The following is a 72,089-nucleotide window of genomic DNA, read 5'->3' as shown; positions in this document are numbered from 1 at the left end:
AACATATTGCTGTTCCACAGAAAGGTCTGAAGAGTGAACTCTATGTGTCTGTCATGGATCTGCTTTCGCCCGCAGAAGAACAAAAGCAGGGCTCTGCCTAGAAGAATGCTGCCCTCTCGCCCCACCAGACGAGAAGAAGGTGCTCCTCAAATGCAAAAGATAGGATTCAGGAGGGTCCCTTTTCCCCCCAAAGTCTGTTACAATGCTACTTTATCCATGGTGTCTAGAAGGGCTTCTCGGTAGATGTAACGAAGTTCCTGCCCTGTAGGTAGACCTTAGCTTTGTAACACAAAACTATGGCTTCAAATCTTGCCTCCACTATGTATTAGCTGTGTGACCTCAGGCAAGGAACTTAATGTTTCTGAACGTGTTTATTCTTAAAATTTGCAAGATGAAGAGAATGGTAAGCCCTTCACTGGACAGTTGGGTGGATTAAATAGCTTACTGTATGTAGAGTGCCCGGTACAGCTGCTGGCACGTGGTAAACCTCCTGTGAAGCTTGTTTCCCTTTCAAACAACCAAGAGGATCAAAACAGAGAGGCAATGCCCACTCAGTCCCCTCCTATCCTGTTCCAAGAGAAAAAAGAAGAAGACCATAGAGCAGAGGGAGTAAGATTGAACGTCACTTCAGAGAGAAACGGATGGCGATGTGCTGTCATCGCCCCATCAGGTGGCAGGGATGTGAAGGGTCACTGGATGCACTGTCTTGCAGCCCATACCTGAGGAAGCTGCAGGACCCCTGCCGTCACAAGCAGCTCAGTTATTGACCACTCGCTGCCCTAAGGCCTTCTCTGAGTACATCAACATAGATGACCCAAGAAAAGGTATTTTAGCGATCCAGACATTGCTGTTAACTGTCAAAGTGAAAGGAAATGTTGTCTCAAAAAAGAATTTTTTTTTTTCCTTTGAAATCTGGTCACCCTATTTCCTAGCTATGGTCTTCAGAATTGGGAGTCTCAGTTCACTGAGAATAGAGCTTAGAGTCTTTAAATATTCCGACCCATTTTCCCTGTCAAGCAATGGCAGCAGATAATCATTAAAAGGAGAAGGAGAGTGACATGCCCCACAGGCTGCTGGTAAGGTCCCATGTAGCATGCCTGTTGAGATTTTCTTTCATAACCAAGTGACTGCTGCTTCCTAATAGCCAAGAATTTAGGTTGGATTTATGCAATCTCAAGCCTTTTCTTATTACTTATTTTATGCAACTTTTTCTTATGTACCTCTGCTCTCTCTAAAAATATTTTCTTCTCACCTCTGAGTGAACTAGTTACAGTCTTTTTAGGAACTGTGAATGTAGTTGAATTTATTTGCAGGTCAACTCTGCAGCTGCCAAGTGCTCAGAACAGATCTGTGAAGAGAAAGAACCCTAGCTACAAAGGAAGATAAATGTAGCCTTGCTTGTGTTCACCTCTAAAGCAGGTACCGTGCCCGTTAAGTCCTGTGTATTTCCCTGCAGCACCCAAAATAGTTCTCTGTAGTGGTTGGCATTCCATAAATAGTACAGTCTAATTTCGGGTTCAGGAAGGGATGCAGAGGTAAATGGAGTGTGCGAGGGTGCTCCTGAAAATGGATTCCCCTCTTTTTAGTGATCTGTTGTTTGACATCATTATATATCCCAGAGGGCTAAGTATATAGTTTACAGTAAATCATTCTGAGAAAGTGTCAATATAAAAGATGCTGCATAAAATAGCCACTGGACACTAGTTTAGATTGTAATCACTGAAGAGGCTGAGCCTCTGCTTGGCTTGCTTTAAATCATGCTCAGTACCATGTTACTTATAAACAGCCTCAAAAATAAGTGCTATTAGAAATTGACAATGATGCTGGAGAGATCACTGGGCTGGAATTGCCTCCATATTTTCAGTGAACCAACATATCTTTTTGGTAAGTCTCTTGGCTCTTCTGAGCCTTGGTTATATTTGTAGAATGACCAGTTCATTGCTTTCTAAACTTTTTAACAGTAAAAACCATTCTTGGATATCCTCCCCCAGCCCTGCCACCTCGTTCATTTGCTTAACAAATATTTACTGGGCACTTACTATATACCAGGCACTCTACTAGGAGTTGGGAGTACCATTTGTGAGAAAACAGATGCATTCTTTGCCCTTATGAAACTTACAGACTAGTGGGAGAGACAGACACAAAACAAATGGCCACGCAAATAAAAATACAATTAAAAATTGTGTTAAGTGCTCTGAAGGAAAACAGAGCTCTATGAGTGTAACATGGAAACCTAATTAGGAGTTGGGGGAGCACAGAAAAGGTCTGTGGTTGTATTTTTAATGTCCTTTGAGAAACCACATAATGTTAAAAAGTTATTGTCAATTGAATAATGCTTTAAAACCCTTTGTATTTTATTAATCATAACAGTATGTATATATATGTGGAAAATAGTAGTTTGTGTATGTCTAAGACAGCTGGAACCCATGAATGCTTTGTGTAGGAATGTGTACATGGACACCCAGCATCCTGCAAATTCTGCAGCCACCCAGGGGACTGGGCACCACTTAACCATAATATCTTTTGTCTCCCGCTGGCTCTAATGGCAACTTATAGGGCTCCTCAGGAGACATCTTGAAAAATAGTTGGTTTCCTGATCAGGATTCACATCAACACTCAGTGAAGGCTGGGTCAGCTCCCTCCTCCCCAGAGGCCAACATACCCTCAGCTGATGACTGCAGACAGGTCTCCTGACCAGAAGCGCAGGTCATGTCCCCGCCACCTGGCAAAGTTTACTTAGTTCCAGGTTGATCTGATCTAGATCAAACCCAACATTCAAAAACTACACCAAGTCCTTTCAATATTCAAGAAATTGGAGGCTGCGAGGGCCTCTTCAGGCCCCCTGCCAGAACCCAATGTTGTCAGTCTATATTTTATTTCTCAGGGCTCAGCTAGGTGATTGTATGTTACCTCCCAGAAGCAAACATGTATTTCTTCCATAACGGCCTCCTAGCTATGTAAATGGCTATACACTTTTGATTTATGTTTCCAGATTATAGTTTTTAAGGCTTTCTGTCAAGCTCCCCATTGGAAGTAGAAGTTCTCAATATTCTAATCCTTCTTGCTTAACCAGGAAGCAATGAATGCAGATAAGAAGCTGGGTAGGGGATGAGAATGATCTTGTTTAGTAGGCAAAACTACCTAAGGATGGATGAGGAATTCAAATTCTGCTTGTGACTGCCTGTCCTCTCCAAGAGGAGGAGGGAGAGAGCAGGTTCAGTCTGTACAAGGCCCAGGACTGAGGTTGGGGTAGTTCCATCCCTTACCTGGAGCAAATGTGTAGCAAAGGAAAGTCCTTGCAGGGTTGGTAATGCCTCACTTAGACCCTAAATCCCTGGACAGCAGAGATGGCGTCTTTGTCATATAGTCCCAGCGATGGCCAGCCCAGTGGGCATACAGTCACCGTTTGTTGAAAGAGTGAGTGGTGCTGGAAAGGTGTTGGGGTGAGGTCACTGAGCCAGGCAAGTGGACAGTAATAAGCTGCAAAAGTACCAGGAGCGAGTCTGAAGGCAAAGAAGCAAAGGAGGGCATGCTGGAGAAGTCAAGCAAGAGGCAGAAGGGAAGCCTTGGAACAGCACTGCTCCATTAACCAGCCCATGGCAGAATGAACGAGATGCTCTTTCAGAAAACAGTGCAAGGGCGTGTGACTCTCCATACACTGGAGCTGAGTGTTCCTATTGCAAAAGGACTGTTCACCTTGCAGAAGGTCTGACTTCACCATCCCTTGTGATAGGAAATGCCTCACATTTGTTTGAAATATGATTGCATTTACAGGTTATTTTTTAGAGACTGCACCTGAGGACATTGCAAATATGTAAAGCACACATTTATCTGTCACATGAGCTATTTATGTTTTTATTTAGATCCCATCAAAGTCTAAAACAGGATTTGAGGTGATGAAGTACTCATAGATAACTGGCGAGACAGGCAAATGGAGTATTGAAAGAGTGCTCTACAAAGCATCTTCTCATTCACATCTACTCCATCCTCACAATGGCCCTGTGAGTCAGGCACTGCACTTGGTGTTGGAAGATCTGTGTTCAAATCCCGGCTCTGCCACTTATCAGCCATGGGCCAGTGTGAGTCGGGATAAATAACTTCACCTCTCTGAGTTTCCTTGCTTTCTCTCACTTTATTGTCAATATTTCATTTATTTTTGTAATCAATTTTAGTATTTTTATGATGTGGCAGTGAAACAGGTTTCCAGGACTTAAATTCAAATTTTATCAGAGTGATTCATTTGCATGATTAAAATATCAAATAGTCCAAAAGGTTTTGTAATGTGAAGAAACAGTACCCTGACCCACCTCTCCCCACCCTCATTCCGCTTCCCATAGATGACAGCCTTTAGCCAGTTTCTGTTTTTAGATCTGCTTGTGGTTTCTCCTGCATCTCCTAATGGTATGTTTACACTGCTATGTCTTGATCAACAATGTTGGTAGACATTGTCTATCCACTTCCTTCTAGCGTTGGTAAAGTTTTCATTCCTGTCCTCCACTCCCTCCCAAGTTTGGAAAGTTTCAGCTATTTTGGTTTGTCTATTACTGTTCTAACTGTAGGCAAACCTCTAATTCTTGTTCCATCAACAGTCAGTGATACCTTTGACTACTCATTCAGTAACATGAAGACAGAAGCAGAAAGTCTCTTTCTTTCACCTCTCGACCTCCTTCTACCTCCCAAATTCTATCTATTCTGTAACCACAATTAAGTTTCTCTTGCTCTGTTTATAGGTTGATTCTAAAAATTGAAAACCAGAAAACAGTGCTTACATGATAGCTATGTAAATATTGTTACAGAGCTAAGGAGTGCGCCATGATTAGATCTCTCCCCTATGGTTCCAATGTCATGACCCCAGTGCCACTCAAAGAAAATGCGTCTACCATCAAGAACAAATAGTCTTCTTTCTCACACTCATCCAATTGCCCAAAATAGTGTCACATTTTAGTTTAGTTCCTATTTGGACTATGACTTATTTGTACATTTTTGTTTGCTTTCCTGGAGTTTCTGGTTGTCTTTTTTCTTTTTGGTAGAAAAAAACATCTGCTTTCCTTATCATATTCAGCTTTTACTCACCCTATTTACTTCTTCGAATCCATTCCATTCTTCTTAAAAACATTTTTCTTAGACTCCATTGATATTCTCTTTTAACTTGGATTAATTGCTTGCTAGGTCAGCTGACACTTGGTATCCAGGAATTTCCTGGATAAATTCTATTATTTCTAATAACAAAACCTTTCCCTTTTTTGGGATTTTGCTTTAGTTTTGCTGAAGTTGACACACTCCAGTAACTTCCTCAGAAAGGATATATAGGAGTTAACTTCTTTCATTATTGAATATCTGAAACTGACCTATTAGGTGTTCACACTTCAATGTTTGTTTGGTTTGATATAGAATTTCAGTTTTAAAATAATTTGCTCTCAGAACTTTTAAAGACTTTATTCTACTGCATTTTGGCATTTGTGGTTTTGGATTAGAACTCTGATGCCAGTTGGGTTCTCTTTCCTTGTAGAGTACTTATTTTTTCTCTTTGGAACCTCTTAGAATCTTTTGATCCCTGGTTTTCTGAAATTTCACATTGAGTGTGTCTAAGCAGAAGATTTGTTTCTTTTTTCTCGCTGGGCATTTGGTAGCCCTTTTGTTTTGAAATTCTGAGCCTTTTCTTTTATTATTTCCTTGATTATTTTCTCTTTCTTTTCATTGTTCTCTGTTTAGGATCTGCCTAAAAGGCAGATCCAGGACTCTGGAATTGATCTTCTGTGACTTTTTTCTTCATATTTTCCATCTTATTTTCGTTTTCTCCTATGTTCTGGAAGATTTTCTCAACTTTGTATTCTATCATTTCTACTAAACACTGCAATCGTATTTTTTAATTTCTGAGAATTCTTTCTTGGTTTCTGATTGTTCCTTTTTCTTAGCATTCTGTTCTCATTTATATAGCAATGTCCATCCAAATCTTTCTGGAGTAGGGTGATCGTCTTCACCAGCTTGGGCTGCTATAACAAAAATACCACAGGTTGGGTGACTTCAATAATAGATTTTTATTTCTCACAGTTCTGGAGGCTGGGAAGTCCAAAATCAAGGTGCCGGCAGATTCAGATTCAGTGTCTGGTGAGAGCTCCATCCTCATGACCTAAACACCTTCCAGAGGCCCCAGCCCCTAATACCATCACTTTGGGGGTTAGGATCTCAACATATGGATTTTGAGGAGATGCAATCACTCAGTCCATAACAGCAATTATATATCTTGGTTTGTCAGGGAGAGTCATGGTTTATACCTGTTGTCCTGGCATAATTATTAATAGCACCCCATATCACCTTCAAATTCATCCCAGGTAGGAAGATAAATTACATGGTCACTTTACTCTGAAGATGTTGATGAGAACTTCTTTGTAAAGTTCTCTTTTGTTCTTAAATTATTTCTGTTTCTTCAAGGTGACATTTTCAGGTTATTATTTTCAACCCTGATTATCCATTGATATTTAAGAAGGAGGAATTAGGGAATAGGAGCTCTGGGTACATAGAGCTTGCTGACTGGTGCACTTTGCTCTAGTGGGGATAAACAGGGAACTGACTCTGTTCTGGAGACTTCCAAAAGAAAGACTAAGAAGGACTGTATTCTGTGGTACCAATAACCATACCAACTTTCCAAGTTCTTCTCAGAGCGCTTTTTACATTTTTTTAGGCATAGGTGAATCTTTGTTTTGTTTTGTTTTTTAGTGGTGACAATTTCCTGGCTGTCCTGCATTCTGTGTGGGGGGCCCACAGTGGGGGTGGGAGTGGGAACAACTATTTCATATGTGGACCTTTAATCAGTCCCCCGTTTCAGTTCTGATTGTCAGTCCTCCCTTCTGCCTTACTTTCCGCCTCAGGCCCAGAACCTCTCCCAGGTTCTGCCAGGCAGATGGACTCCATCCTTTACTGCAAACTACATCAGTTTATCACATGCATTTTTTTTGACAGAAATTTGCTAAAACCACTCATCCACTGATAGTGCCCCTTCTCCATGAGCTTCACCGTTATGGGTTATGATTTTTTTTCCTTTACTATTCTCGTGAGGTGTCAGGAGGGAGGCGATGTACTCAATCCAACATCTTGAACAGGAAGATAGGTGTACTTTTTATTTTTTTATCCTTTATAATAAGGATAATGATGTCTTTCCTATCTATTTTTCTGGCAGATTTCAGGTTGAACCCCAATACCCATTCTCCCTCATTTGTAATAGATCCCCCACTTTTAGCTGACACATGGCAACCTGGGACAATTCTGGCCTCCCTTGCAACTTGGTGAGGCCATGTGTCTAAGTTCCAGTGAAATGGCGTATAAGTAGAAGGACCTTGCAGCTTCTCAGAACTGTTCTTAACAGATAGGAGCGTGTGCCTTTGGCACTATATTGGGCCATGAGGTTGAGGCTACATAAAGAGCCTAGGTTTCAGGCACCATGAAGCCCAATACCAGGCCTGGACTCACTCATCAAGACTTTTACAGAACAGAAATATTTTGTTTTGTTTAAGGCATAGTTATTTTCAGTTTTCCTTCACTATAGCCAGACTAAAACCCAACTAATACAACCTTAAAAATGATCTGTGCGATACCAAAAAGATAATAAATGTGAAACTGATTTGTAAACTATAGAGGGCTATTGAAATGTCAGATATTATTATTATCATGATATCTTACACTAGACTAGATTTTAAGCTCCTCCTCCGGACTGGTTACTTTTCAAGGGAAGCCTCCTTATCTTATTCATTTTTTTCATTGATAGCTAGCATAGAGTAGAATTCAATGTATTTATTTATTAAATAAATAATTTCAATAGTTATTAGTTCTTTAAAATTATTTCAAAACCATAAAAAGACAAAATGAAAAGTGTTAAAATATTTTCAGCTCATTAATCTCCCTAATGAATAAAGACCTTCTAAAAATAAAGAAGAAAAGACCAAAACCAATATAGAAAAATGAGCCTGGGACACGACACTGAAGATAAAATGCAAATTGTCCTGAAATATATGAGAAGGTGCTTAACCTCACTTATAACAAGATAAATACAAATGAAAACCACACAAAGATACAATTTCTCGCCTGTCAGATTAGCAAAAACCCAAAATTTTGACCCCGTCTTCTGTTGGTGAGGCTGTGAGGAGGCAGACATTCTTACACATTGATAATGGAAATGCAGCATGGCCCTACTCTATGATGGGCAATCTGGCCGTACCTACCAAAGTATAGAAGCATTTTCTATTCACTCAGCAACCCTACTTTTGGGGATCTATTCTACATATCTGGCGTATATACAAAGTTACTTGTATGTAATGGAATGGAATGGACTAAGCAGTGGAATAGGAAAAGATTGGAAACAATCCAAATACTCATTGATGGGGGCTGTTTCAATCAATTATGGTATATCATACAATGGAATACTATGTTGCAATAAAAGAAAAAATGATGAAGCTCTCTGAATGCCAACGCATATAATAATATAATAATTTGTTATATACACTTAATATATACAATGTTACCTTTTGTTTAAGAAAAGGAGAAAAGTCTAAATATGAATTGATATTGGCATAAAGAAATATTGTAAGGAGGCCGGCCTGGTGGTGTAGGTTTAGTTCACGCTCTCTGCTTTGGCAGCCTGGGTTTTGCAGGTTCGGATCCTGGATGCAGACCTACACGCTGCTCATCAAGCCATGCTGTGGCGGCATCCCACATACAAAATAGAGGAAGATTGGAATGGAGGTTAGCTCAGGGAAAATCTTCCTCAAACAGAAAGAGGAAGATTGGCAACAGATGTCAGGTTAGGGTCTATCTTCCTCACCGAAAAAAAAGAGAAATATTGTAAGGATAAATAAGACACTAATAAAAATAGTTACCTAACAGGACAGAAAGAGATAGGGACAGAAGTGAGACTTCTCGGTTTTATTTTTGAATTACGTAACTAAAATGTATATTTGAAAAAAGAAAATGTAATTTAAAAATAAATAAGCATGAAAGTTAAAAAAACATTATAATTCCCTATAATGTAACCAGCATCTAAAGGACTGCAGGCTCCACCAAACTTCTCAGACATGCAAACACATTTATCGTACTAACTTGATTAGGGTAGTGTTTCAGACTTATAGAATCCAGGAGTGTTACGATTGGTGAGGACCTAGCAGTTTGTTTGTTCCAATCCTCTCATTTTGCAGTTGAATAAACTGAGGCCCAGAGAGATTTAGTGGCTTGTCCAAGGTCACACAGTCACTCATAGCAGAGCCAGATTTTACTCCACTTGGCTATCTCCCAGCCCACTGTTCTTGCACTGCTCTGTGCTCCACAGAGTACTTAAGGGATGAATTAAGTGACACATAAATTCATACCATATTGCTTAAACTGGAATGTAATGCAACTAATCAATTTGTTCACCAAATATTTATCATGCCCCTCTTATTCCCTAGACCCTGTGTTAGGGGCTGGAGCTACAACCAAGTCAAGGAGGTCCTGCGCCCTCTATTTTCTGTGCTCTATCTCCCACAGAACCCTATCCCCAAATGAGGTTCGGCCAGTTAGTCACCCTGTGTTCTTGTCTGCTCTCCTTCTTCTACTTTCTAGGAGATGTCAGGACCTGCCTGGCCTCCAGGTCCCTTGGTTCTTATTCTAGTCCATGGTCAACCAGCCAGAGGGCAGGTGCTGAAAGTCCTGCTCTGGGCTTGCTGAGGTCAACCAGAATAGCAAGGCCAAATTTGCTGGTTTTCTGAGCCTTGGTGTTGCGGGGTAAAGAGGAACTAAAATATGGATCCAAAGTGAGAGTCGGTCAAGAAAACAGGAAAAGCAAGATAGAGGAAGATGGAATGGGGGGTGGCTTGGAGCTATTGTAGACACAGAGTTGTATGAGTCAGGACAGGCTGTGGTAACAAATAACCCCCAAAATCTCACTTACTTATGACAACAAAAGTCTATTTCTTGCTCATGAAAAACTTCGCTAAGTTCAAGTAACTGTCCAGAGCAGCTCTTCTCTCCATGGTGACACAGCAATCTAGGCTTTTCCATTTATGTATCTAAGATCTCAGCTTAAGGTCTGCATGGCTGCAGGGATAGGGAAAGAGAGACTGGGCAAGGAGGGGTAGCATGGCAGCAATGAAATCCTGCAGCCCAGAGGAACATACGTCACTTCTGCTCATAGCCTGTTGGCCAAAACTAGTCACAGACCCCACCCTAACTACAGTCATGTGCTGCATAAAGAAGTTTCAGTCGACGATGGGTCACATAAAAGACTGTGGTCCCATTAGATTATAACGGAGCTCAAAAACTCCTATTGCCTAGTGACGTCGTAGCCATTGTAAGGTCACAGTGGAATGCGTTACTCACATGTTTGTGGTGATGCTGGTCTAAACAAACAAGAGAAAAGGAAACTACAAAAGAAAAAGAAGAAGAACCCCCAAGAAAATTCACAGCGAAGGGTTTAGCGGAAGCTTTTGCAGACTTCAATCTAAGCTTTTCCATTTATGTCTTTAAGATCTCGGCTTAACATCTGCATGGCTGTAGGGACCATGAAAAGTTTGAAAGTTTGAAAATATGGACCCTAACACAGAAAGGTTTTCATTAACAGAGAGGAATGTTCATGGTGCATTTTCTGCTTATAAGCAAATCTATGATGAAAAAAAAAAAAACCAAGTAAACCACCGTGGATATATTTCTGAAAAGAGTGACATCTCCTCAGGAAGAGCCTCAGGCGGGTCCTTCAGGAGGTATTCCAGAAGAAGGCATTGTTATTATAGGAGATGGCAGCTGCATGCATGTTATTGCCCCTGAAGACCTTCCAGTGGGACAAGATGTGGAGGTGGAGGACAATGATATTGATGATCCTGACCCTGCGTTGACCTAGGCTAATGTGTGTGTTTGTGTCTTGGTTTTTAACAAAAAAGTTTACAAAGTAAAAAACTTTTTAAATAGAATAAAAGCTTATAGTATAAGGATATAAAGAAAGAAAATATTTCTCCACGGCTGTACGATGTGTTTGTGTTTTGAGCTAAGTGTTGTTACAAAAGAATCAGAGTTAAAAAAGTTAAAAAGTTTAAAGTAAATAAGGTACAGTAAGCTAAGGTTAATTTATTATTGAAGAAAGAAAAATATTTTAAAAAAATTTAGTGGGTCCTAAGTGTCCAGTGTAAAGTCTGTGGTAGTGTGCAGTGATGTCCTAGGCCTTCACACTCACTTACACTCGCTCACTGACTCACCAGAGCAACTTCCAGTCCTGCAAGCTCCATTCATGGTAAGTGTGCCATTTTTTATCTTTTATACCATGTTTTTACTGTACTTTTCCTCTGTTTAGATGCACATACCATTGTGTTACGATTGCCTACAGTATTCAGTACAGTAGCCTGCTATATAGGTTTGTAGCTTAGGAGCAATAGGCTATACCATATAGCCTACGTGTGTAGGAGGCTATACCATCTAGGTTCGTGTAAGTACACTCTATAATGTTTTCACAGCAACGAAACCGCCCAACGATGCATTTCTCAGAAGGTAACCCTGTCGTTAAGCAACACCTTACTGTACAAGGGGGGCTGAGAAATGTAGAAGAACGTATGGGATATATGGTGAGCAATCCTGTTTGCCAAGGGAATTACCACTGAGGCAACTTTTATATTGTCCCCAGAGTCAGTGGGTCGGGTTATTTAAAAGTGTAGGAACAAGACTAAAATGGGGCTGAAAGTGATCCCTCCTTTCTTTTCTAAGTGCTCACACATTATTTTCTTAACACTCACTTTTTAGACCTAGTTTTCATTGATAGTTCAGCCAGGACAAATTTTGATTCTCTTAAAATAACACTGGACACTAAGAGATTTAGATCAATAAAAAGTTTTTCTATTGTCCTTTTAGTCTCCAACCCAAAGCAATATTAGAAAACATTCAGATGTTACCTATACAGTTTGGGGCCTCTTCTAGTGAGCTTTGTTCTTCTCTTTTATTTTCTGAAGTCTAAGTAATTCTGGATTTCCCATTTTTTGAGGGAGGCTGACACAGAGGGTATTGCCCAGAGAGAGGAAGCTGCATGGACCACTTTTATTATAATTTCTATGGGGGTAGGAATGTGGGGCTGTGGTAAAGTTAATTCCATGTTCTTTACCAGCAACATTAGTCATGTAATGTAACTTTGGACGCAGAGTATCTCATCTTCCATACTCCCTTGTAAGTCCCTGAAAGTCAGAACACATACACACACACACACACACACCCCTCGTGGTGCCCGGCCACAGTAGGTGCTCAGTCAGTTAGTGTCCATGAATGAGGACCCCCATGGCTCCCAGGGAACCCCACAGGCTCAAGGCTGGTCTGCCATAGTCCAGCCCCCAATTAGTCTCCTGGCCTCTTCTCACAGTTCTCCTTCCCAAGGCCCGCATGGCCCAGGCTGGTTCTCCCACTTTGTTTCACCAATATAGATCCTTACTATCTCTTGGGGGTCATTCTAAGACCCTCTTTCCCTGTGTGGTTTTCCCAGACCAGCTCATTCGGAACCAATTATCCTCCAGATTGCTACTGTACCCATTTGACAGTCCATCTTGAATGGCTTCACGACATGTTATTGATCTGTCACCCATTTTTTGCTTATTATACTTCATTTATCCAAATACGTTTTGGATTCTTCATTATCCAAATCATTTTGAAAATGTATATATTTAGCTATTTTAACATGCACATATGTAGTATGCCAGGCACAACTCTAAGCACTCTACAAATATGAACTCACTTAATTCTCACAACAACTCTATGATGTATTCAACAATATATAACAGGAACACGATTACTACTGCTGAGGCACAGAGACATTAAGTAACTCACCCAAGGTCACACAGCTAATGAGTGGCAGAGTTAGGATTTGAACCAAAGCAATTGCTCCATAATCCTTAATAAAATGCCTGCTGCAAAGTGTTTTGATACATGATTGCATTTTTTCAATGATCTTTTTACTTGGATAATTCTCACCAAATAATGACTTTGAGTCGTAAGGCTGAGCTACTACCCCAGGCAGAAGCTCTGGATAAGCAAAAGAGATGAAGGCAACTGAGTTTCCCCTGTTTACGAGTTTAACAGAGGTGAACCCCCTGTAAAAGTGTGCTGAGTAAATTCCAATTACGCTAACCCTCGTGCCTGGGTTACAGGATTCACAACCACTGCAGTTTCCTGTTGTCCTCCCAGACCTTAATTCCACACCCCCATATATTTTTCAAGCTGGCAGTTTGCTCAAGGGAGCGATCTGACGGGAGCTCCCGCTGGAATACTGTGGTTCTCAGTGGGGTTGGTGCTGCTTCTCAGGGGCATTTGGAAATTTGCTTTCTTGGTGGTCACAACGATTGGGTGACTACCAGCATTTAGTGGACCACTGCCCAGGACTGCTCTCACAATGAAGAATTGTCTGCATCCCACACAACTTTGCCCTCCTGAACAATCATGTTAGTGAAAAACCTGTTTTTAATCATCTGAGCCTAAAACTTTAACACAGAGTTTTGGGGGTTTTATTTTGTTTACGGTTTAATGTACACTTAATTTCCAAAGAATGCAGCCACTGTGTAAATCAAGGGAAGACTGTTGTTTATTTTGTTTGGAACATTATCATAGGACTATTGGATTTTTTGGTAAACACATCACTGACTGTGACGCCACTCATCATTTCTGAGTCACCCATGTAAATTACCCTCAGTCCACATTGGTAGCTGGCATATTCTTGGGGCTTTCACATGGGTGCAAGTATCTGAGCACTTCCTCACATCTAGGTGTGTGGTCATTTGCACGTTGAAATACACGTCATTTTATTGTGCATTACCTTCTTTATATATTCTGACCTATTTTTCTGAGTTTTAGGGGAAGACTGATGAAATTCTACACCTCTGACTTGATTTTACAACCATGGAGATGTTCCCGGTCAAACACATTATCAACAGCAAACAATTTTTTTGAGTGCCTAGATATTACCGTTAGGCAAGATATTGATTTACTTGAAATTAAGTATGCTTATAGGTTATATTAGCTATGAATTTCACTTCAGGAAGGTAAGGGGGCATAATAAGCAGTTGTTTTGAAAAAGATCACTGGGCCTGATGGATCAGAGAATCACCTCTCAAGAACCAGTATAGGAGGCAGCACGTGCACAGCAAATGCACAGCACGGTAGTGAGTGAGCAAAACAGGCAGGGACAAAGCCTGCTCCAATCACAGCCCAGCTTAATTACCACGTTGCAGATAATGATTAGGTTGCTGCCATACCCTGTGAGCAGCTGCAGGAAATCAGCCTGGTGGAGGGCATGCTTTCCTCTGAGTTGCTGGAGTCAACTCTGGCTTTGATTTACAAGAGTTGGCAATTGCACTAAGTATGTGACGGATCAACAGAAGTCTTTCCATTTGCAAGGCACCTGGGAAAACCTCCTAATAGACCTACTGCACGATTGGCATTTAATGAATATGTAACAGAAGTATAATTTGATTGAAGCAGGAGATTCTGGCCTATTTTTATGGGTTGTGGGGGAATGTTGATGAAATTCTACACCTCTGGCTTGATTTTCTAACCATAGAGATGTTCCCGGTCAAACATCATCATCATCATCATCATCATCATTATCATCATCAACAGTTTTGCTGAGTGTCTAATTGCTATTCATAGCAGCAGTGCATGAGTCTGCTCATCTTGATAGTGCTGAGTATGATCATTGCAATTTTTATTATCCAACTCCTTTATTCAGCATTCAACAAGTATCTTCCGAGTACCTACTCTGTGCCAGGCTGTGCCAGCTATGAACAAGAAGATGGACTTTCTGCTCTTGTGGAGTTCACAGATTCAGGGAAGAAATGGACATTGATAAATAATTATGCAATTATGTGTGCATTTATAGCTGACTTAATTATGAAAAAGCAGATAAATTACTTGAATACCCCATAGGCACGTGAACCTATCATTTTTGCCTCTTACTCTCAAGCTTGCTTCTCCCCAAAGTCCCAATCTTAGGTATCTGCACTTCTGTTCAACCAATTCCCCAAGTCAGAAAACTGAGTCATCTTAGCAATTGCTTCTTTCTCACTTCCCACCCCTGACACCCAGTTAATCACCAAGTACTGCGAATTTACCTCCCAAATGTTTTTCTAATGTGTCCCTTCCTCTCTGTCCCCACAACCCTCTTTATTATCAGCCTGGACACTCGTAACAGTTCTATGACAGATCTCCCTGCCTTAAGTCTTGCCCCAGTATCAATCAAGATTCAGGCACAGAGAACAGAATCCACTCTATCCAGTTTGGGTGGAAGGTGTTTTGTTAGAAACATTAAATGGCTTATGGAATTGCTGGAAAAGCTGAAGAAACAGGATGAGCTTTTGAAAACGGCTTTGAGAGCCACACTGCAGAACCTGCATACCCAGGGAACCACTGCCTCTTTTACAATCAGGAAGCTGCTTGCCAAATACAGAAGCTTGTGCCTCAGCTGCCAGCTCTAGAACCATGCCTCTGCTGCCATAATCAGGATGCCAGCTTGATCAGGAAGCCATGACAATTAGGAAACAGCCTTAATTAGAAGCAACCATGATCGTGAGACCACTACAGAAAACCCCAACACCTCCATGAGCGTGCTGGCCAGCACAACCAGCAGAGGCCGAGCATCTGCCCCGTTTCCACCTTCCGGATCTTGTGCAAATACTCTGACTGATAAAACCTTAATCATATTGAGAAGCCTAGCTGCAATGGAGTCTTAGAAGTGTAGTTTGTAGCTTTCTAGCCACTGCACAACTGCAGTATAGGAAGGATCTCTAGGAGGAAGTTAGAATAGATGTGCAAACCCGCCACATCCACTGCACTCCCCGTAAAGTCACCAGAGTGGTGTAGCTGAAACATACATCTGACCATGTCACCCGTCTGCTGAAACCCTTTCAATGGTTTTCCACTGCCCCTAAAATAAAGTCCAAGTTCCTTGGTCTGACCTCTCCTCTCCTACTATATCATAACAGTCATTCACACTTGACTCCAATAGCACCAAGGGGCATTCTCTGTGCTCTTTCGGCATCCTGTGTCTTTGTTCCTGCTGTCCCCTCTGTCTGGAGTGCACTTCCCACTTCACTTGGCTAATTTTTACTCATCCTTCCAGACTAGTTCAGGTGTACTAGGAAGCCCTTCTTGAACTTTAGGGGCTGTGTGCTACCATTGCAGCTTCCTGGGCATGCCTAGGACTTGAAATTATCTCATATTTCTGCGTATGCCATTAGATGTATGTTGTCTTAGAGCAGCAACTGAGTCTTAATCATTTTTGTACTTTCAGTGCCTAGCACAGTGCCTGGCCCCAAGTAAATGCTAAATAAAAATTTGTTAACCTCTAAACAATGGTGCGAAAATAAGCATGTCTTCATTTGAGTTCCCCAGGAATCAGACTGAGACAGAGTTTGCATGGAGGAAGTTTATTGGGAGTGCCCTGGGATCAGTCTCTACAGTGGTGCGTGTGTGTGTATGAAGGAAGCAAGACTGGGGATGGTGGACTATCATGCAGTCATAATAGACCTCAGCCAACCCTGTAGTGAGCTCAAGAGCTGGAAAGCCCCTTTAGAGTTGTCTCACTTTGAAGCAAGAGGGCTGGGCCTTTATATCCCCATGTTAACTAGTCATTGAGTGTGTTGAGACGGTGTCACTTTGGGCTCAGTGCCTCCCTTCCTCTGAGGGCAATTTCTGGAAGATGATTGCATTAATCACTAGGATGGATGGGTGGACAGAAGGATGGAGGGATGGATTGATAGATACATAGATAGCATTTATAGCTGGTTTAATTATGAAAAGGAGATGGATAGATAGATAGACAGATAAAATACTACATTTATTTATTGAAGGGATTTGATTTTATGCTATTGTGGGAGATTTTTACACAGTTTGTGGGAGACTGTTCTTTCTGTGTCTGGTGCTGGAGCCTGACCTTTACAAGACAGGTGGTCAGGAGAGAAGACAGAAGACAGAAGTGGAGGAAGCAGGACAAATTGGAACCTTAGAGGTTAAGCTGGAACCCAAGAGGATGGATTGGAACCCATGTCAGTCTCTCTAGCCAAGCCACCATCTTAGCTAACAGGTGTGTAGAGAAGCTGGCACCCTTCATCATGGAGCTAAGAGCTGTCAGCCACCAACTCTCCTAGCATCCAGGGAAATGAGTGCCTCAGTTCTGAAAGAGGGGATCTGGGCAGAGAGCCAGAGCAGACACTCTAAAGTGCTGTACAAAGACCACCACTCAGCAAGGTTCGTTCCCCCTAGGGCCTCACTACCCAAGGATGACAAAACCTGGCCTAGGAAAATAGGTAAATCACAGTCATTGCATATCAAATGATGAAGTAAAAATTGAACCGTTTAACAAATATCTTACATACATTCACTTACGGTGAAATTTGAGGTGGGAGGAAAGAAAATAAGGAACATCCAAGGGCCAGAGGGAATTTTCAAGGGGTTTACAAGATTGAAGGTGATAGTGAGAGGGAGATCGAGCTGTAGGGATAAGGACAAGGAAACAAATTATAAAAATGTATGACATGTTGTTGTTTTGATGGGGAATATGAGGAGTGGGGTTTGGAGGATGAAAGTCTGGGAAATACTAATATGAAAACAGCATATTCTGCCAGTTAGTTGCACATTTCCAGAGGAACTCTGAGAAATCTATTCACTCTTCTTTTCTTCCAGCCCTTCCTACTCCTTGGCTATTGTCTTAGCCAAAGATAGCACAGTGTTGCTCCTTCTCACTCCTTGCCCATGGCAGACATCATTAATCAATCATGGCATTCTTTCCTGATATACCCAAATAAGATTTCAGAATCCTTCTTAGCATAGCTTTCCAGATAGCCATACCAATTTACTGGATAGAACTGAATAGTCATCCCTGCCCATAATCCATTCTATTCATTTATACCTAAGTTACCATTTCCTCTAAAAATATCAGTTTCTCACACCCTCTTTACCTGCTGTAACAGATCTAGGAACCCAGGATTTTAGTCTCTCTTCTGTATTTCTGGCCTTCATATCAGGACAGAGTGAAAAGATTGGAGGCTTTTAATCCTGTTTCTCCAGCTACTTCACCATAGCACAGTCCTGCTTCTCAGGGACACGGATTTAGGACCCAGATTAGGACGAGTGAGAACAAAGGCAAGTGTGTGGGGGAGATAAGCCCACTAGCCATTTTCTGAATAGAAATTGTTCTTGAGAAGCAGGCATTGGAAAGAAGTGGAGGGAAAGGAAAAATAAAATTATATATGCAAAAATAATGGGGAAACTTCTGTTTTCATTAATAACAATTATGGAGATGATATATTTAGAGTTGTACCTTGCTTTCAGCAATGGATAGATAAGAATTGACTATTTTAAATCAACCTATTGGCTTAGATGATCATTTCAGAAAACTTGATCTCTGATTTATTACCTTAATATTTTAGCAATGCATTAATAGTGCATTCCTCTGGCCTTACTTCCCGATTAATTTTCTGTAGGCAAGCACTTAAACGTTAAGGAATGTTAAGGAATCTCTTTGTAAGGCAAACGATTCCTTTGTATTGTGAATAACCCCGTCAGTTTATCTAATATTGATACTACCTGCTGCTGTTATAGGAATTTGTATTTTTCCAAGGACTGCCATATTTAAATGTATTTGATCGTTCAGATGACTCTGTAGGGTAAGTGTGAGGCCACTGTTACTCCCACTCTCTGAAGAAGAAAGAGGAAGTGTGTGTTATAAGTGCTTTGCTCAACGAACTTTACATGGCTAGTTAGTGACTTTGTTCCATGTCATCTGACTTGTGGCCAAAACTGATTGTTTTCCATTGGAGTGTACTATGTCAGGTTACATGTCTGCTTGTTTCTTTTTCAAGGTGACACCAGCTGTATCAAGTTCTCTGAATTTAAGTATACTCCAAAATGATCTGCTTGCGGAGGAACTTATTCTTATTCTATTGACTATAGAACTATGGTCTTATTCAATGGTTCTCAATCTTTGGTGTTCATCAGACTTGTCTGAGATGCTTCTTAAAAATGCAGGTGCTGGGTCACACCTCAGACCTGTCAAATCTGAATCTCTGGGGTGGCAGGAGGGAAGATATCTGCATTTTAACAGGGTTTTCAGCTAATCCTAAAATACACCAATGTTTGAGAACCACTGGTTGAACTTCCCTATCTGTCTTCAGGTGAGCACATATGGCCATCATAAGCTTAGATAACACGGTAGCCAGGCTCAGAAAGTTAATGTGCAGCCATCAGCTATAGATTATACTAAATATGCCATTATGTTTAGATACACAGACTGATCTGGGATTTTGTACATCAGAGTATGGTGATGAGAATGACCAAAAGGATTTTTATTACAACACCATTTGCAACCACAAAACCATGAAATAGCTTTTTCCTCTACGCTTAGATACACACCGAGAGAAAAGGACGTGATCTTCCAGGACTTTCTTGAGACCTTCAGGTAGTAGGTTCTATTAGCATCTGAGGAAGGCCTTGGGGATCAACTTTTGGCGAACCCAGAAGTTTAATGTGGCAGGAACAATGCCATGGGCTCACCAACCTGATGAGCAGCATCACTTCCTGGCAGCATCACTAGGCTAACTCGCAGTCTCCTTGCATGTAGATGAATCCATGGGACTGGTTACCATCATTTGAACATGAGAGGAAGTGTGGTGTATTATCTAGGTGGTGAAAACAGGGCTGCCTTCTTCATATGATCTCTCTTCCCTCAACTGCTGGATGCGGAGGGTAGAGTGGAGAACTCCCAGCCTTGAGAGGCTGGGTCCCTAAATGACCAGGTGGATCAGAGCCCATCACCTTCGCCTCACCCTCCAGCCTCCAACCCCTATTGGTAATGAAGTTAGAGGGAAACAAAACTTGAAGGCTAAGCTGCCACTCAGCTTTGGGGTCGTTTCTCACAGCAGATTTCCTGCCCTGACCAGCATGGATAGATCCTCCTGGGTTTCATCCTTCATCCTCTTCCTGGCTCTCCATGTGGCCCCATGGAGGCAATCTCAAGACCAGAAGGATACATTTTTACTGTTTTATGCCCATTCTCTTCTCTATCCTTTTCAGTACTTACAGATAAATTCCTTCCTCTCCCCCTCCCTGCTTTTTGGAACCTACACTATTTTTCTAGTCTACAAGTGAATTTTGTCTAGAAAATCTTAACCACACTTAACTATCGATGCAAGGCCTGTTCATTTTCCACCTCTCTGCCAACACTTAAGTTCAATATATAATCAAGAGGGAAGAAAGGGGGAAGAAATCCCTCAAACATGGATTTCCAAGATCTGATTCCCAAAGTGTCTAAAGGTGGAAGCTAGATGAAAGCCTGTCTATTGAAGCGGATCTGTTTGGATCACAGTCTCCCAGGGTTGCCCTGTCATTCTCAGAACCCATCTTCAGTCCCCGGGTGGCCTGAAAGGAAGTCTCCAGACGTCAAATATCTATCATCAACTGGTGGCGGAAATTTCATTTGGGAAGGTTCCCCCCCACCCCCCGACTTTATTGAGATGTAATTGACATATACCATTGTGTAAGTTCAAGATGTACAACATGTTGATCTGAAACACTTATATTTTGCAAAATGATCACCACCATTGCGTTACCTAACACCTTTATCATGTCACATAACTACCATTTCTTTTTCGTGGTGAGAACATTTAAGATCTACTCTCTCAGCAACTTTCAAGTATATACTACAGTATTATTAACTATAATAAACATGCTGTGCATTATCTCCAGAACTTATTCATCTTAAAACTGGAAGCTTGTTCACTTGTTTGGGAAGGTTATTCTTGTGTTAACCCCAAACATTGCCTTCTCCAGAGATCTTAGGTGTGCTGTGGTATCAGACATGAGGTGGAAGGGAACGTGCTTGGTGGGCAGAAAGGGCAGGAAGAAACATCTCAAGCTCCATCACTTATGAGCTGTGTGACCTTGAGTGAGTGAATTAACCTTTCTGGGCCTTAGTTGCTGCATCTGTAAAATAGGAACAGTGTTAATACGTACCCCATAGGTCTGTTGTGAGGATTAAATGAAACAATGCCTGCAAAGGGCTTAGTGCTGGCACTTAGCCAGTGTCAATAAATGTTAGCTATTGTGGTGGTAATTGTGCTTGTGGTTGTTATAACATCTGGATTTCTTCTGCTTCTGTTTTTGGCGACTGTTCAGCTGCTCTACAGGAAGACCCTGTCCCCTGCTACAACTGAACTGCAACTTTCTAGATTTTTAGAGACAGAAGGGACCTTTGCAAAACCCCTCATTGCACAAGTGAGAGACCTTTGGTCCAGAGAGGTGAAGGGAGGTGCCTAAGTGATTTGACGGCATCAGCACGGGAACCGAGGCTTCTGCTCCACCACAGGGCCTTTCCTACAACCCTCAGCTTCTGGACCTGGACTTCCTGCATTCAAATCCTGCTCCTGCCAATCACTAACAGCACAGTCATAGGAAAGATCCTTAACCTCAAAGTGCCCCAAATTGTCCTCGTCTGCAGTGTAGAATAATAGCTCGTCCTTCATATGGTTTTAAAGAGGGTTGCCCGGCACTGTCTCTGGTTCATAGAAAGCCCTCAGTAAGTGTAAACTGTTTTTAGCAATCCAAGCCCATGAGACAAGGGTTGAGCCAGCCTTCACCTCTAGAACACTGAGAACTTCAGGTCGCCCTAGACCACAGCTCTGCTGACATGTCATGCTCCACGGGCCAAGGCTGACCCATGACCCTAACAGTCTTTAGCATTTCTAGTAAGTTTTCCTAGCAGCTCTGCTGAGTGGCACATCCTAATTCCGCCTGCCAGCTTTACAAAATCAATCTAAAACAACGTCATAAGGGTGACCTGCCAGGATTAGCAGTCATTTCTGATGGACAAGAAAATGGAGACCCAGAAAGAGTGATCGCCATGTCTTCTCGTGTGTTCTAAGTCAGTGACAAAAGCACAGTCAGGGCTGAGCTCTCCTGGCCCCTGCTTGGGAGCCTGGGGGCTGTTCCTATGAACCCCACTCCCACACACACCTCTGCCCTCACACTTCCAGCCTTGGACCCCCCTGAGGAGCTTGGGCTCCGAATGCCAAGCCAGAATTCCCAGGGCCTCACCTTGCTTTGATTTGTCACAGACAGAATGTGCTGCAGTCAAAAAACTGCAATGAAGTCCCCAGACCTCCCTGTCAGCAGAAAATCCTCTCTCTCTGCAAAGAACAAGGTAGAAGTGGGGTGAGTGGAGGAGAGGGAAGAAATCCTTGCACAAACACTCTTAAACACTATTTGTTAATGAGAAGAGTAAAGGCACCAGTGGTGAGACACATTGGTTACACGCCCCTGGGACCTGAATTTGATCCTTGCAAAGGCAGACTGGGTGGTCTTAGTCTGCTTGCCCAAACCATAAAAGCAATCACAAGTGGCCCCTGAGCTCGGTTTTTCTAAAGAGGAAACCAGAGACCTCATTTCTCATTGCTCTAGCCTGGGTGCTATTTCCCAGGCTCCTTCTCTCCCAGTTTTGAGTGCTGATTAAGTTTCCACTCCAATCACCGTCTGACCCCTAAGGGGAAGGCACACAGGGCCCCAACCAGGACCCCAGAATTTCAAGCAGTTCTCCTGTTCCAGATTTCCCCCTCTCTCTCAGCTTCAACTTGCGCAATGGGGTCGGCCGCCTTTCAGCCTCGTTGGGCAGCGTCTCTCAGACAGCGTCTCGCAGAGGGATTTGTGGCCTGTGTGTTTGGGGCACAATCATTAACGATGTTGATGATAACAGCCGGTGAGCACATCTCAGGTCTCCTGATCCCTGACACAAGACTGTTGGGCTGAATAAACAGAAACATAATGCTTGCTGTTTAAAACCTCAACAGTTCACCCTCCTCATATGGAATTTCAGCCTGACAGAAACAGCCCCAGACTCCACCCTGAAGTTGCCGCCTCCTACTCACCTCCCCTCTGAAATCAGTGCTTATTCTAGGCTGAGATCAGAGGTGGCATTTGTGCTGTGCAAGGATAGCCCCTTAACGTGTACATGATGTACTGGACCCTACCCTGCTGACACCCCCACGTCCTCTCCCTCCCTCATCCCCCTCTTTTTTTTTTTTTTTTTAATAATTTTATTTATTTATTTTTTCCCCAAAGCCCCGGTAGATAGTTGTATGTCATAGTTGCACATCCTTCTAGTTGCTGTATGTGGGACGCGGCCTCAGCATGGCCAGAGAAGCAGTGCGTCAGTGCGCACCCGGGATCTGAACCCGGGCGGCCAGCAGCGGAGCGCGCGCACTTAACCGCTAAGCCACGGGGCCGGCCCTCATCCCCCTCTTTTTAATCAGTGAGACAGGATTATAAGTCTGGTTAGAAATGATGTTAAGCCACGTGGCCAGTGTATCAAAGTAATCCCCAGGCTTCGATGGCAAAAACAAAGCAGTCTCCGAGGAGGCCTTGAAATGCGAGGCTGGGATGTGATCGGCAGTACAAGCTCCTTCCCTGGGCTCCCTCAATGCTGCCTATTGTGGACTATTTGTAAAAAAGAAGGGGAAAAAAGCTCACGACAACTGCAGAATTGTCTCGGTTTTGTTAGCAAAGACGAGATAAGCAAAACATTCTCTCTATAAAATTCAATTAATTTTTTTTCCTTGCTAATTCATTTAGGCTTGTTTATCACGGAGGCTGAGACATCAAATCTCGGTGGGCGCTGCTTACCCCCCCGCGATGTTGTTGCACAAGGAGGGAACAAGTCATCCTGACCAAGGTCGCCCATCAGTCACGTGGCACCACCAGAGCCACTGCTCCTCTGAGGGAGCAGAGCAGGCTCTCTGAGTCACTGCTCCTTCCAGGCTCCTGCGAGCTCACCGCTCACGGTCTCGGGGAGATTTCCTCTCACAGGGCCTGCCTTTCTGTTCTCTGCTACCCATCTTCCTTCCCTGCTGGGGTGCTGTGAGAAGATCTCTCCCCCTTTTTAATAAAGGATTTTTGCAATTGAAAACTAGAGTCTCTGCTCATAGAATTGTCTGAGAATATTGTAGCATAGAACCTTTGCCCAAGGCAACTGAATGTTAAAGACTCTAGTTAATTAAGTCTCAGAACACTCTCATCGCTGTCTATTTTCTCTCCAGGCCAGGAAACTAAAGAATATGCAAGCAGTCAAGGCCAGAGGAGACAGTGGGGAACAAAATTCCTCCGATCCTAGTATTTACCACCTTAAGTCTCCTCAGAAAGGGTTGGATTCCAAATTTAGGTGTCTGAGAGTGGGGCTGCCTTGGGATGGAGTGGACTGTATCCTGGACTCAATTCAGAAGATCTGAGAACAAACCAGGCTCTTGCCCATCCTAGCTGTGTGACTTTGGGCAAGTGTCCTAAATTCTTCGAGCCTCAGTTTCTGCACCTGAAGAATGGTGCATAGTGTTACTGGAAGAATTATCTATAGGAATGTGCATGAAAGTGCTGTAGAAATGTTTGTACCCACTGGGTCACATGGGCTTCAAAGAGGCAGGTGACTTGCTGAGGCTTCCTCCAGATTCCCTGGGTCTGGCTAAGAAGCAACAACAGAAGTCAACTGAAAACTCCAGAGCAGTCCAGAGCTAAAGGCCTTACCTTATGGATGGGGCTGTGGCAATCTTTCAGTCTCTTCCTTCAGAAAGTGACAGCAAATCTTTTTATGCACCTTAAAAAAATAACTTTCTGAGATAGAATCAGGTAAGTTTCTAAATTTGTTCCTCAATATTCGGTTTCTGAAAGTCTAATTTCTGAGGCGGATTTCTCTCCCTGAAGTAAGCTGAGCATGCTTGAATTTCTCCTTTTCTCTGCTCTGATGTGCCTCTGTGCAGCTGCTTCCACCCTCCACGGCTTGCACAAACAGCCTGCTGGAGATTACGAGCAAGTGACAGAGCAGGCTTTCAAGGTGCGCTAAATGGGAAATGTGCAATTTAGGCAAAGCATTCACATGTTTGAATGAAGGACAGGAATTGTTGAAGCTCCCGCCTTGGACAGGAAATTGATGTCCCCGTTACTATATACCTAGCAGAAATTAGTTCTCCACGATCAGCCTGAGCAAAAGGGACGGAAGGGCAGGTGGTTGGAGGAAGAAAGCGAATTCCCTCGAGAGGAGTTTCCGCTTTTCATTTGCACTTTCCTGGTACATCCCTTCTGGTAGTTTGCTTCAATCCCTTCTGGTAGTTTGCTTCATGGGTCTTTGCTGGTTACGCTTAGTAAATCTGATCCAATCTCCAATGCAGAGCATAAAGTAGCAGAGACATTAACAAAGGAGGGCAAGGGACACCCAGCAGAGACCCGGATCTCTCATGAGGAACTGAGATCTGAGAACAGGACGAATGTACCTTGAGCAGAAGGGCTTGGTGGGGAGAGGCAGCCTGTGACTCCTGGCAGGGGAGATACCCTGTGCTTGTATTAGGGCATTTGTCCCAGCCACACTTGGCAGAGAAGGAAGTGGAATCACTGCGGTTGGAGGAAGGCCCTTGGCACGGTCCAGCCACCCCCTGCTCCTCACAGCTCCCATCCTGAGACACAAGGAAGGCCCAGCGACCCAGCGAGGCTTAGGGCTTCCCGCTTGGAGACGGACCAGCTGAATCTAAATGCATGTAGGATAAGGCAGGGCTTGAGGGCTTCTGGTGGAGACCCCACAGTCCCTCCTCAGGGAAGCAGTGAAGCAGACACGCTTTGCTGCGATTACCAAGCTTAAAAGTCTGTACCTCTCTGTCTTGTTTCTGCGATTACCAAGCTTAAAAGTCTGTACCTCTCTGTCTTGTTTCAACAGCAAAAGAACGTTCAGCCTCAGTCCTGGCCTCATGCTTTCTCTGGGCTCTAGATCCCTTTGCACTGCCCTTTTTGATGGTGACTGTTTTGATATCTGTCCCTCATACGCCAGAAATAAGTGCCCCAGAACAAGCAGACCCTTATGAAAAAAAAATAGTGCCCCCAATAAATCTCACGTTATCGTTCAGTCATCACAACCCCTGGGTGTGTGTTCATTCTCAATAGATCTCGGCTTTTCTTGGTGGTGGTGCGGGGGGAGTTGTTCATAGGCCTCTTAGGAATCTGATGAAAGCTACAGATTCCAGCTACAGAAAAACGAACACAAGTGTGAAAATTTGTATATAATTTCAGGGAGTTCACACATTCCTTGAACTTTGGATTCACAACCCCTGCTTCAGTTGTTTTCAAACTTAGGGAGGTGCCTAGATCTCTGTCACCCATCTTTGGAGCAGGGGAATGTTGTACAGCATTTTGGTAAAGGCAGTGATCATCCATCCACACAGCTCCCTTCGCGTGGGCAGGGGAAGTGACCTCTTCGATGCTTTTCTCTTTGTTGTCTAGAGAAACAGTGCTTTTACCTGGTAACAGGAACCTCATCTATAAATAAAGGGATCCAGGGCATGGGGGTTGTGTGTGTGTGTGTAGGGAGTCATCAAGATAAAAAACCCACTCCTCTCACCCATCAAATAACAATGAAATCTGATGGAAATTGGTTTTTCTTTTGATTTAAGGCTCTTAAAATAAAAATAGAGACTATATTTTCATGAATCCCTTAAAAGCTCTCCAAGCGGTTTTGTACTGTCAGCACATCCAAGTCCACACACACTGTCGTATACCTACTGTAGGGTAGTGCCTTTTTCTTGAAGGTTAGTTCCCAAGCGAGTTACAGAAAAATGTTCGGGAAATACCCAAAGGGGTTGGGGTTTCTGTCCAGAGAAAAGGACTGCCTAGTGATTTCTTACCTGCCCCTACACCACTTTGTAGAGGAATAACTATTCAGCAACTCCGGTTAAGCAGCTATAGATTCAGAACTTATAAAGGTGAGGGGACTCCAGGGCTGAAGGCACCTTTCTAGGGCAGCTGTGTTTGAACTGGGTGCTCAGAGAAAAAGAGAAAGCTGAGGAAGAATGAACAGATCTATAGAGAAATGCAGAGACCAAGTTCCAGGGGGACGGGGGCTAGGAAGAGAGAGCAATCTCAGTGCCTGTGGCCAGCCAGGAAGATCCTGTGCAAAGGCAGCATCAACAATCCCCCCACCTTGTGTGCACACGCTGCTCTTCCCATGGGAACGGTGTCTGTTTACCCTTTCCTGAGGTCCAGCTGGCTTTATGATTTGCTTTGACCGGTAGCATGTGTTGAGAATGATGCTGGTGACTTCCAGGACAGGCCTTCAGAGGCCTTGCAGTTTCCGTTTCCAGCCCCTTGGAAGCCAATCACCAAGTAAAGATGCATGGGCTGGGTTACTGAACAATAGAAGACCATGAACAAGAGACAGTTTACATGAAGGGAAACTGAGGGCCCAACCCACGGCCACACCAAGCCCCGGACATGTGAGTGAGGCTGACTTGGATCCCCCCACCCCAGTCCCGCCACCCCAGATGATACCGGGAGAAGGGAGAGGTCCAGCCGCACTAGCCTGCCCATGTTTGGGCAGCTGAAGGCCCAGACATGGTAGAGCAGAGGCAAACCACCCATCCTAAGCCCTGACCCACAAAGTCATGAGAAAAGAAAGTGGCTATTGTTTTAAACCACTAGATTTGGGGGCAATTTGTTATACAGCAGGAGATAACTGCTCCCCAATATCCCTTCCTCTTTCTTCTTTACCAGCAGACACCAGATTGTACTCCAGGTAGCAATATGTCTACTTTAAAAAAATGGCTTCCGCATATTTCTTTCTTGACCTTTTTTTCATCTTTCTTTCAGGTGACCATCTGACTAAATTCTGGCAATGAGAAGTCATGGGGTGGAAACTCTAGGAGAGCTTTCCAAAAGGTAAAGATGTGTCCAACATTCCTTTTCACTTTAAGCCCTTTGCCCCTTTACCTCTTCCTCTTCTTCCAGACTGGGACACAGATGCTATGCATGGATGGGCAGCAGCTACCTTGCAACCATGAGGACAAAAGTCCCACCTCTGGATTCCTAATGACATGGATTACTGCCTACTTTTGAAATTATTTCATGAGAAAAATAGGCCTTTTGATTGTTTAAGACAATATTACTGGTTGTTTTGTTTTTTGTCATTGTTTTGTTGGTTTTTTGTTATTGTTGTTTGTTTACTCACATCAAACACATTTGAAATTTACAAATTATAAACTCCAGGTCCTCATGAGACCCGGCTGCATTTCTCCTCTTGGATTCTGTGAGATAACACTGTATCTTCATAATCTTGATTTCTTTTCTTCACCTAGCTTGAGTAGGTTTCTGTTGCCAGCAATTAAGCAATCCCTTGCCAAGACAAGGATGCTTGAATTAAGGGTACAAAAGAAGAGTTTAGCGAGGATAGTGTTCTCTTTCACTGATGAAAAGGCCGGAGACCATTTTTCGGTAGCAAAAGGGGTCAGGTGTATGACCAACTCAGGTCATGAGCCACTGGAAAGGTTGCCAGGGGTCTTTGAACAACCTCCTTCCTTGGAAATTGTCTGAACAGGGTTGGTAGCTGCCTTTAGGGGCTGGTTTAGTTAGGCGTGGCCCTCCCTGTAGGCAAGGGCATCAAAGAGCTAACCCTGAATGGGAGATGCAATGCCTTTATGTAATCAAGCAGTTAAGTCAAGCAAAGAGTTAAAGGCATGCCTTGGTCCTTTGTCTGAACTCTGGTGAGGCCTCAAAGGAGAAATCAGCAAGCTCGAGGGAGTGCTAGGCATGGTCCTTCTGTTGGTATTCTGTGTCCACAGGTTCCAGCGCTCTGCTTAATGACATAGAATGGAATCGGCCCGTTGATATTTAGTCGTTCTGGTTTCTTGGAATTATCTTCTCCATAAAATCCTCCAACTGCAGACTTCCCCTTTGCTGCCTTATTGAAGCAGTGGTCTGAGATTGTTAGATCTGACTTCTCTTGTCAGCTGCAGGGGAGGCTGATCCTGCATAAGACCACGCCAACTTTGCTCAGAACATGCAGAGACTCTGAGGACTCAGGGTCTGTTTCGATGTGGTCTTCCAGTAGCACCATTTCAGCCCTGCTGTCGTGGTTAGGGGTGGCCTTTCTAAAATCCAGGACCAATCCCCACCCTGAGAGGCTGGTGGATCCCAAGTTGCTGCTACGCCCCATAAGGAGAGGACAGTGTTCTCTGCTTTCCGCCTTGCAGGATCTTTTTGATTTAGAAAAGACCTCCAGAAAACACGAGCGTTCATTCCTTCACAGGACAGCTGAAAGCCTTCCTTTTTTGCCCCACCACTAACTTCCTTCCATCAGAACTATCGATATTTAAATATCATCTCAATGGTAGCAGGAATTTCTAAAATCTTAGTTATTTAGGGGGAGGGGGATGGGGAAAGATGAGAAGTAGAAAATTTGATAGTTCTTTTTAAAATGCCTTATATAGAAGCATTTTCTGAAAGATATTGGTTTGTTACTATTCAGCATTTGACCCCAAAGAGAAAATTGCATCCTGATAGAAAACTAGAAATTCATTCCTGAGCACTAAACTGTAGATATTTATCTGGGGCGATGCTCAGCATGTATTTTTAAGTGAAAAAATATGGGTTACAAAACTATGCATAGAATGATCTTAATTTTGCCTAATTAAAGAAAAGAAAGAAAGAGGAAGGAGAGAAGAAAGAAAGAGAAAGGAAAGAAGGAAGGGAGAGAAATCATTTTAAAGATATATTTACATATTTCTAAAAAAGACTGGACATTTTAAATTTTAAAAATCATTATATGATTTATTGGGGTGGAACTATTTGTGATTTTTTTATTTCTTTTACTTAATTTCTCTTTTTTTCAGGTTTTCTATGATGAACAAGTATTACTTTAATATTATTAAAAGTGTTGTTTTAACTGATATTATTTCTTATACAATTTCTAAAATCTTTATATTGTTGGTTTCTTAGAATATTAGCATACACATGGGTTGGTGGTTTATTTTCCAACTGTAGCTAATTATGCTATTGCTAATGTATGGGGAAAGAGTGGAACAGATAAACTAAAGCACATCAAGAATTCAAAAATATCATGTTAGAATTTCGTCTTCCATCCTCCAAGATTATTTGTAAGTTTTCAGTTGAACTTACTGTGCTTCTATTGCTAATCATGGCCCTTCATTCACTCAACTAATATTTTTTGAGCATCTACTATGTGTAGAGAGCCAGAGATAAACTATGGCTAAAAAAGACACAGTCTCAGGGCCGGCTCCGTGGCTTAGAGGTTAAGTGCGTGCGCTCTGCTACTGGCGGCCCGGGCTTCAGCGCCGCTTCTCCAGCCATGCTGAGGCCGCATCCCACATACAGCAACTAGAAGGATGTGCAACTATGACATACAACTATCTACTGGGGCTTTGGGGGACAAAAGGAGGAGGATTGGCAATAGATGTTAGCGCAGAGCCGGTCTTCCTCAGCAAAAAGAGGAAGATTAGCATGGATGTTAGCTCAGGGCTGATCTTCCTCACAAAAAAAAAAAAAGAAAAGACACAGTCTCTCTGGGGTTTACTCAGCATGGATAGTAAGTTCCATCCTGAAAACCAGCTTCTGCTGCTGGTCAAAGGTTGCCAGAGCGCATTTGGGGAAATGCTCTGACACCATGCATGAGCTCAGGGGAAAGAGTGCCATGATCTACTAGTAGGATCTGCCGTGGCTGTAGTAAGCAAAAATGGGGGCGATTGCAGTGGAGACTGACCATTCCTGGTTGATGCTCATGATCAGAGACAGAAAGAAAAGCAGAGAAAGAGCAAAAAATCAGATTAACCTATGTGAGAAATAATCCACCTTTGCCTAGGAGAGAGCCAGCCTCTACCCTGTGCCCACTCCCACCCCTAATGCTGCTGGTTTCCAATTTGCTTTTCCTATACACTGCAGTTCTTCACAGGAGCTGAGAGCCAGGCCTGGCTGAGTATTTGCTCTGCTCACCCCTTTTGTCCCATGTCCCCATCCAAAGGGAGCACCTTCAGAGGCAACAATCATACCAAGACCTGGATCCGTTGCATCTCCGCTAGCATCCTATCTGTACCTAGGATAGTATGGATGCCCATTAGAATCTTGTTTCTTTTCCATCGAGGAAAGCAAAGATCAAGGTTAAGTACTCTGTTTTAACAAAAATAAAATAAATTTGAAAATGCTGGAGATATGTGGTTTGCTGGTTGCCACCGCCACAGCCACAACCATTTACAAATCTTTCTAATGTTTTGTCAGGTTTGGATCCAATACCTTGCAGTCATGCAGAGATGCCCATAAGAGTTATTTATGTGTTTGGCTAGTTTATTTCTCCCATTCTGCTAGGGTCATTTATTTCCAAGGGAGGGTGATACGTACAATATTGGTTTTCATGAGGTGCTGTACTGACATTTTTGTACTGCAGGAGTGATGGGGGCTTAGGGAGGCAGACTGAGTTCAAGGGTACCCAGCTTAGGAACAGATCAGAGCCGAGGAGACTCAACTTTCCTCTCATTCCTTCATCCATGCCCTCTCCTTAAGTTGGTGTATTGTGGTTGTTGTTTTTGGCAAGTTCTAAGCATTTTTTTTTTAATCATGTGTACTTCGCGGAGTGGGGCCCTGGGAGTGCCTAATTTAGAGAGGAACTCCCTCACCTCTTTGCTGGGCCTCTCTCAGCTCTCAAACACTAGAGTCTGAAGTGGGGGAAAATTAGCAAAGGAAGGCTCATGATAGAATTAACTCAGTGACTTAAAGAATTCCTTAGGAAAAGTGCAAAAGCCACAGGGCTGAGAGGAATTCAGACAGGGGAAACCTCTCCCCAATTTGAGACACACCCAGTAAGATGGATTCTACCTCAGCCAGCTTCTTTAAAAACTGGGGTGCCTGAGGAAAAGGGAGACTTTTCTTTCATGCAGTAAATAAATAGTGTAGGTTAATGTTGGATGGGTTGTGTGAAATCCCCAGAAGTCTCAGGACATTAAAAAGCACAGTAGATTAAATGACATCAATTACCATTATATTACCGTGAGAGAATGATTAAATTGTAAACCATCACAATGAATCTGAGTGATCTACATGACTCAATCAGCAAAGCCGCCACACCATGAGAAGCTTTTGAAGCTGACAGAGAAGGCCCCCCCATGCCAAGTCGCAAAACATCTAAGTTACAATTCAACCTGCTCCAGGATCTCAGGTACTCTCAAGCCACTCGACATAAGTATACATCAATTCCTAAAAATTAACGCTATGGCATCCTAATAACTTACATTGGAATAGCTCTTTGCAGACACTCCATGTAGTAGTTTTCATTAAAAAGTTGACACATATTACTGCAGAGCATTTCTCCTCCAATGGTGATTCATCATAAGGATAGAAAACTCTCAACAGGGAAATGTCGTTATTATTAATAACCATTTATTATGTCTCCACAGCATGAGACTTGCTGAAGAGGATATAGATGTAGAGGGGGACTCTACACCCAACTAAATTAAAATCTAAATAAAAGAATACTAACAAAAATTATGCGTGAGGCTGGTTATGTGGATACACGGAGCAAGCACTGGTTATGAAAAGTCCAGCGGGCTCTCCAGTAGGTGAAGGCAGAACGAACTTGAACATGTACCTTCCATTCATAATGACAGTGAACAAGAATACCTACCCTCCTAGCTTATTTTCTTCCCATCCTAGTCCTGCAGGAATAGAATTAGAAATGCAACTGCATATAGAATTTTTCCATGTAGGCAGTTATTTCTAGGATGGTCTCTGTTGGCCAACCTGTCCTGGTGATATTTCTTGTAGAAACTGTAAGTGCCCCGGCCTCAATAGAGAGTCCTGATATTACCCAGGTGAACTGAAACACTGTGGAATCATTGTGTTCTTTCTATCTTACTTTAATTTCCTCAAACACAGCTCCTAACAAAGAGCCACCTATCACTCTGCCCAATTCTTCTGACCTACTTTGACCAAATGAAATAACATCCATGTTTGAAATGGTTTCTCCTCCTGACCAGGTAAATCCTCTTCAGAGGAGATGTGAGTCTGCACTGCAGTCTTTTTATATCTTTCATGCTATAACCTGTGGTCAGTCTTGTAAATTCAGATGATTTGGTCTAAGTGGACAGACCCTCTGGAGCATTCTCCTCATTCTGTCTGAATTTTCCCTCCGCTGTTCCAAGGCTTCTCCTCAGTTGTCTCAGAGAGTTCCTCACAAGGCAGGATGGCTTGGTGCAGAGGAAATGGATTTTAAAGACCAGTGGCCTCGGGGTGTAAGTCATATAAGTCAGGCTCTGCTACTTACCAGCTGTGTGGCTTCGGGTAAGTTACTTTACCTCTCTGGGTCTAGTTCTCCTACGTGTAAAATAAGCACAATAATTCCTCCCTCAAAAGGCAGTTACAAGGATTAAATGAAATAATACATGTCAAGCTTTGGACATGTAATTGATGATCAATGCCAATTACCAATACTATCTTGCTTCTATGATAATCCTGGGGTCCAGGACCTGGTTGCCTTGTGAGCACTTAGTTTCATCGCGATCAGTTATTGAGGTTGTCTTTTTTTGTTTGTTTTTTGTCTTTAAGTTAAGAATGCAACAGTTTAAAGTACATAAAGGATAAGTGCACAAAATGTGAATGTATCACTTCATTTCTCCATTTCAAAATATTGGTCTACTCTGTTTAACTATACATTAAGGGTGAGTTCTGAAGTGGGCTGAGAATTTAGTGACTGCAACAATTTTTTTCTAACAGAAAGTAATTTGTTTACTGAGACTAGGCTGGAAAAATGGTATCATCTAATATTACAAAGAAAAGAATGTTTTGATGCTACAGATGTGACCAACTGGGTGAATTGGAATGATTTTTAACAGTGTTTGTCAAACTTCAATGTACATGAGAATCACCCTGATATTCCCAGTGGGTGCTGAATAGCAACCTGCATTTTTGACAAGCCCACCATGTGATTCTGATGTAGGAGGACCACACTTTGATAAACACTATCTCAGAAGTACATGATTAGAGAGACCAGCAACATAACCCAGCTGCCAAGAAATATTTCTTGTCTCATTCTTCTCATTTACCTCCTTCATCCTCCTCCTCTTCCTCTCCTTTCTGTCTGTCTTTCTCCGTCTCTGTCTCTCTCTCTCTCAATACGGCTCAGCCATGAGGCTGGAGAAGAAGATACATAATTGTTTCCCTCATGTAAACAGTCAATGTGGGAGTAGAGAGTTCGGAAGAAGTATTACTGCACAGCACTTGCTGAATGAGAAAACCTGCGGCAATCTAAAGATTCCTTTCCTGGAAAAAGTTAAAATCTGCAGCTGCAGAAAAGCTACCAAATTTAACTATTTGGTGGAACTCCTGAAATTTCTCGAGTCCCAGTCAAGCATGGAGGGTGAGCATCTGAGAGGAAGAGAAGATAAATAAACCCTAGTCCGACCTAAGGCCACAGAAAACGATATTGGATTAAGCAGTGTTTAAGAAGAGTTAAAAATTAGTGAAGAGGGGCCTAAATCTACACACGCATTTATATCTCTCCAAAATGGTCATGTTCACACTTTCAAAAGCTGTGTGTATCTGTCAGGAAAGGTTGGGTTATGCTGCAGTGGCAAATCAACCTCCAAATCTCAGTGGCTTAAAGCAACAAAGGATTATTTCTAGCTCATGCTGAATATCTCTTTAGGGTTGGCTGAATGCTCTGCTCCTTACTCTGGGACCCACATTGATAGAGTAGCCACTACCTGAAACGTTGCCAGTGACCATTTATCTCAGTCTGCTTGGGCTGCTATAACAAAATGCCATAGACTGGGTGGCTTAAACAACAAATGTTTATTTCTCACAGTTCTGGAGCTGAGGAGTTCAAGATTCAGGTGCTGGCAGACCCCATGTCTGATGAACCCTCTTCCTGGTTCAAAGATGGTTGTCTTCTTGCTGTGTCCTCCCACGGCCTAGAGCAGAGAGAAGCAAGCTCTCTCATGTCTCTTCTTATAAGAGCGTTAATCCCATCATGAGGGCTGAGGGCTCCACTCTCATGATCTAACTATCTCCCAAAGGCCCCATCTCCAAATACCATCACTTTGAGGATCAGGACCCAACATATGAATTTTGGGAGGACACAAACGTGCAGTCCATAACACCATGGCAAAGGGAAAAGGCAGGGGGTGGGGTAGTCTGGAGGGTCTTACATTGGGAATTGTATGCTCAATGACATGCTCGTTGGCCGGAATTAGTCCCATGGCTCTACTCAACCATCAGAAAGTCAGGAAGTACAGCTCTACCACGTGCCTGGAAGCATGGAGAACCAGAATATTTGGTGGACAGCACTAATGACACCACACGTGGAACCTTTTTCATTCAAATAAAACATTATGCAAGACCCCACAATATGAGATACGCAAGTGGAGCTGCTCTGATTAAAGCTAGGGGGTGAGGTTGGAGTTCAACCCTCCCGATCCCCCCCTCAGTGGCCCCGACACATCTCTGAGGACCCAGCACTCCTGGGGACACTTTGACAACCACTGCTCTAAAACATGCACTGTATTGTACATCTTATTTAAATACTGATCTCTATTTATTGATGATTAATTCTTTTAATAAATGTTTTTATTTTAATGGAAACATTAGAATTAAATAGAAAAGTACCGCTCTGTGGCAAGCCTCTCTGTTTGAAAAGGGTAGTTATAAACAAAGCATTATTTTTTACATATCATAAATGCAGACCAAATGCTTATAACAAATAAGCATCTCTAAAAATAGCCTCTGGGCTTTACACTCAGCCCAATCAAATGAAGCATACACAGAAGTCGGTTTTAACAAGTGTACCCACACTACAACATGGATGGACCTTGAGGACATTATGCTAAGTGAATAAGCCAGTCACAGAAAGACAAATACTGTATGATTTCACTACATGAGGTATGGAGAGTAGTCAAATTCATAGAAACACAAAGTAGAATGGTGGTTACCAGGGGCAGGGGGAGGGGAGAATAAGCTGTTGTTTAATGAGTACAGAATTCCAGTTCCACAAAATGAAAAAATTCTGGAGATTGGTTGCACAACGGTGTGAATATACTTAACACTACTGAACTGGTAAATTTTATGTTGTGTGTATTTTAAACACAATTTCTTAAAAAACAAAAAAAATGTGTACCAATATTTCCAAACTCATTCTCAAAAAGCAAAAAAAAAAGTTTATTTTTCATTAGACCTGTTCACTAGCTAATAATTAAAACACTTTTCTTTCTCTTCTACGTCTCTTATCGAAATTAAATTTAAAAGTTAACCTCTTGACCATAACAATGAGAAATCTACTAAAAGTCCAGTCTTGGTTTGCTGGACTCTTCATTCCCCATTCTAAGTCAAAATAAGAGGTTTAACTCGTTATTCCGAGCTCTGCCTGGTGGAGAGGTAGCTTACCTACTATCAGCCTACCCAAGAGTGCAGTGAGCTTGTGCCTGGGTCTTTGGAGAATCTGTACTTTTTGAGCCTTTCTGGCCCAGATGGGAAGGAGATGCTGCCATTTCTAGCTCTGCCTGATGACAGCCTGGCATCTCAGGAATTTGCTGATCTTGCTTTTGCGGAGGCTGGCACACTGTGGAAGTCCTCCACCTGAAGACACGAGTGGGCTGTGGAGCAGGCGCAGTATGATGGTTGGTGGGTCCCCTCCAGAGGGTCCTGACAGAATGTCAGTCGTCCTCATGGGTGGGAGCACGTGCTGGGGTGAAGCACGTGAGCTGTGGGGTCTGAGGGACCAGCTGTGTGATCTCGGGCAGGTTGTTTAACATTAAGCTTCAGTTTCCCCACCTACAAAACAGGAATTAACTACCATCTCAGGATAAAGGAGAATTCATTCCCTTATTCAAAAAATACTTAGTGAGTACCTTATTATGTGCCAGGAGCTGGGAATGTGCCAGTAGACAAAACAGACAAAAATCCCTATTCTCATGGAGCTTAGATTCTTTGTTGGGGGAGACAGACAATAAATAAAGAAGTTCAGTATATGACATGTTAATGGAGGTAAGTGCTATCAAGATGAAGTGTGAGTGTGCGTGTGTGTGTGTGTATAATTTTAAATAGTGTGGCCAAGGAAGCCCTCACTGGGAAAGCAGTATTTGAATAAAGACTTGAAAAAGGCAAGGGAGCAAGCCACATGGATATCTGGCAAAGGGAACACCAAGTGCAAAGGCCCTGAGGCCAGTGTGGCTGGATCAGAGCAAGGAGGGGCATGCAGTAAGAGATGTGGTCAGAGCAGTGCCACAGGATGCAGAGGCAGATCGCTTAGGGTATGACACGCCACTGTAGAGACTTTGACTCTGAGTCAGAAGAGGGGACGCTGGGGCAGTGGGGAATAACATGATCTAACTCACATTTTAACAGAATCTTTCTGGCTGCTTGGTTGAGAGTAGACGGAAAGGGGCAAGGACAGAAGAAACCTGGTAGGAAGCTTTTGCAATTGTCTTGGTGAGAGATGATGGTGGCTTGGAGCAAGATGGTAGCTGTGGAGGTGGTGAGATTAAATTTAGATAACACCTGTAAAGCCCTCACCACTGTTTCTGGCACACAGCAAGAGTTCATGGGTGATCATGTGGCTATTATTATCAATAAAGTACTGGGAAAAGTGTGAAATTCGGGGCAAAAAGACACAACATTCTGTGTGCCAGACATTATCTGGATAGGGAGAAGGCAGATCCAGAAACCTGGGATGATGACAGCCTGGGCATCAGGCGTAATCTCAGAGGCACTATTTTGGGACCAGGAAAAAAGACTGTTCTAAGCTTCAAAGGCACCATGCAGGTGCTGCAGTGAGGGATCTGCCCCCGTGCCAAAGCCTCCAGAGAAGCAGAGAACTGAGAAAAGTCAAGGTCAGCTGGATTCGGGGACACAGAGAGACAAAGTGAGAGCATTTTAGTGTGTATATTTTTATGATCGAGATATACAAAGCAGAAACCTCGTTGGGAAGTTAGAAACTACATCAGCATCTAATACCCTATTTGAACACATTAATTTCTCTAAATCAATATAAAAAGGAGCAAATGTAAAGCGAGTTTTCAGAAACTGAATGATTCCTTGCTCTTTCTGTTTAGGGTAGATACTGGGACTTCCTGCCATGGACTGTGCTAGAAGGAGAACTCCATTTGAGGAAGTAAATGCTTTAAGGGCAACATATCTTTGAGGTATTTGAGACTGTCCCTCGGTGACCAGCTGGGTCACACCCCTGAATGTGCACACACGTTTGGAGTAAAAAGGACACTTGCCAATTGCTCCCAGGGCTCACTGTTGCCTGTAGCCCTCATGCCTGCAGCTGCATGCGAGGCTCCGGGTGTACAAAATGCAGGCACCAAAAAAGGGAAACCCAGGCGTGGGCCACCATCGAAACCCCCTGTCACAAAGCTCCTTCTCTGAAAAGAACACTTACTTTAGAATTGTAAGAAATGATTAGTGTGTAAAAATGCCTCTCTTTTGCGTCAATCTCCATGTAGGTAGAAAACGACTCTAGAACAGCACTGTGACTAGCTCTTTCTGCGATGATGGAAGCGTTCCACATCTGAGCTGACCTAGATGGGTGCTACTAGCCACATGTGGCTGCTGAGCATTTGAAACGTGGCTAGTGAAACTGAGGAACTGGATTTTCAACTTTATTTCCTTTTAATTACTAAAATTTAAATATAAAGAGGCACATGTGGCTAGTGATTACCATATTGGCTACCACAGCTCTGGAAGGTTTACTAACGTTCATCTCAAACCCACTCCTCTCAGCTCAGTAAAGAATGTAAGTGTCTCTGGGTTTGGGGTCTTAGTTTTAGTAGTTTAGGGAGCATGGGACAAGAGAGCCACATAGTCCCAAGAGGATTGCAATAGCCCTGGAGACGCAGGTACAGTTACCAGCAGCCACAGGACCAGAACGAGCCCTGACATCTCTCTGAGCCTCAGTTTCTTTACTATCTTCTTTGCAAGGAGTTGCGAGAATCAAACTACTCTAAAATTTGAAGATTTCTTTTCAAAGGGACCGTACTGTTTCTTTAACACTTTCCAGGGCGTCTGGGCATCTAAACAAATATGAAACCATTTAATGATAAAGACACGTAGAATATTCGGTATTCTTCACTGATTTCTAAATTCATCCTATCCTAAGGCAAGAGGAAAAACAAGTAGCCTTTTTTTTGGCCATATTCCCTCTATTAACAACGTGAAACCTCAAGGCCGATCATAAGCCGAAGTGGCAGAAACACAAACAGTGCCAGGCTCTGAAAATAGCAACCACAACAGCCAATCTGAGGCCCGAGGTTGCATTTCCACAAAGTGGAGTGTTGCGCTCTTGTTTACGTAACTTACCTTCACAATTAAAATCACAGGACCAGAGAGTGATAACCTTATATCAGTTACATGAGCTTTAAATGGGAAGGTAAATGATAAATATAAGAATCTATGTTAAAGTGAAAGTTTGTTAATATTACCGAAAAGTGGCTGATGCAGATACTAGCCAGGGTAAATACAGAACTGTGGCCTTCATCAACAAGGCTGGACATGGAAGCAGGAAATATATGTATGAAGCACCTGTTATGGGACAGACACAGGAAGATGCTTTCATTGACGTATCATCTCTTACTTGATCCTTTCAACAACCCTATGAGGAAGCTATTATTATTTCAGGAGAGGTTAAATAACAAGCTCAAGGTTACACAGATGATCAGTGATAGAGCTGAAATTCTAATCCAGAGGTGGCTTCCACCCAGGGCCCAGGTGCTCTACGCTCCGCAACAGAAGATGGCTCAGAATAACATTAAGAAGTTTTTATTTTTTTGAGTTAAGATTTGTATGCTCCTTACTTCCGAGAGACTTGAAGCAGCTCAAAGATGAAAATGCAGCGCAAGAGAAAGCATTTAAGGATAACACTCCTGCAGAAGAAAGCAAGAGGAATAGATGGTTTCAGACACCTGAGTGGAACAGATTCTAACACCGGACATTAAATCTGGTTCTAACTTTTCTGACAGCTAAGCCAAAAAGAGAAGCATATTGAGTTGCTTAGACTTTTGTTCTCTTGACAATATATAGCATACATATTCATCTACAGGGACAAAATGTTTTCCTGGAATTAAACTTAGGTAGCAATTCATCACACACAGGTCCTTGGATAAAGGACATTCAACAGCACAGAGAAACTTACTCTCCTCATTTGTAAAACGAAGGGGCTGCATTCAAGTCACCTTCCAGTGCGGTGAGTGTAAGAAATAGTGCTAACTCAAGTTCCGCAAAAGTGTAAGAAACACTGTTAAAAGAGCACTACTTTTATCGACCTTCTATAAAGATGGAAGACATAACATATTAAAGCATAGCTTAGTCAAGGGATTTCTATGAGGAGCTGAGGGAATATGAGGTGGGATTTTGCTTTATGGGGTCCATCAATGCAGGGAGAGACTGGGAGAATATCAATGATGAAGGGTTACCACGGCCATCAGCCCTCCTAGATATTACCTGTGGGGCTAATGGGACATTACATGGACAATGCAGAGGAGGGATCACTCTTCTGGCAGCAGGCATCTATATACAGGTTCAAAACTAGATATGTAAATGTATGTTAAATATTTATAGGCATTCATGTAAAAGAATTGAACAAGATTATATTTCAAAGCTGCATACTACTGCATACTATGGAGGATAAAAAGAATAGGAAGTATAGTTTCTGCCTTCAGGATGCTTATAATTCAATATAGGGTTTATCAACTTTATCTTCGGCTGGATATTTCTTTGTTGTGGGAGGCTGCCCTGTGAACTGTTTATAGCAGCATGTTTATAGCAGCATCCTGGCCTCTACCCACTAGATGCCGGTAGTACCCCCACAGTGCGACAACCAAGAATGTCTCCAGACATTACCAAATATACCCTGGGGTAGAGGTGGGGAATCACTCCCTGGTTGAGAACCACTGATCTATTGTGTAACAGAAAAGGAAAAAATCATACACAAAGTAGAAAATTCTAGTGCAATGAGTATAAACTGTTACAATGACCCAGAGACAGGAAAGCTCTCTCCCACTGAGAAAAGCAGTGGAAGGAAACCGAGGAGGCATTGAAGCTAAACCCTGATGGATGTGATTAGATTCTTTGCAGTGGTGAAGAGGGAAGGCATCCCTGAAAGAGAGAGGAGTCTAAGAAAAGGCATGGAAAAGAGAGATCATGGAGCAGGTTTGGAGAATCATTTCCAATGAGTACACAATGTATACATAAGGAAGAGATCGAGATAAGGCTGAACACTTGAGGGCAGAAAGAGGAAGGCTTTAAGATATCAGGCAGCAGATATGGGACCTGATTCAGTAGTCCAGGGGGAGCTTTGAAAGTTTTGAGCGGAGAACAGAATCATCTGTCCCGCCCCAAGAAATTAATAAATGGCTGTGTAAAGGCTGGGTAAGAGGGAGTGAGGTGAAAAATGGGGAGAGGAGGGAGGGTGCAGCAGTGCAGACAGAGAGCATGAGAGTGGCAAAATCAGCAAATGCAAGCCATGTGACACGGCAGGGAAAGGCAAGGGTGAGTGCCTTCCATCAAACACACACAAACTCGCCTCCAAAGGATTTTATAAAGACCCCACAGTTCCCACCCTCAAAAGTGTGGGCTTTCCCATGAGATCCTCTAAGCAAAGATTGAAGAGCGGCCCCTGAAGACACAGGGATTGTCTGTATTTGAGATCAGCCGCCCAAGACCACACATTAGAGCCACATTGAGAGTGCGGCTGCTGCCACATGTTGGCAGCTCTGGCCTTGTCTCTGTCGTCATTTACCAGATTGCCCCTCCCCTTTTCTTCCCAAGGGCTCCAAAGCTCTGAGGTGCTGAGGACTGTCTTGCAGTGAGAGCACAGAGAAGCCCCTTTCCTCCAGCACGATTCCAAGCTTCAGTACAGAAGACATTTTATAGTCTCTCTGTTCCTTCCAGGCCGCTGCTCTGTTGGGCTGAATAAATATTGACTAGCCTATAAAACACAAGGCCTTTTATTTATATGCCCTCCTGCTCCGAGGGCTGCGCTGAGGTCCAGCCTCGGATAACATGGTGTGTGTGTGGAGTGCTGGGGACCACCACTACAGAGTGACCAACAGCCACAGCTCTCAGGACAGGAACTGCCTTTTCTGGGGTGCAGCCTACAGCAGCAGGCACTGATGGAGGTGACCGTGGAGGTGTATTTGTTAGAAATGGTTATTTTGTATCAGATAAAAATGCTTTTGGTTGCAAACAGCAGAATACCCGACCACTACTAGTGGTGTAAGCAATAAAAATACTTAGTTATTCCCATATGAGAAGTGTGGAGACAGGAGTTCCGGACTCTGGAGCGCCATGAAGCGTGTGGAGTGCCTGGCTCTTTCTAATTCTTTGCGTTGTTTCCCTTAGCTATTAGATTTTCATCCCCAATACTGTTGTTTCATGGTCCTAAGATGGCTGCTGGAGCTCCATGCTAGAAGGAACTGGGTAGGGTAGTAATTTTCTCCTAGCCAATGGAAGCCCCCATAAGTTTCTCTTTGTGCCTTTCTGCCTTTTTCTGTCTCATTGGCTATGACCGAGTCACACTGGCAAAGGAGAGGGCGATAACCATGGCTGGCTTAGACCACTCATGATTCATCCCCTGGGCTTGGGGAAAGGGTCTACTTTGCCTAAGACGAAGAGACCTCTGCCTGACCCAAATCCCAGGTCCCAACAGCAGGAAAGAAGCAAGATGATGGCTGTAAGGTAGGCACTGAATGCAGTACCACCAGCTGCCCTCAGAAGGGGCCTGGGCAGGCAGAGGTGCTGTTGCAGATTGACATCATTTTTTCAGCAGCAAGGGCCCCCTCCCTGGAGAGTGACCACCTGGATTCTGTTTTCCTTCTCTACCATGAAGGGAGAGCCAGGTCTTCTTAGGGGGCTCAGTGGTCAGAGCTAACCCCCTCTCTCACAGACCTGCAGCCAGACAGACATCATGGGGGAGACGGTGGGTAGAGCAAAGGCTTGGAGTCAGCTGGGCCAGCATCTGAGCCCGGTCCTGCCACTTTCTCAGCTGTTTGACCACGATGCATAAGGCAGGGTCCAGTCAGGAGACAGGAACTACACCAGTTATATTGGCTGGGAGGGTTTTATATAAAGAATTGTTAACTAGAAAATCGAAAGAGTGAAAAAAGGACACTAAGGTATCATGAAGGTAGCTTTAGGAACTTTAGGAAGCAGCTACTGCCCAGGCTTGGGGGAACTCAGAGATGGAAGTAGTAGGAACACAGAAGCTTGGAGAAGGGGCCCCCGCAGAGGTGGGGCTCAGATCTCCAAGTGGGGGGTGCTGCTCGGCTGTGCCAGAGTCTCAGAAGGGGCGCGCCGAGGCTGGTCCTGCAAGTGTTGGAAAAGCTGCAAACTGCACTCAGTTGCTGCCACAAGAACAAACACCTACTACTAGACAGAAGCTGCAAGGAAACCCTCAGAACGCACCCAGGAGGGTGCAAGTCCCTTCTCCTCTCCAGCTCTCCAGCCTCTCTCTACTGCCCCTTATTGGTAGAACCTAGCAGCCGCAGCTGGAGAAGAAGAAATAAACGTGGCTTATGGAGTCTAGCTCTGGCCTCAGAAAGTACGGGACCCAAGGGGAGGCTGAGCTAAGAGGCAACGATTTAATAACAGACACATTGTGGCAAATACTTTACACGTCACAACTTAAATTCTCTAAATCTTAGTGACCTCACCTGTAGAATGGGGACAATACTATCCGTCTGAAGATCATTAGCTACAAGCTCCTTGGAGAGTGCACAGTTTATCTGCATGCTTACCACTATTTTTCTATCTCCTGGAACCGTGCCTGACGCATAGTGGGCATTCAAGAGTAATGGTAGTAATTGTCATTATTATATCATTGCTAACAAATGCAGATTCTAAAGACTTGAAATTAAAAGAAAAAATTTAATTAAAAAAAAAAGGAGGAGGGACTTGCCCAAGATTTCTAAGTCACCCAGCTGTATGAGCAGGTCCAAGAACAGAGCCCGCAGGCCTGTCCTGTACCCTGTCGAGGACATTATGTGCTAGTCATGGTTTCGTTCTTTAGAATAGTGATGAGAATGTTATAAAACAATTTAACCAGGCAGACGTGACGCATTGTCTCCTTTTCTATGAGGATGTTTGCTCCTCAGTTGCTACTACTGGTGTCCAGCACCTCTTGTGCTTATATCAATGGTGTGTGTCCCCGAGGTCCTCAGAGGCATTTTCCCCCAGGCTGGGTGTGTGGCCTCAGTGGTGCCGAGGAAGGGATTTGTCTTCTCTGGCTGCTCCAGGGCACTGATGCACTTTGTCTGGCTCAGCCCCTCTTGCTCCGTGTGCTTCATAGACGTTCCTGCCTCCCAGGCCAACATCAGTTTGCTTAGGGAGTGGAGACTGGTCTCCTCAGAGAGTGTGTGATGAGCCAGCCCAGGCCCGCTGTGGCTGTGTCCAGACTGTCTCAAAGGCTGTTGGACATTTGCCAGCGTCACTATGGGTAACTTTCCTTTCTGCTTTGTGAAAGAGCTTCAGGGGAGGAAAAATGGCTGGATAATCCTGAAACCTCTTCCTAGGGACCAGGTAGCAGAATTTGTTCCCGCCGCCTTCTGGAGGAAGTGAAACCCAAGCTGCAGCTACTCTGACAGCTAGTTCTGGCTCAGATGGCCCAGGGAGATGCCTCTCCTCCTGGGGCGGGTGACCAGAGCTTGGCTAACCCTCTTTGGGGCTGGGCGTGGGGCTTCACCCAGCAGGCATCTACCAGCACACCTGGCCACATTTTCCTCCCAGTTTCAGGGAGAAGCTTTCCCAGCAATATCTAACTCCAACTCAGCATGTTTCCACCTAGGCGAGAAGTCAGGAGATCTAAAGCTTGTTCCCCTGTCTCTGTCAAAAATGCATCTTAGAACAGAGAAAATCGGTCAGATGTGGGAGCAGCTGCGGAATACGCTAGGAGAGAGCAAATAGGCCATGAAGATGTGCATGAAGCCATCTCTGGTACCTTCTTTGACCCAGAAATGATCTTTACATCCTTGTGGTGACGGCACGTTGAACATCCTTGTGGTGATGGCACGTTGAAGAATTCCAATACTGGAAGTGGAGAAAGAGACTTGCTATAAAGCCTCAGGAGAAAATGAGTTGTCGCCGGGGTCCATGGCTTCCTGGGTTTTCTACTGGAACAAAGGACTGATCCCAGGGCAGGTCCCAAGTACTGTCCCTTTCAGGCAGTGTCACAAAAAGGGAGCACCCCTTACTTGGGGTTCCAGAGTCTTAGGTCTTCTCTCCAACCCCAAATCCCACTGAAGGTACAATATTTCCTAGAGGCTTCTTCAGAACCCTAGGATTTACCATGGGCTCCAGGGAGACAGGCCAATTCTATTATCTTTCCCATTCTCCCAGTTTATCTTCCCAGAGCAGAGTGTGGGGCTCATTGTCCCAATTGAACGGGCTAAAGCGCCTGCAAGGCCAGGTCTTGACTTGAGGAGACACTGTGAAGGGCTTCTTAGTGATGGAGCCCAGCTATGAATCGCAATCTCCTGATTCCAAATCAGCTCTGCCCTCAGGTACCGAGGTGCCTCAGCTACTTCTCAAGTGGTGGGGGCTGGAATGGCAGAGGAAGGAGAGCTTTCTGTTCCCCTACAAGCACACACATGCTTTCAAAAAGGCAGTTTCACTTTTATCTACTATACTTTGCCAGCAAGCCAAGAGTGGATTTCTCTCATAGGGGTGAATTCACCAGATCAATGTGATCAGGCTCCCAAGAGACTGATAAAACAGAAAGTCTATTCGTTTACCTTGAAAATTACAGTCATCTTATAATCATGTAAGCTGGTCATACACATTCTTTCCCTACAGGTAGAAACGTACGGGAAACCACATTCAAATCAAGGCATTGCTTGGTGAGTTGGAATCAGAGAAAGAGAATGAATTGAATGATTCAAACATGTAAGTTATTAAAATAATTCTCAGCTGATTGGTAAACAGCTTCTGCCCTGAGCCTCTTATATGCTCCTACTCACTGCCCTTCCCATACTAGCGACCCCACAGACTTCCAAGACACTAGAGAATAAATGCTGGGCATAGTGGGGACCGTAGGTCCCTGTTCCAGCTGTGGCTAAAGCCTGTTCCTATTTGGTTGGTGCCTGTGCCATATAGGTTGTTAACACTGTGGACTCTCATCCCTGCTTAGAGGCAACCAGTCATGATGGCCTGAAGCTCCTCCCCACCTCCATCAGAGAGATGCTGCCAGGAGAGGGCCCAGAGCCTTCTAACATGTGGGCGCCCTGGCCCCCCTCTTACCCCAGCCTTGTCTTGGCCACATCTTGAATAAATCCTGATGAGCTTACATCCCCAGCCTCCTTTGTCTACATGCCCGTGATGCTTCATCCCATTCTGACAGGCCCTTCTGTCCCTGGAGATATTCGTGCTGTCAATCCAGACTGCTCTGGTCTGATATCCATCCTGTCCATTTAAGGAGACTTTGAATATATCTTCTTTGATATGGTGCTGGCCGGTTTTATAATTCTTCTCTCAGAGGGAAATTACATTTCCCATTTCTAACTTCTTGGGGGATGCCTCACAGTCAACTCCCATAGACTACCTAACCTGAGGAGTTTAATTTTCACGGAATCCCACAGAGCTAGAGCTGAAAGAGACCTTAATAATCATTTAATTCAACTCTCTTGTTTTATAGACAAGGTAACTGAGGACCAGAGAAAGAATGGCAGGTTGAATTATTGTTTGTAATGAATATAATATTTACTACCAGTACAAATCACAAAGAAGACACTAATAAACTGATCCATACCAGGAAGCTGCTCACTCTGCTTTTTTATAGCGGTATAAGCCTGGTGACCTTCCTGAACAAACAGAGGCCAACGCCTCCACTGGGGGAATCGTCGGGGAGGAAGCAAAGGCCGGGGCGGCACCACAGGCAATAAAGAATCCAGGAGTGGAAGTCTCAACGCCCACCTGACAAAGAAGGGGAAGAACTCAAGAAAGAGGTGGTGGGGAGCTTTAGTCAATGTTTAATGAAGACAGAGCACAGAGGTCATCCAACCCAGCCTCCTGTTTTTCAAGCAAGGAAATAAGTTATGTGATAGATGTTTGTCCTTGTTTTGGCCTCCCACGTCCATTTCCTCTTTTGACAGCTGCGGATTTTCTCTTGAGGAATCACTCTCCCTGCAATTCAGGGTGGTCTTGAAAGGCTGTGAACCCTGGTCCCTGACTCCCATCACTGAGGCCAAGGCTCGAGACTCCTCCTCCTCCTGCCCCAGCACAGTAGTGAACCTGCAGGGCAGCTGTCCTCCAGGACTTTTGAGCTCACTCCTCTCAGCCTCCACACGCTGATGGGAGTGTTTCCATGACAGCGCAGTTCCTGGGCCTCCTGCTTCCCATCCCCCGAGGTGCTAGGGTGACTGCCTGGTTCTCCAGCCTTCCCATCATGTCAGTGTGCTCTCAATAGCATCCCATTCAATTCTCTTGTTGCTCAAGTGAGCCTGGATCGTTTCTGTTGCTGACAACAAAAGACTCCAACCACTACACACTCCAAAGGGCACTTACCCAGAGGCAGAGACCAAAGTCTCCCCTGAATCTCATACAGGGGCACTGTTATGGGCTGAGTTTGTACTTCCCAAATTTATAGGTTGAAGTCCTAACCCCCAGACTCTCAGAAAGTGACTGTAATTGGAGACAGGGTCTCTACAGAGGTGACTAAGGTTAAATGAGGTCACTGGGTGGGCCCTAATCCAATCTGACTGGTGTCCTTATAAGAGGAGGAGATTAGGACACAGTCAAGCACAGAGGGAAGACCACGTACGTGAGCACCCAGTGAGAAGGTGAACATGCACAAGCCAAGGAGGGAGGCATCAGAAGAAACCAACTCTACCAACACCTTGACCTTAGACTTCCAGCTTCCAGAAAGGGGAGGAAATGAATTTCTGTTGTTTAAGTCCCCCAGCCTGTGGTACTTTGTGATGGCGGCCCGAGCAGACTGATACAGGCGCTTTCAGCTGCCATGGTGCTACTCTTTTGGGACATCATGCCAGCTTCATTGGACCAGTCAGCCCTGAAGAAGCTCAAATTGGCTGGCTGTTCTTAGAACCAAGTTTCCTGGACAGGCTTCAAAAAACATTCTCCCTGGTGATACAGACATTGAGAGCCACCAAAACAACCCACGGCCTAACAGTGGATCTTTCCCTCTCTTCATTTCTTCAGTAATGGACAGTGCCCAGGAAAGCAGGATAGATGGCTCCTTGGAAGAAACTCTATCATTTCTTAATAAATAAATGAGAATTTAGGACCCAAGCTGACAAGGAATTTTATCTTGTTCTCCCAGCATCTGCATGGAGGAGGGGAAGCAAAGGCTTCATTCTAATATTGGATTGGAAGGGGGAGGGTGAAGATCTGCAAGAAAGGCCCCCTTTCTCCCTCCCACACTCCCCTCCTTGTACACACTCTAAGTAAGCAAAGCATCACCAGTTCCCCTTGCTGCAGGCGAATAATTCCAGAGGTCTTTTGGGGAAAACAGTCCTGTTACCTCATGGAGGGTCAGAGGGAAGTGCTTAGGGCTGAGGGAATTGGAGAGGGTGGAGGCCAAAGGGTTGAATATTAATGGCAGCTATCATCACCAGCCCTTAACATAATGGAAAATCCCTTTGCAGGGCAATGCTGGGGCTGGCCTCACACAGAAATGCAATCTCCTGGAACACAGAGTGGGCAGAGACAAGCACTTTATCTTCCATTACTCCAAGGCCTTAAATCATCATCAACCCAAAGCCAGCAAAGGAACCAAACCACTGACTCCAATGAGGATATTTCCTTATCATCCTAGCAAATGCAAATAGGCACAACATGATGGTACATTGTTATGGGTTGAATTGTGTCCCCCCTAAAAAAGATATGTTGGAGTCCAAACTCCCAGTATCTCAGAATGTGGCCTTATTTGGAAATAGAGTTTACAGAGGTAATCAAGTGAAAATGAGGTCCTTAGGGTGGACCCTAATCTAATAGAACTGGTGTCCTTATATAAAGGAGAAATTTGGGGCCAGCCCAGTGGTATAGTGGTTAAGTTCATGCACTCCGCTTTGGTGGCTTGGGGTTCATGGGTTTGGATCCCAGGCGTGGACCTACACACTACTTGTCAAGCCATGCTGTGGCGGTGACCCACATACAAAATAGAGGAAGATTGGCACAGACGTTAGTTCAAGGCTAATCTTCCTCACCAAAAAAAAATTAAAAAATAAAAATAAAGGAGAAATTTGGACACAGAGACACACACAGGAAAGCCATGTGAAGCTGAAGGCAGAGATGAGAATGATGCCTCCAGAAGATAAGGAATGCCAAAGATTGACAGCAAACACTAGAAGCTAGGGAAGAGGCTGGACAGATTCTCTCTCACAGTCAGAAGGAACCAACTCTGCCAACATCTGGATCTCAGACTTCGAGCCTCCAGAACAGTGAGACAACAAATCTCCATTGTCTAAGCCACTCACTGTGTGGTACTTGTCACAGCAGCCCTAGCAAACTAATACCCACAGGAAAACCCTAGTCCACTGAGGGAAGAGAAAGTTTTCCCATCTCATCATAAAATAATCCACAGAAATGGATGGAGAAGAGGGAGTCTGAGTCAGTCCTTCTGTCGTGGGTTTGCCTGGATGATGTTTACTCAACCAAGTGGAGGTCCCATATTAAAGTCATTTTTCAAAGGGGCATTTCCTCTTTTAAAGAGTGCCTTCCCAGCCACAACTCGCAGGAGCAGCCACGCCAGCTGAACTGGGGTTATAGGTGGTGGCAGGAAGTAAGGAGTTTTCTTTCTAAAGTGTCGATGGACCTCCTGGTAGGGTTGCCAGATTCAGCAAATAAAAATACAGGATACCCAGTCAAACCTGAATTTCAGATGAATGATGAATAATTTTTTTGTGTAAGTAAGTTCCAAATATTTGGGATAAAATACACCTATACCTGTGAGGGTATGGCTGGTTCCCCTCATTCAGCCTCCCTGTCCATTCTCTCCCTTTCCCTAGTGGAGGAGGGGGGTCTTTTGGCACAATAATGCATCAAGGTTGAGGTGTATGAGATGAAATATCAGCAAGAAGCAAGTTGGTTTATCTCACGGATGCTCCCCTCCAGAGGAACGGCCTCTGCCTCTGACCTTGGAGAAGGTTAAGACTCTACCCTGTGAGGATCCACCCATGAGGCTCACAAGAGCAGCCTTCACGGCTTTGACTGTATGGAGCTCCTGTGTGGGGGTGAGCAGAGAGCCAGGAAAGAAAAAAGAGAACAGAGCCAGGAGGAAGGGGGCTCCTGGGCACCTGTCCATAGCTGACTCTGTGGGACTACGGCGTCACCTTAAGAGACAGTTTTTGAACCACGCTCTGGACTCAAATGTTTGCAATGATTATCTACTAATCTTAAGTCTGTGATCTTTCTGGTAAGATCTGCTTCTGTGTGTTGCATCAGATGCCCAAACTTAATGGGGCTTTGTTTGCTCCTGGGCATGAAACTGGGCAGCCTGCCAATAGACTGCACCCTGCCTGGCGTACGCAGTGATGGTCAGTGAACATTTGTCAGGCAATGAAGGAATGACGGTCACTACAAAACAGAGTCCAGCCACTCTCTCCTCCTTGGAAATAAAAAGCCAGAAAGTTGACCCGGAGGGTCTCTTTTATCCCAGGCACGTTGGAATTGTCAGCCTGCTGAGTGCCAAGAGCCTGGCTTGGAGAGGTTGAGGATGCACTCCGGAGTAGGGACGTGAGTTAGGGTGTGAGCAAGGCTCAGCATTGGGCAGCTGGCCTGGTTCAAGGCTAAAAAAGATTTGCATGGGCATGTCAGTTTCAGTGTAGCCGGAGGGGAGTCTGATTTACAGGCCCAAATGTCCAAGATGTCTCATAGGCCAGAGAGAGTACACTGGTGGGCCTCTAGTGGAAAACAGTGCCGGGCCAGCCAAACTCCTGTGGTTTGAAATCCAAACAAACTACCTCAGTGAGAATTTCTTTTTTAATTTTTTAAAAGTTGAACTTGGAGCAATTGAACTGGAGCCTGCTACACATGACAGAGAATGTCATCCTGCTTCAGATGCCATGTATACACAGAGGGCAACAATTTGGAAGGAAGGAGGGAAGGAGAGAGAAAGAAAGGAGGAAAGGGACAAGAAAGAGAATTTGAACAGAAATTTAATCTGGCCAATATCCAAATCTGGTTTCTTCCTCTCAGCACGGAGTGCCCTGATCGGAGAAGGAATTCCGTGCAGGGCCTTTCAAATTGGCTTATTTCTTTTTAGAGGACAAGGTGCATTTGATTAGCTGCCCAATAAATCATAGGGAAGGGCTGCGTGGGGAAGGGAAGAGCACAGTTAGAAGCTGGTAAAGTGAGAATAGCTTCCCTTCTGAGGCTCACAGGGCTCTTTGAACTCATTGTTCTCCTGTTAACAAATCCCAGTGCAATGAGAACAGTTTTAATTCCTGAAATCCACCTTGACTGATGGATGGATGGATTCAACAAACATTTATAGAGCCTATTAGGTGTGAGCAGGCACCATGCTGGGCCTTGGGGATGCTAAGGCAAATGTGGTAGAGACCCTATACCCAAGGCCTTCCCAGCCAGGAGGGGCACACTAGTACATTTAATAAAACAACATGTTCAGCTGTGCATAGGGATTACTCTATGGGCATGTGAAGGGGCACCTGACTCAGCCTAGGGACAGGTGGGGGGACGCTGTGACACAATCCAAACGCTTTTAAATATCACAGAATCCGAATACCCTCACCTCTTTTGGGACTTAAGGCAAAGATGTCAACACCGTAGACATCCTGCCCTTTCCAGCCAAGTCTGCCATTTGTCTTTCTACTCTGGTTATGCCAATAACCAGACTGGTTAGTAATGGTGGTAATGGGCCAATAGTGACTATTTAATGGTTATGAGGTTTCTCTTCACACAGTGTGTGTTATATACACCACAAAATCCCTGTGCACTGTATATACTTGACTGTGTTAACGAAATTTACAATATGAAATTCCTGACATCTCCCCATGTTGCATTTCCTTGTTCCACTGTCATCGGTGAGTGAGGTGGGATTGTTCTTCCTTTCTGTTTCCATAAACACCTCTAATACATCTCATGAAATTTCATTCATTCATTCAGTAAATACTCATCTGACACTTCCATGTTCCAGATGCTGTGTCAACGTGAAAGATACAATGATGGAAAAGGTAGATGGGGGCCTACTTCCTGGAGTTTATAGTGGCTCTCAAACTCAGCTGTGCACAACAATTACCTAGGGAACTTGTTTCAAAATGCAAATGCTCAGCCTGATCTTGAGAAAAATTTGATAAAAATGTCCCAAACAAGGAGACACACCAGTGCACAGTGTGGGACTGTTAGCGTGATGAGCCCCCGTCATCTCGCAAGGGTTGTGTGAAGATCCAGTGGATTCCCGAGAGCCTGGGTCTGCAGGAATGTGGGGATGGGGTGAGGGGGCCATCGATGTCAGTCCCCTGGCACGTTGTCCCAGCATAAAGGCCCAGAAGTGGAAAGGAACGTGCAAAAGCACGGCCCCCTATGTGAAAACTCCTTAGTGCTTTTGCCTGATTATTATTCCATTTTGTCTAATTGCATTTTAAAATGCTCAGTGGAGAGGAAAAAAAAAACCAAGTCTTTTAATAAATTAAAAGCAGGTCTGCTTTTTAACCTGCAGCAGGTTTTTAAAAAGTCCTGCTGAGGGCATGCTGCTCAGAGAGATGCGGACTTTGCAGATGAAGGTAATTAGTGAACACCTTCACCTCTGGAGTCGGGAGGGAGTGTGAGGGCATTTGGTTGCTAGAGTAACCTCCTCCTGATCCAGAGGCAATTGGGCATTACAAAGGATGCCTAAAGATTCAGACACTACTTTCTCTTGCAGCGAATCAGGAGCAGAGTGTATGTGGGAACTAAAAGCTCATGGGACCGCGGGATGCGGCTTTTCTTGGTTCTGATACTGAGAGATCGTGTCCGATGTTTCCTCTCTGACGGGCTGTGATCAGGGACACTTGGGTGACCAGCAGAGCCAGATTTAGGGGCAGAAGAGCTGGGCAGCTGTCCCAGTTACCAATCTACGAAGGGCACTAAAAGATCATGGAAATAAATCAGAAATACTGAGCCAGTTAACTCAGGTTTCCATGCGTGACTCCTGATATAATTGGCAAAATGCAAACTCCAGCCCAAGTACCCCCCACCCTGAATGGAATCTAAAATACACTCTTGATGGGTGCAGGAAAGGATGGGAGGCTTTAGAGCCTCGAGTCTTGGACCCAACCTGCTCGGATTCAAATCCGGGTTCCACTACTTACTCATGTGTGACCTCAGGCACATTATTTCACCTCCATGTTCCTATTTCCTCATCTATAAAATGAGGATTACAACAGTGCCAGTTTTGAGGATGAAATGTGCACACGTGAAACACTTAGAACCCAACCTGGCACGTAGCAGTGGTAATATAAGGGTTAGCTATTTGTCGTCATTTTTGTGACTAGCTCAAGCAAGTTGCCCAGTGCTATTCAAGTCTGCACCTCAATCTGAGACCCGCCAGCTGAAAGTTTCCAGAAGACGCAGGCTCCCTTAGCCAAAACTTTGAAAGTAAGTCCTGCCTAAGGAGCGTTTACTATGTACAAGCGATTAATTTTACTCTCTTAAAAATTTAAACCCCTTGGTGTGTTTCTAAAGAAACCATCTGATTTAGAAAATACAAGAGAAATCTGAACAAAATCAAGCATTACAGAAAAGACCAAGGCTTGGGAAGGTATCTCAGCATTAGATAAGATATGATTGAGAACACTCAAGGCCTGCTTACAATTCACTCTGAGATGTTTGTATTTCCTTTTAAATTACATATTTACTTAAAATCTATTTTCTGCAATGTACTTGTGGGTGACTGATCTGCCATTATACTCGTTATTGAGTAGTTAATTCTTTTGTTTTATTACAGTTTTGTTTTAAAATGTAGATTAATTTAAATTTTTTTCCACTTTAAAGGTGATACATGATTATTTTCAAGAATGTGCAAAATAGAGAATTGTATAAAGAAGACCAGAAAAGTCACCTACAAGTCACCAGCCAGAGGCAACGACAGTTAATCATTTGGTATATTTCCTTCCAGTCCTTTTCTTCCCCCACTATGTGTAGATCATTTTTCCTTTTCTAGATATATTTATTTACGTACAGAGTTGGGACTGTACTGTTTTCCGGCCTGATTCAACCATATAATATTGTAAGCATTTTTTTTCCTGCATTGCGTCAGTTGGAGTCCTCCAGGAAACAAGTTTCCCTCTATCCTCCTGAGGACGGGTGAAGAGACCAGGAGGGGTGCTGAAGAGCACCTACAAAGAGCAAAGCACCTGGAGGAGGTGGCTCTGCTAAGCCTGCAGGGTCAGGGAGGGGGCAGTCACTGGAACCAGAATGGAGGGGTGGGAGGGGAGGATGAGCTGCTGCCTAACACACTCCTCCTGCTGTGGCTCCCACTGGGCAAATCCAGAGGGAGTTCAAGGGCAGGGGGCCTGGTTGTCACCAAGTGGATCTGGAGGGCAAAAGGAGAACATCCGTGATGCATATCATCAAATATGTCTTAAGTACACTTAAAAAAATGGGGGGTACTGCCTAGTATTCTCTAGTATTCCTTTCTAAGAGAGTGTCATAAATTATTTAACCGGGTCCCTGGGGATTCTTTCTGATTTATTTTTACCTTTATAACTAGCACTGCAATCAACATTCTTATACATACATTTTTTGGCTGCATCTCTAATTATTTTCTCTGGATAAATTCCCAGGGGTGGAATTACTGAGTCAGGGAAATCTACATTTTTAAGGTTTTTGCTATAAATTGCCAAATAGCCCTCCAAAATGCTATTATACCAGTTTAAATGCCCACAAGCAATGGGTATAGAGTTACTAATCTGGGGAGAACCTGATGGTTAATCTTTGATGCAGAAACTAAAAGCACCACCTTGGCCTGGAGACCTGGTGATAGCTGCCTGGCTTGGAGGAGAAGACCCTGGAAGGAAGAAGCAACCTCCCCAAGCCTGCCCTGGAGACCCAGGCGCGTGAAAGGTCACACCTCCTGAGCCATGAAAACTGACCTGTTTTCAAGACAGAAGAAGGCTTCAGAGTCAGTTCACTTGAGGGTCAACGGGAGTATCTGACAAAGGGAAGCGAGGTGATGGCCACTGGGTTGGAGTTTTGTTTCATTTGACCTCATTCACCTCAGGCCAAATGTAGAGTAAACAACAGTGGATGGTCATATAAGGCTCTTTGCGGAGTTATTTCTTTGGGGAGTAGCTCCACCCAGCCAAGACTGGGTCAAGGCGGGACTCGGGTACAAACGAGAAGCCAGGACAAGTTAGGACACCAGGGTGAGAGAAGAAGGAGGGGGAAGAGAAGGAGGAAGAGGGAGAGGGGGAGGAGGAGGGTGAGCCCAGAGCTGGGGCTGTGCGCCAGTGAAGCTCCTCTCCCGTGATTACAGCCCCCCACCTGAGTCCCTAACTTGAATGGACAGGGGCGAGGAGAAAGGACAGCGGGGAAGGGAGCAGGATCCCTCGCTGAGGAAGCTCCCGGCTGGACTCTATTTTCCTTCCTTCAGGGGAATTCATAAGTGTTTGAGGGGCCAGAGACCATCCTTTTCTTTGTGCACCAAGAAAAGGGGTTCAAAGTTCTAGGGTTCCACCGGATAAACAAAAGGATAATAGCATTGCGAATGAGGCTGTCTGTATTTGTTCCTTGGCAGATAAATAACATGAATATTTGGTGATTTATAAATTCAATACAAAGAAAAGATAAGCCAAGTCCAAGTGGGCATAGATATATAGATTTAGAGTTTATTATTGATAGGGAAGAGTAGTAATATTAATAATAGCCAACTTTTAGAGCATGCTCTGTGCCCTTGGTGCTAAGAACTTTACAGATATTAAGTAATTTAATCCTCCTGATATCTGGAGACGACTAAAGTAACCTATCCTGTCCCAGCCCGCTCTCACATCCTGAACCTGCTCCTGACTATTCCCTTCCGCTCCCACCCCCCTACTGGAGGCAAACAGGGAAGGACTGGAAACAGGCTGTGAATAAGTGTGTCCTGATTGCCAGTCAGACATCCATTCATAAGCAAATGTTCATGGGCCCAAAAGGCACATGGATGCAGGAGTGAACAAAACAGACAGGATCCCTGCTGTCAGGAAGCTCTGCCAGGAGAAGGGAGAGAGGTGACATTTTTTTTGTCTCAGGTTCTTTGCACTTGGGATTGCCTTGACCTGGAAGGCTTTTCTCCTGGGTATCTGACTTGGCTGCTCTGTCACTACATTCACACCTCTGCCCAATGCTGCCTCCTCCAAGCTGTCTTCCTTGACCACCCTATCTAAACCAGAGCCCATTCCACTCTCTACTCCTTTATTGCACTTTATTTTTCTCTTATCACCATCTGATATATATGTGTATGTGTGTGTGTGTGTGTGTGTATAAACATTCTCTTATTTGTTTATCCTGTCTCTCCCACTTGAAGAGCAACATTCTGATTTTCTAGCAGGAGGGTGAATTTTACACAGTGTTTGCCTCTGGGTCCAGTTGAGCCCACTTCCCAGGTCCTGATAGCTTAGCTGGTCTACATCGTGTCAAAGTTCGTGGCTGCAAGCAACAGAAACCCAGTCCCACTAACTTGGATGAAAGGCCAATGCATTGGGAGACAGAAAGGCTGGAGCGCCAGGCCAGGCCTAGGAAACACATAGAAAGCAAGGGAGGCCGGGGAGCTGGAACCAGAGCCCGGGTCACTATGGCTAGGACGCTGCAGTAAGATATCCCTACACTAGACACTCAATGCTGCTGCATCTAGACTTTCAACAACTGCCAATAATTTATAAACCACACTTGTTTCATTCTGCCTCTCTTGCAAGATTCAGAGTGCCATGTGATTGACTGAGCCTGAGTCACAGGCCCACTCCTGCCTCCCCCACCCCAGCTTTGGCTTTCATTATGGGAGGCCGTACCTTGATACCCTCTAAGATAATACACATTGGGAAATTCCTTCTAATTGAAAAAAGGCCTGGATGCTGGAAGGTCGAAACTCTCCATAAATAGCTACAACATATATCGGTGAGAAGTGGCCTCATTCTCAAAATAGTGATGGAGACTTGCTAACCTCCGTTGGTAACAGGAAACTTATCCACATGCCCAAAATCTGGACTCTGGAAGTTTCTCCATCGGCCAGGAGCTGGTCAAAGCCAGGGCATATGTTTTTTTTATTATTATTATTACTTATTTATTTTCTTTTTTTGTGAGGAAGATTGGCCCTGAGCTAACATCTGCCAATCCTCTTCTTTTTGCCAAGGAAGACTGGCCCTGGGCTAACATCCATGCCCATCTCCCTCCACTTTATATGGGACGCCGCCACAGCATGGCCTGCCAAGTTGTGCATTGGTGTGCGCCCGGAATCCAAACCAGTGAACCCCGGGCTGCCGCAGCTGTGTCCGCCACTTAACCGCTTGAGCCACCAGGCCGGCCCCCAGGGCATACGTTTTTAAACCATACACAGGCAGATCTAGCAGGATCTTGGAGGCTTGGCCATCACGGGGGATCGAGGAGAGCAGTCTGGGATGGTGGGGCCATGCTGGTCAGGGTCACCTGTGAGGAGTCAGGGGACATTTCCATGGCAGGCAGTAGAAGCCTTGCTCTTCCTAAACCAGGATAATCAGCTGCCTCCCTGGAGTACTATCGCATCACCTACGGGATTTTTTTCTCTTTGGTTGCCTCTCCTGAGGAAAGATCAATTAACTTCAAGTCTGTCTTCAAAAGGAAAGACTCTTTTCTCTTCTGAGGAACAGAAAGGAGACCTGGACGCTGACATATCCCTTTGTTTATTCTTCATGGACCTCTGTCAGGGTCCTGGAAAAGCAATGCTTCCTTTACAGTCACTCCAGGGTGGTCCCTAAAACCGGACTCAAGAATAGTCTAGAAACCACCATGTCAGTGCTTGGCTCCTTGGGGTAAGCTGCGCCGGGCCTTGTTGAAGGAGGGGTACAAATACAACCCGATGCACAAATACAACCAACTCCTCACCTGCTACAGTGAGGACACATACCAGGATTTCTGGCTTCAGAGGGAAATATACAAGCACCCACAGGAGATCCCAGCTTTTGGCTCCTTCCAGCCTCCGTAGTCTGTCTCCCAGATACCAGAGAGGAGGCCCTTAAACTATCCCCAAATGATGGGCTTCAGTACTATTTTTAAAAGCTCTCCAGGAAATACACTTGCTGCCTATACTTCCTCACCACCCACTCACCACCGGCTTCTGATCTGCCTTCCGCCGCACCTCTCTCCTAGTGGAGCCTCAGGAAGGACCCCAGGGACCTCCTCCTCAGCCACAGATCGGCAACCTTGTCCCATCCTCATCCCTGGCCAGTTCAGCATTTGACAGGAAATCTCTCCCTTCTTGGTTTCTGTGTCGGGAGACTCTCCTCGCTTCCCATCTTCTTAATGAGCCCATCTCCTCAAGGACCTGAGCTTAGCTCCCCTCCTTCTCTGTGCTGCCTCCTTCACTATCTCCCCGACTCTGGGGCCTCACCTGGCACTTCCATGCAGATGGTCCTCACATCCAATCTCTTTTGTCAACACCCACTCTGAGCGCCCATGCCCCTGCAGGACATCTCGTCCCAGGTGCCTCTCCTGGACACCTAAATATCCCAAACTGAACTGGTCATTTTCTGCTTCAAATCTGCTCTTCCCTTCATATCCCCCTCTCTTAACGGCACCACCACTCTTCCAGTACCTACTCTTAAAATCTTAGCATCATCTGTGGCCTACTCATTGCCCTCACGTCCCAAATCCAACCAGTTGCCAAATTCTCTCTTTGCAATGTCTCTCCTACAGCACCATCTTTCTGGTCTCATCAAGTGCTTATTTTCCACTCTTTTCCAGACGACTGCAATAATCTCCTAACTGATCCATCTCTACCTGCTCCTCCTCACACACCTCTCTACCCACAATTTCTATTCTGTGTTTCTTCAAAGATACTCTTCTTATAGTCCAATCAAGAAGCCATTATCTTGTCACTCCTCTGATCTAAAACCTTCAATGGCTCCCAATGCCCATAGTATAAATTCCCAACTTCTAAGCCTGGCATTAAACTCTTCGTAACTCAAGGCTCTCCAGGTCTACTTCCTATGACATCCCTTTTAGTGCAAATTTCTGCAGTTGAACTCAAATTCCCACTCATCTCTGAATACTTTGTGTCTTCTGATCTCTGGGCTTTTGCTCATGCTGGACCTTTCTCATGTAATGTCTTTTCTTTTTATTTGCCTCTATCAAAATCCTACCTTCCCTTCAAGGCTCATCTCAAATGCCGCTTCTTCCTTGAAGCCTCCCTGGGTTTTCCCAGCCAGGAGTGCTTTCCCTTCCCTGTGCTCCCGGGGTTTACTGTGTTTCTCTCACCACATTCATCATACATGACCTGATGTCACAGCATTTTGAGTATGTGCCTCATGGTCCCCACTAGGGCCCCTTGGGCAAGGATTTTGTCCTACTAGAGGAGTAGTTTGCTCACAGATGATATTTGTTGAGTTAAGTCATCAGGGTAGAAAACCATACACTTGTTTACTTTTCACTGCTTGAAAATACATGTTTAAAGTAGATCTTCATAGGGTCTACATCAAAGTCAGAAATATGGAAATATGTTCTGGTCACATCCATGAGTGCAAATCAAAAAAGGAGATCAAAACCTAGTTTTTGAGTGACTTGAACCATTGCTGGATAGACTTTAGTTAATCTTATGGAAAATATTCAAGGGACTTAAGGAGCCTGGGAAAGGAGGAGGGGCAAGGCAGAGGGAGCCAGAGCCGCTGCTGTCAAGAAATGCTTTCTTCCTGTAACCGTATCCCCCGGGGCCCGGCCAGTACCTCTGCTTAATCTCCCTCTCTGTGGTCACTCAGGATATGATTACTGGCATCAGATGCAAGCACATGTTTCTGTTCCATTAATCTGAGAGAGGCTGAGACACTGAAAAGGGAGCCAGAAGGGCATTGCTGTGTTGGTCTAGTTACCACCTCAAAGAGGAGCCGGAGAGAGGGGGAGAGGAAGGATCTGGCAGATGGGCCAGCCGGGAGGCCTTACGGAAGCAAAGGGAGATGAGAAAACCACACAGAGAACAAGTTCCTGTAGCGGTGAGCCCGATTCCTTTCAGCTGTTGCAAGATGGGGCCTGAAGGAGGCCTGTGCGCGCACGCGAGTGAGCACACACACACGCGCGCACGCACGCGCGCACCCACAAAGCAACTGATAGACTCAGAGCCTCTCCACCTCAGGACTTTGGCAATCGGTCTGGCACACCTTGGTGAGCATTGCTGCCTGGGGCGTCCAGTAGCCTACGTAATATAAATCTGTCTCACACTCAGTAACAGGCTAAATGGGAGGCTGCAGCACAGTAATGAAGACGTGAACAGCTGAAACGCAATGTCAGATGGCAGTGGTGACATCTGAAAGCCATAATTTGTGGCTCAGCATATTTTTGTTCCAGGTACCAGAGCCTGCACAAATGCTCAGCGACTTGTCTCTCTCGAGCAGCATCTCCGCTCAGCTTGGCCGGGGGCCAGGCGATCTTGGCCTTGCCAACAGGTTTCTGCTATGGAGAGCTCAGGAAGCCTTTCCTCTGCCATCAGACGGGCTAGAAATGGAGGAACAGAGGAGCTTTAAACACACGCCTTCTTCCTAATGTGCGGGTCTCTTAAATTACCCTTTTCCTCTCTGTCCAATCGAGATGTCTTGGCCAATCATTTTGAAGGGTGGCTGGAAAGGACCAAAATAATTTTAACCAAGTCAAGGCTTGGGGGCAACTGGAAAGGAAAGAGTATACATTATAGAGAGAGAAGTACCCAATTCAGTTCTTCAGCTGTGACTCTCCCTTCTTTTAATCTGTGACTGCTCCATCCTTCCTTTCTCTTCTCCTCCATCTCTCTGCCTTCTCATTGCTACCTCCCTGGAACCTCAGCAATGCAGACAAGCAATTTCTTAAAATACAGGCCTTCAAATTAATGGTTACAATTTCAGTTCTGGCTAGTTACCTGGCAGTGAAGAGACTCAATGCATGAGTAAAAGTTTATACATGCCAAGGAAGGGGGGCTCCACCGAGCAAGCAGGGTTATGCTTAACCCCGAAGGAAGCAGAGAAATTCAGCTTTCTGGGCAGAGTGGGCTTTTCCACCACCTTAACCTTCCCTTCTGGGCCTCCACTCAGCAGCCCGTGTACATCTGTTGACCCGTGGCTCTGCCTGCCTTCCTGCCAGGCTCAACAGAGTGGGCGGAGAGGATAAAGTGACTGTTAACAGGAGTCTTAACTCCTGGCCTGGGTCCCTGGAAGCAGAGACTGGAAAACAGTTTGAGCTGTCACCAAAACACCCATCTGGTGCCTCTGGGACACTTTCACTTGCACTGAGAGTTTGCCTCAAGGAACTCTGAGTCACCCTTAGAAGGCTGTGCATTAGAAGGCTGCTCTGAACCCCTCTTACAAAGGCTAAGCCCTGCTATATCAGGGATACCCGTGGGAGTAGGTATGGAGGGCACTCATCCTCCACTGGGCACTGGTCTGAAGGCCACCTGTAAGCATCAGTGAGGGGAGCAGGGTCTGGGCCCAGGACCCCGCCCTGCTCCTGCGAAAGCCTGTCCAGGGCCTGCTTGCGGAGAGATTAGCCCCTGACCCTTTGGATCCCAAGCATTTTCCTGCCTAGAAAACAGCACACACTCTTCATCAGCTGTAGATGGCAGAGCACTTGGGGAACTGGGGGCTAGTTTGATCTTTCACTTTTTGTTGTAAACATTTTAGAATTTTTTCACATTTACATTTTATTGGGATATAATTTATATACAGTGACATTTACTTTTATTACCACACCATTCTATCAGTTGTAACAAATGCCTACAGCCATGTAACTATCACCACAATCTGATTTCTGTCCCTATAATTTTGCCTTTTCCAGAATGTCATATTGTTGGAATCATACAGTATGTAGCCTTTTGAATCTGACTCCTTTCATTTAGCATGATTCACTTTAGATATACACACGTTGTTTCACATATCCATAGCTTGTTCTTTTTTATTGCTGAGAGGTATTCCAATGTAGGGATGTACCACAGTTTATCTGTTAACCAATTGAAGGACGTTTGGGTTATTTCCATTTTTTCGGTGACTATTAATGAAGTTGCTATAAACATTCAAATGCAGGTTTTTGTTTGACCATGAGTTTTCATTTCTCTCTGGTAAATACCTAAGAGTGAGATTGTTGGGTCATTTGATAAGTGCATGTTTGACTTCATAAGAAACTGCCAAACTCTTTTCCAAAATGACTGTTCCATTTTACAATCCCACCAGCAATGTATGAGTTCCAGTTGTTCCACATCCACACCAGCACTTATTATCAGATTTTCTATTTCAGCCATTCTAATAGATATATAGTTGTACTTCACTGTGGTTTTAATTTGTATTTTCATAACGGCTAATGATATCGAACATCTTTTGCGTGCTCATTTGCCATCCATATAGCTTCTTTGGTGAAATGTCTATTAAAATTTTTTGACTATATTTTATGAGATTGTTTTCTTATAACTGAGTTGTAAGAGTTCCATATATTCTTTTTTTTCTTGAGATGTAATTGACATACAACATTATATTAGTTTCAGGTGCACAACATAGTGATTCAATATATGTATATATTGTGAAATGATCACCACAATAAGTATAGTTAACATCTATATTCTAACATCCATATATTCTGCATATAAGCCATTTATCAGTCATGTGCTTTACAAATATTTTCTCCCAGTCTGTAGGTTGTTTTTTTATTTTCACAACACTGTCTTCCAAAGAGCAAAGTTTTCAATTTTGATGAAGTCTAACATATCAATTAGATGCTTTTTTTTTTTATTTTGGTACCTAAGAATTCATTGTTTAACTTGCGGTCACAAAGAATTTTCTCCTAAGTTTTCTTCTAGGACTTTTATAGAAGTATGGGTTGATATTATTATTATTGTTGTTGTTAGGTGTCTAATTCATCCAGCACCATTCATTGAATGTCTATCCTTTCTCCATTGGATTGCTTTTGCACCTTTGTTGAAAATCAACTGAAGATATATGTGTGGGTCTTTTTTGGACTCTATTCTATTCAGTTGACCTATGTGTTTACCTTTTCACCAATACAAGAATATCTTGATTATTATAGCTTTATAATAAACCTTGAAATGGGTGGCATGGGTTCTCAAACTTTTTTTAAATTAGTTTGACTATTCTTGTTTCCATATACATTTTAGAAGAAGCTTGTTGATTTCTACAAAAAAGTCTTGCTGGGATTTTACTTGGGATTGCATTGAATCCATAGATCAGTTTATGAAGAATTACCATCTTAACAATATTGAAACTTCCAACCCATAAACAGTAGATCTCTCCACTTATTTTGGTCTTATTTGATTTCTTTCATCAAAATTTTGTAGTTTTCAAAATATAGATCTTACACATATTTTCTTAGATTTTAACCTAAGTAACGTTTTTAGGTGCTATTGTAAATGGCATTTTATTTTAAATGGTGTTTATTTAATTTCAGTTTACAAATATGAATTGCTAGTATATAGAAATACAATTGTTTTTAGCATGTTAATCTCATATCTTTGTCCTCCACAACTTTACTTACTTATTCTAGTAGCTTTTTTTTAAGGATTCTTTGGGATTTTTTATATGGAGTATCATGATATTTACTACTGGAGACAGTTTTATTTCTTCTTTTCTAACCTAAATTCCTTTTATTTCTTTTTCTTGCCTTATTGCACTATTGTCCTAGAACTTCTAGGACAATTTTGAATACAAGTCACAAGAATGGACTTCCTTACATTGTTCCCAATCTTGGGAGGAAATTATTCAGTCACTCATCATTAAGTATGATGTTAGCTGTAGGTTTTTGGTAGATACTGTATCAGATTGAGATATTCCCTTCTATTCTTACTTTTCTGAGAATATTCTTACTTTTCTGAGAGTTCTTTTTAATATCATGAACAGACTTTGAATTTCATCAAATGCTTTTTCTGTATCTATTGAGATGATCATATGGTTTTTCTTCTTTGATCTGAATGTTGATCTAAAATGTTGAACAAAACTTGTACTCCTGGAATAAACTTCACTTGAGCATGATGTATGAAAAAATTGCTTGGTTCAATTTTCTAACAATCAGTTGACAATTTTGCATTTATATTCATGAGGGATATTGGTTTGTAGTTTCCTTTTCAGGCAATACCTTTGTCTAGTTTTGGTATCAGAGTAATGTTGGCATCATAAAATAAGTTAGGAAATGGTTGCTCATCTTCTATTTTCTGAAAAAGTTTGTGTAATATTGGTATTATTTTTTCCAAAATCATCTAGTAGAATTTCACAATAAAGCCATCTGAGGCTCGAGTTTTCTTTATAGGAAGGGTTTTAACTGTAAATTAAATTTCTTTAATAAGATATAGGAAGATTCAGGTTATCTAAGGCTTCTTGAATACACCTTTTAAGAAATTTGTCTTTTCATCCAAGTTGTTGAATTTGTGGACATAAACTTGTTCATAATATTCCCTTATTAGCCTTTTTAATGTCTCTCTGATTTGTAGTGATGTTCTCTCTTTCATTCCTTATATTGGTATTTGAGACTCTTTTTTTCTTGATGAATCTAGGTAGAGGCTTATCAACTTTATTGATTTTAAAGAACCAACTTTTTGTTTCCTTGCTTGTCTGTATTGTTTTTCAGTTTTCAACGTTATTAATTTCTGCTCCTATCTTTATTATTTCCTTCTTTCTGCTTATTTTAGGTTTAGTTTGTTCTTCTTTTTATAGTTTATCAAGGGGAAAGCTTAGGTTATTTATTTGAAAACTTTTTTCTAATTAGGTGTTTACAGTTATACATTTCCCTCTAAGCACTGTTTCAGCTGCACCTCAAAAATTTTGATATGCTGTGTTTTCATTCCATCCAAAACTCTTTCTAATTTTCCTTGTGACTTCTGCTTTGACTATAGGTTATATAGAAGTATATTATTCAATTTCTAAATATCTTTGACTTTTCCAGATATCTTTCTGTCATTGATTTCTAGTTTAATTCTATTGAACTAGAAATCTGGTCAGAGAAAATACTTTGTACTGTTTCAATTCATTGAAATTTGTTAATATTTGTTTTATGGCCCGGAATATGATCTATCTTGTGAATGTTCCATGTGCACTTAAAAAGAGAATGTATGTTCTGCAATCGTTAAATGGAATGTTCTACGAATGTCGATTAGGTTAAATTGGTTGATAGTGTTGTTCAATCTTCTATCTCATTACTGATTTTCTATCTACTTATTCTGCCTATTACTGAGATAGGAGAGTTGAAATATCCAATTATAATTTTGGATTTGTCTATTTTTCTTTTCACTTCCATTAGTTTTTGCTTCATGTATTTCAAAGTGCTATTGTTAGGCACATATCTCTCTAGGATTGTTATGTTTTCCTGATGATTTTACCCGTTTATTATTATATTACATCCTTTTGTAATCCTGGTAATATTCCTTGTTCTAAAGTCTACTTTGTCTGATATTAATATATTCACTTCAGCTTTCTTTTGATTAGCATTAACATGGTATATCTTTTTCCATCCTTTCACTTTTAACTTCTCTATATTTTCATATTTAAAGTGAGTTTCTTATAGAGCCTGCCCTGATGGTCTACTGGTTAAAGTTCAGCTCACTCCACTTCAGTGGCCTGGGTTCAGTTCTCGGGCATGGAACCACACCACTCATCCGTCGGCTGCTATGCTGTGGTGGCGGCTCACATAGAAGAACTAGAAGGACTTACGACTAGGATATACAACTATGTACTGGGGCTTTGGGGAGGAAAAAAAGAGAGAGTGAGGAAGATTGGCGACAGATACTAGCTCAGAGTGAGTCTTTCCCTGCAAAAAAAATAAAAATAAAAAAATAAAGTGGGTTTCTTGTAAAAAGTATCTAGTTGGATCTTGCTTTTTCATCCAATCCAACAATTTCTGTCTTTTAATTGATGTGTTTAGTCATTTACATTTAATGTAATTATTGATGTGGTTGGACTTAAACCTGTTGTTTTGCTACTTGTTTTTATTTGTTTCATCTGTTATTTGTCTCTGTTCCTCTTTTTCAGCTTGCTTTTAGAGTGAATACTTTTTATTCCATTTCATCTCTTGTATTGGCTTATTATTTATACCTCTTTTAAAAAAATTTTAATGGGTGCTCTAGGGTTTATAATATACACATTAACTAATTACTTTCTACCTTTAAATAATATTATAAGGCTTCATGTGTAATGTAAAGACCTTATAACAGTCTGATTCCTTATAACAGTTCCAATTCCTCCTTTCCATCTTTTGTTCTATTATTGTCATACATTTCACTTTTACAGATATGATAAATCCACAATGCATTTCTACTATTTTTGTTTTAGAGAGTCAGTATCTTTAGTTTTAGGGAATGATAAAAAATAATAAAAAAGTACTTTTACATTCATTTTCATCATTTTCAGAGATCTTTAATTTTGAGGGGAGTAGATCAAAGTTTCTGTTGGACATCATATTTCTTCTCCTAGAAGAGTTTCCTTAATGTTTCTTGAGGTGCAGAGTTGCTGGTAGTAAAGTCTCTCTTCTTTTGCCTGACTAAATAAGTATTTATTTCACCTTCATTTTGAATTTTTTTAAAATTTTTTTATTTAATTTTTTTGTGAGGAAGATCAGCCCTGAGCTAACATCCATGCTAATCCTCCTCTTTTTGCTCAGGAAGACCGGCTCTGAGCTAACATCTATTGCCAATCCTCCTCCTTTTTTTTCTTTCCCCAAAGCCCCAGTAGAGAGTTGTATGTCATAGTTGCACATCCTTCTAGTTGCTGTATGTGGGACACAGCCTCAGCATGGCTGGAGAAGCGGTGTGTCGGTGCACGCCCGGGATCCGAACCCAGGCCGCCAGTAGCGGAGCGCGCGCACTTAACCGCTAAGCCACGGGGCCGGCCCCTCACCTTCATTTTGAAAGATATTCTCATTATGTATAGAATTCTGAGTTGATAGATTTTTTTTCTTTCAGTACTTTAAAATTTTCATCCTATTGTCTTGTAGATTGGGTAGTTTTAGAATAGAAATCAGTTGTAATTCTTATCTTTTTCTTTATGTATGGTTTTCAGGAGTTTACATACGATGTGTCAGGTGTGTTGTCTCCTCCTTCTCCTCCTCCTTCTCTTCCTTCTCTTATTCCTCCTGCTTGGGGTACTCTGAACTTCTTGAATCTGTCAATTGATGTTTTTCTTTATTTTTGGGAAATCCTATGCCATCATTTCTTCAAATATTTCTTTTGCCCTGTTCTCTTTCTTACCCTTTAGGATTTCAATTATAGGCACATAAGATCATTTTATATTGCCCCATGGTTCTGTTCTGCTTCTCTCATTTTTATTTTCTTTTGGTGTTTCAGTCTGGGTAATTTCTATTGACCTATTGATCCTCAGCTGTGTCAATCCTACTTGTGAGCCCTCAAGGGCATTCTTCGTCTCTGTTATCTGGTTTTGTTTGTGTGTTTGTTTGGCTCTTTCTTAGAGTTTCCATCTCTCTGCTCAAATCCTCCATCCTCATGCATGTTGTCCATTAGCCCAGTAGAGATTTTAAATATTAATCATAGTTACTTCCTGTCTGATAGTAACAGCATCCATGTCATCTCTGAGTTTGATTCTGTGGAGAACTTTGCCTCTTAACAACGAGTTGATTTTTCTTGCATTTTAGTCTGTACCATAATTTTTCGTTGAGTACTAGACATCACGTGTAGGTGGGTTTGAGTTTTATTATTCTTATCGCCACCTTCAGTGCACTACTAGCTTCAAATTTCTCTAACACAGTGGTTCTCAACCAGGAGTGACTTTTACCCCCAGGGGACATTTAGCAATGTCTGGAGACATTTTGATTGTCACAGCGGGGTAGGGGGATGATACTGGAATCTAACGGGCAGAGGCCAAGGATCCTACTAAACATCCTACGATGCACAGGACAGCCCCCCACAGCCAAGAATTATATGGTCCAAAATGTCAATAGCGACAACGTTGAGAAACTCTGGTTTAACTTTGCCTTATGCTTAGGGTTCTGGGTACTCTACCCTCATTTTTCCACATTCCTTATGTACCTGTACCTCAAAGAGGGTCACTTTCAATGCTCTTGCCCTCCATCCAGCAGGAGACAGCTGTTGCTTGTTACTTGGGGTTTGCTACCCTGGTGGTGGAAGGTAGGGGTGGGGGGCGTCTTTGTTGTCCTGGCTCACCTTCAGGCTTAGGCAGGCTCTGTGTCCTGTGTCTCAGTTTTGGGGATTTTCTTAGTGATCCTGTCCCTCCTCCCTGTGACAGCCAAACTCTGCCTTGTATCTTTGGTGAGTCTTATGTGGAAGAGAATTTTCTGCCCTCCTCCAGTAGTAGGAGACCTCTTACGGTATTGGGGCAGGATCCTGGGCCCAGGAGTGTCCTTCTGATCAGAGGTAGAGGTGTTCCTTCTTTACCCTTTACCTGGGTCCTGTGGGTGTCAAGGCTGTTGCCCACATTCAGGAGCTCAAGGTTTTTGCTCCATAGTGTGCCTTTCCTGCAGTGGTGGTTGCTCCTTCCTCCAGGTCTGCTCTCTCAGGTCTCCCACCCCACCCTCAATCTTACCCATGAGTGCCCAGAGAGGGTTCATGGAGAAAAGCCTGGAAGTGGATGCACTGTCCCTTATGTTTGTGGCTCCCTGGGTTCCACGCTCTCACATTAGCCCACTTCTTTTTCAGCAATTCGTTAAAATTTTAGCTAAACTTTTCTAACCCACGAGTACAGCTTATAACATCTCTTCCTCCCATGCTGTGCCATAGGAGAACCAGTGTTCATGCTTGTCTTCTTGGGGATAAGCCCATCTTTCCTTTGATTTTAGGCTACCTGGCTACTCTGCAACCTCAGCTCTCCCATGGTTGAAGAAAAGCTTTAATTTTGTAGTTTATCCAGATTTTCCTTCTTGTTTCTCTCTCCAGCAGTCTACAGTGTAGGCACTACATTTACTGGGCCTAGAATTTTTAATACAATCTGTTCTGTGGCAATGCATGCTTCTTTAATATAAATGAGCTAGCAAGCGATCAGCAAATAGGGGATAAGGTCAATATAATGCAGAAGTTGTGTTGGTTCTTTGGCAATTTTCCCCAACATGTTAACACTGAAACAATCTGAGGCAAGTATTCTCAGAATTAAAGTCTTACAAGTGTATGCCAAACTTCAGGAAAAAAACAAAAATCTACAGTCTTGTCTTTTCTTTAGTGCATGTATTGTCTGGTTTAGTGGTTTCCAGTACCCTGTTTCCACCATCTTATGCTATTTGGGGTAGACTGAGAGTAAAGATAAAAGAAGGTGCAAATATATTACGCCCTGTGTTAAAACAACAAATTAATGAAGAAAGCTATACCCAAAATCCAAGTTTTAAGATTGATAAAAATGTTCTCTATTGGAAATGAATGCTCTCCAAGACAAACATTTCAAAAGAGGAAGTATGAGCCCCAGGCTTCGTATGCCTGTATGTTTACCTATGCCACTATTTTTATTAGGATTGCTATATGATTTTTGTTAATATTCTGTTCTCAAACTTCCATAGGTTTGAGTGATTTGTCTTAATCCTATTTTCTCCATAAGCTCTGTTATTTTGGGGGCACAATTTTTCAGAATGGAAATTTTTAAGAATGCAAGAATGGTAATACAGCAAAGATGCCTGTAATATGCATTTTTTTTCTGATCATGAAAGCAATACATGCCCATTATTGAAAAATTGGAAAAGGAAAAGGAAAAAAATCCAATAACCAATAATTATCCCATTCAGAAACAACTTTCAATTCACATATACTTATTGTAAACATAATTGGAATCAAGATGCTACAGTTTTCAAAACTGAAAAATGCAAACCATTTAAAAAATAATTTCTGCACCAATGAGAGAGAGAATACAGATAGGGAAACTTAACATACACACATACATACCAAAAAACAACACTCCTACCCCAAGAAAAAAACTCTTTATGGCAGAGGATGGGCATATTCATACTTTAATCCAATTGAAGTTAAAACAGATGGAATCTAGTTTATGATGATTTTTAAGCACTTCTCAGTTCTCCAAATCTGTTGACCTGGAAATTTGGGAACTTTAAACTTTAAAAGGCATTTTCCTGAATCACGGGTATAAAAATATATGATTCATCCAGAATCAATTAAAACTTTTTTTGGCACGTATACTATGGGAAGTAATCCATGCTTCAGTTTTACAGCACAGTTCCAACACTAATAGTGTAACTCTGTGTTCTCAATGACCATCGTGCTGAACCTGCTTAAGGAATGATCTACAATGCTCTCTACTCTCCACTCTTGTACTCGGGAATTCTGCAAAGGACCAGAAAGAAATGATCAGGTCAAAATATCTCGGGTAATTCAACAGGAACATGATGTATGTATTTCATTGACATAATGGTCTACACTCTGCAAATGGGTCTTTGAAAATATTTTTTGGCCCACAGGGAAAGATCTTCCCTCCCTCCCTCCTCCACCATCAAAGAACGAAGGCTCACAAAACAGAAGCAAATACTCTGAAAACTCTCTGGCCTGCAGATGAAGGCTAATGAAAGTTCCATTTCTTAATAGCAAAATAACTTTCAGTCAACACGCTTACATGGATGGACAGGAATAGGCACACACAGTTATTACTAGAAAAAGTACAGCTGTCATTGAGCATAAAAACAAACAAACAAACCGACCACTAACCCATAGGTCTAAGGCCAATGCTGTGGTGGATAAGTGCATACAACCACTAGGCTTAGACGGTCTATTTTTGATTGCCTTTCTAATTTACTTTGATTTACTAGAACTAATTTGCAATAGTAACTGGCAGTCAGCCCTTGGAAAGGGTGCTTCTAAATTTAAAATTCAATTTTAATTCATTTCAACAAGAGCTTATTGAGCCCTTTCTAAGTGCCAGGTAATATGCTGGGGCCTGGGGATAGAGATGCGAATAAGAAAGAGGTGGCCATGCCCACAGTCTAGCAAAATGTCAGAATGAAAGTTCTCCACTGATTTCCTCATAATACATCAACTCCAAAACCCTTTCTGGGATTCCAACCCATGCCCTCCACGTAGCCAATCATCTGGGGCTGCCTCACAGGCCCAGGGACCCTGAGGCACATCCTCTGGTAGTGGCAGGGTTTGCGAAAAGATGGAGCAGCTGGTCCTGCAGTACTGGTGCTGATGGCGTGGATGGGACCAGCCACAGCCCAGCAGCATCAGTGCCCCCACCAGGCAAGCTCTGCAGCATGACAGTGGATATTGTTCTCAACACGCAGGCCCTGCAGAGCCTCAGCAACTCTGTGAGCTAAATGTAGTAGCTTTAGTACAATCCTTTTCCGCTCATGTCAGCCGGAGTCTGTTTCTGTTGCACGCAACTCAAAATCCTGACAATACACATGGTTAGAGTTCTGCTCCCTGAGAACATTCTGTTCCATTTCAAATCACATGTAGAAAAATAGCTGGAGAAAAATTGGATTATGTTCTATATGGCTCCGATATATTTTATGAAATTAAGAAAGCCCTCTGAACCAGTGGTTCTCAGCTGCTGTACTGTTCACGCAGTACCATCATCAACTGTAGGTGGTACCTCTATAAGTCTGTTACAAATAAAGAACTAAAGTTTAGGAGTTTTATTTTATTTTTTTATCAAATTAGAACAGATTTAATGGTACCACTGTCACTCATTTGCATTCATGCATGCTTCTTGAGTTGGAGAAAAACAGTGGGAACTAGGGCACTGGGAATTTTTTCATAAACTACAGTTTATTCTATTTGGGCTGCAGGTAGAGAAGTGTCTTGGTGTAGATGACATCTACATTCAACTCTGTAGAGTCTTTTCCGTGTGTGTGGGAGAGACCACTTGCACACACTGAGCAAACACCACTTCCAGGAGGCCTGTATTTGCAGAACTGGGTCCACTCAAGGCGTGTTCCTAATGGTACCCACCATTAGCTTTGGTGGTCCTGGTGTTAACCAATCCATCAGTGGCCTTTCATATTAAGTTACAGAACACACATCACGGGGGCCCAATTTAACTTGAGAACAAGGAAATGTTTTAAATTCTAGAGCTGCTCCAAGCCATATGAGACCAGTCATGTTGTGTAACCTTTCTTTACTATTTCTATGCACACTCTACGCACAGCTGTTGCAAGGTACGATATTATACTTTGCCCAGACTCCAGCACCTGTTGTAGGCAATTTGAAATAAAAACAAGTTGGTGAGGAACATGAT

The sequence above is a fragment of the Ceratotherium simum genome, chromosome 12 (assembly GCF_057802395.1).
Source record: "Ceratotherium simum simum isolate JZ-2026a chromosome 12, ASM5780239v1, whole genome shotgun sequence".
Taxonomy (NCBI): Eukaryota; Metazoa; Chordata; class Mammalia; order Perissodactyla; family Rhinocerotidae; genus Ceratotherium; species Ceratotherium simum.
Note: the sequence above shows the minus strand (reverse complement) of the source record.